Genomic DNA, 60,948 nt, shown 5'->3' with positions numbered 1-60,948 from the left:
GCAGCAGCTGCAGGAGGATATGAACTTGGTAGATGAGAAACTGGATGCCATGACTGCGGTAGCTAGAAAGTATGGATTGACAGGAGAAGAAGAGAGTGAAACCTTAGAACAATTGACCCAGGAAACTGACTTAAAGCAAACCCAAGGGCAGTGGGAGATGGAAGAGATTGTTATTATACCTCAAAAGTTACAAAATGAGAGATCTAATGTCGTTGAATCCAAAGGGTGTCTGCAAACTTCTGGAGTTAAGGGGATTCTTAGCTCTAGTGGGACTGTGAAACAAGAGAACAAGTTCTTTTGGAGCAACTACCGTTTGGATTACAAATTTAACAATGGGGAGTGGAACTGGGGGGAATGGACAAATGAAAATGGAGACTATGACTGTATGGAACTTCCCAGAGATCCACTCCCCAAGGAGAAGGGGAAGAAAGTACGAAAGACTTCAACAAGGGACAAGAAAGCGTCATATTACAACCAGGAGCAAGAAAATCTGCAGAGGTGGCATGGAAGTGACTTGAGAGCCTCAGACATTAGAACACCGGACTGAAAATTAAGATTAAAGGGAAGAAAGGACGGACGCAACCCGAAACCAGGAAGAAAGGGACGATGGACAAAACCAGAAGAGAACTTTCTTTTATATATTTGGCTATTTCTGAGTAACATTTGTGAAATAATAGACTGTGGCGGAAAGGAAATAATTGGCTTTAGTAGAAAGATTTGAAGGTAATAAGTATAAATATAATTTAAAGTCTAAATTTAAAGGTATATGGTTCGGAAAGTAAAGATAAAGTTAAAGATAATATTGATAAATTTGAAATAGATTGTTGAGATAAACTACTCTTTTTTTGATAAATATGGGAAGAATTTGCTGAAACAATGATTAAATTGGAATACAAAAAAGGGAAGTATGAGGAGGTCTAAGACACAAGATAATGAAATGAAGTTATTTTGAATCTTGTATACTTTTCTCTCTCTTTTTTCTTTTGTCTTTTTTCTGTTTTTGTTTGTTTATGCTTTAAATGCTTGAAAATTTGAATAAATATATATATTTTTTTTTAAAAAAGAGAGTTATAGTCCAAAACCTCTGTAGGGCTGCAGGCTGGCCAAGGCTGATTTACACCAAGCTGGGGGGACGGGGACTGCTGCATCTGAATCATCCTAAACTTTGACAGAAGTAACTTCAATCTCCGGTAGGCTGGTGGTGGCGACTGAAATGGACAGTCTGATTTCTGGCTGTGTTGTTGCCACTCTCCCCTTAGGGTATGTTTAGCTGTACAAAAGTGCAGCAGTTGTGTAACCACTGCAAATGGGAGTCATGAGTGATACCAGTAATATTCCAGAGCGCTTACGTAACTCCTCCTTATGTGTCTATGAATGATATTTTCGAGCTGTGATCACAGTTAATTATACGTTCCAATGGCTCGTCTTTATCTGGGACAGCCTTAAAGTTCTAAAGGCTCCTCTTCCAATGTCCCTCCTTTTGGTTTTGGGGTGGGTAGGGTGGGGTATTAAAAAAGATGTTTGAGTGAATGGCCAGAGGTGCAATTCTACGAATCTCAGCTCTGTTTTCGGGACTCACTAACAAGGATGGGGAATCTGTGGCTCTCCAAATGTTATTGGATTCCAACTCCTGCCAGCATCAGCCACCATGACCAGGAAAAGCCCCAGGAAGGCTCCTGTAGAGTTCATCTCTGTAGGGCAGGAAGAGGCAGCACCTGGTCTCCAGCAGGGCACTGCTGGCCAGGTCACGTTCTCCAGTTGATTAAGGGTCATCTTGAACTGTTGATAGTACATCATATGCCATTCTGCACACCAGGCGAGGCCAAGCTTTTATTGTTTATGGGACATTTATGTGGGGCTTAACCTTGTTGCACAGCACAGTAGTGGGCTCCCCCATTTTTTAGCTGCAAGGAATAGAAAAGATAGCATCCCCATGGCTACCACCTTGTTTTCTACCATGCACTGAACTGTGTCATTCCAGTGCATGAATGTTGGCATCTGTTTGTCTCGGGAGACAATGGTGGAGTGCACCTTTGAGGCGTTGGCGAGTAACAGCACCTGCTGTGACTGAAGAGGCTGATACAGGAGAGACATGTTTTGTTGCAGCTGGGGCAGATGCAGATGTCTGCTTGTGCTGCTGCAGATGCACTATGACGTTTCTTCTCTCCTAGCGGTCATTCCTCCTCTGGTCACTGCTATAGATGCACGATTTGTCTCCAGGTGCTGCGACCATCTGCAAGGGATCCCCACATGGCAGGGTTGATGTTGCCAGCCTTCAGCCGTGTTTGCAGACATCTTTGAAATGCAGAGTTGGTCTGCCAATGGGCCTGGTTCCCCGTAGAACAAGTCCTTGGATATGCATGACAGGAAAAAGAAAATGGTGGCCACAACTATATTTTGGCATGCAGGACTCAATGGTTCGGGAGTAGAAGAGGCTATGGGCAGGCAAGAACCAGTGTATTGAACCCTGCCAAAAACAGGGGGCCTGACAGCTGCCTGAGAAAGCTGGATGCCAGGCCAGATTGATACAGTTGCCTCCAGCTCCCAGCAAACCCATCTAGCATGGCGAGGGAGATTATGGGAGTTGCAGCCCAGCAATATCTGCAAAGCCACTGGTCCCCCATCCTGTAGGAGGCCAGTCTTTGCCAACCTGCTGCTTTCCAGCTGTTTTAGATTACAACTCCCATCAGTCCTAGCCTGCAGAGTCCTGTTCCCATCAGTCCCAGAATCACCCAGTTGCAGTCTGGGGCTGATGGGAGCTTTAGTCCCATACAGCAGGCAGGCTCCAGGTTGATGAAGGCTTCAGCAGGTGGAATTGAGTCTTTAGTGATATGTCCATTAATGGAGCCTGGAAGTAATGTAAGAATTGAGTGTGGCAAGTATCTACTTGCCCTGTTTCCTTCCCTTGATGTTCTAGAGAGAGATAAATATGCTTCAGACTAGGCCTTGAACATGTTTGCATTTACACCCCAGAAGCACACTCAACTAGGAAAATAAAACATTTGCAAGCAGTTTTTCCTCCCTCATGGGCAATGATGCTACTTTACAAAGGATTATGGAAAGCAAACAAAATTTTCCGGCGATGCATGCCGAGTGCTGGAATGCAATTGTGTGTGTGTGTGTGTGTGTGTGTGTGTGTACATGGAAGTCCAACAGCAAAGAAATCCTTGATGCCAAGGATTAGTTTGCTAGGTGGAGCACCTAACAAGATCTGCTCGGTCTGCTGGATAAAGAGCTGGCTGTGGTGTCCTCACATTTCCTGATGTTGTAAGACTTCTGGCATCTGATTCATGCTGCAGGCAGCCAGGCCTCTTCAACTAAAGCTCTTCATTTTGCAAACTGAAGAGCAAAGGGAGAAAATATGAAGACAGAGCTGTTCTGCCTGGCCTTTGGTTTGGACTCAGCCTGACCCTTATGGTTTTGATCTATGGGCTACTTTTAAAATGAGGCTGCATTTTAAATTGCATTTTAACATGTATTTTAAATTGGTGTTTTTTCCTATTATGTTTTTACTGTACTTTTACTGGTGTTAGCCACCCTGAGCCCGGCTCTGGCTGGGGAGGGCAGGGTATAAATAATAATAATAATAATAATAATTGTTGTTGTTGTTGTTATTATTATTATTATTATTATTATTATGATTATTATTATTATTATTATTATTATTATTATTTACCAAGTAGCTTGGGGGTAGGCTGGGGGTGTCCACTGAACAATATCAACTGAGGTACAAACTGATTCATCTCAGCGAGGGAGAGGGCATGGGCGTAGCCAGGATTTTTTGTTGGGGGCAGAACCGACATGATTGGTTAGTTAGTTAAGTATTACATTGTTTTACTTGATCTGGGGGGGCAGCTGCCCCCTGCCTCCCCTGGCTACACCCATGACAGGGGGTGGGAGAGGCAATGAATGGGGAGAAAGCACACAACTGCCACCCACCCACCCACTATTTTCCAAATCAGGTTTGCTCCTTCTCACCTGCTACTCTTTTGCCTACTGGTGGAAAATATTTGTTGAATTTATATCCCAGCCTTCCTCCCCAAGGAGCCCAGGACAGCAAGACAAGCAGAAGCTGGGTGGGGGAGAGGATTTTAATTGGAGGAAATGACACAGAGGAAATGATTAAGCACCCCCTTCCTTTCTGTCTCTGAACAAATTTCATACCCACCAATACTCCTCAGATAAAATAGGGACATTTTCACCTGAGGAAGGTTGGAGGGTCTGCTGCCCCTTTAGCGTAAGCGGTTTCTCCCACCCCCAGGAGTTCTCACTCAGCCCAACTGACGCTCAGAGCATTTCCTGTCAGAAGAAGGGCAAATGCCACCACCATTACACCAATTGGACACAGCACACACTGTCGTGAGAAAAGCCCTTAATTACAATTTTATTTTATTATTTGGTGTATTTACAAAGAGAATAGCACAAACCAATAATTTCTTTTTAGAAAGGGACAAGATTAGATGTGGATTTTTTGATTTTTTTTTAATGAAGACTCCTTGAGCTCCGCTCCCCCTTTCCTCCCGCCCAGGATGGTCCTGCCCTCTGCCCACATCTCCAGGCTGGCACATCACACGGGGCTGGGCCTCTGGGTGGCGGCTTCTCTTCCTCCCTGCCCACTCTCCAGCAGTCATTACAAGCTGCCCAGGAGAGGAGGCCAACAGCAGTGGCCACGGGAGGCCATGGGTTGCTCTTTCACAGCTGCCACTGCCGCTGCTGCTCAGAGCAAGCCCCAGCTCAGCTTCTTCTCTGAGCTCAGCAGAGGTGAGGGAAACTGGGACATTCCAGGATCAAATCGGAAGTCGGAATGGCTTCTGCAGTGGCGGAGCTTCATGCTCCAGCACGGTGGGGAGGGGCAGAGAGCAGGTGGGGGGCTGGTGCACGTCCTGGGGGTGTGGCACATTATCTCTGGGGGCGGGGCGCCCAGCGCAGGGGGGGCAGCCGCGATGGCAGCCGCGATGGCACCCTGCCAGGATCACACTGCCAGGGGCGGTGCGCTCCCCCCGCACTCCTCTTCCTCCGCCAGTGGGCTTCTGTAATTCTGGGACTATCCCTGGAAAATAGGGAAACTTGAAGGGTATGAGACCAGTTCATTGCACTGGTTCTGAAATATAAGATTACTTGCGCAGAGCTGGTTCCAAGGTGTGGTTTGACCTTACCTATTTTTGCATATACACACCATCCCCAGAACGTAACCCCCCCACAAGTTGCAAGTCCACTTTATGTGAAAACCTTTTCACACCCCACACAGATACTGACAGGACCCACTAAGCAAAATATGGGGGGTCACAGTACAGGGTTAGTTGCTGCAGGTCCTGGTAGCCACCCCTTGGCAGTTCAACAGCACTTCCTTGACCTTAGATTAATTTGCGAGCAACTTTCCAAGGTTCTCTCACTCCAGCCACAGAAATGCTGGGCCCGGTTCCTCGTTAGTCATCTCTTGGCGCTGCCTTGTCCTTTGCTAAGCACATCTAGAAACAGTTCTCCTCACTCTGATTTTTTTAAAAAATCATTTAAATTGCTAGGCAAACTCTCTTAGAAGAAAAGGGCACTGAAAAAAGAAGAATGCATGTTGTTGTTGTTTTCTCTTGCTAGCATCAGGCAGCCAAATCCTGTGCACGTCTGCTCAGAAGGAAGTGTTCCGTGGCACTTGCTCTCAGGTAAGTGTGTACAGGATCACACCCTTTTAAGTCCAATGTAAATGTGCAGAGGACTGAAGCCCTTAAAATGCAGCAAATCAGTGTGCTTGGATTTACATTTTTCCCAGCAGACCTATACAACTGAGTGCCACCATTTCACTTACTGGTGCATGCTCACTGGTAGCCATGTACATGGTTCAGCACACAGGCTCATGACACACATTTGCATAGAATGAGCATGTGCTAATTTATATGTATTGGTGCAAATTTATGGTGACTTTCAGAGTGGGCGGGTGGGGTGAACTCTTGCTGGTGGGACTTACCCTGAACCAGGGGGGCATCTAGGAGGGGCTGAGGGGCCCCCTGAAATTTTCAGGGAGGGAGCCGGGCCCCCTCAATATTCTGTCGTCTGCAGTGGGCCTTGTGGGGCCTACCTACCTATGTCACATGTGTGCTGGGAACCCCCAAAGTTGGGCAGGACCTGGCACCTGTGCCCTGAACTGGGGTCTGCCAAGAGATTTTCTGGATCCAGGAAGGACACCACGTGCAGGTGGTTTTATTTATTTGTTTTGTGCATTCTGTCCCCCTTTCCCCTCCAAGGAGCTCCAGGTGGCCCACATGGTTCTCTTCCCAGAACAACCCTTTAAGGTAGGTTAAGCTGAGAGGCAGGCACTGGTCATCTGGGCCACCCAGTGTTGGGATTTGAACCCTGGTCTCCCAGGTACACTGCAATGGCTCTCTGTCCCGCCTGCCACCAAGAACTGTTGCTTGTACAGAACTAAGTCAGGGGCTCCTGGGAAAGTGAAGATGATATGTACCTGAGGTTTCCCCAGGCCTGCGCTTTGTCCCCTGTCCACTTGCTAGGGAGGAAAAATAATGTGAGTTGTAAAAAGTAAGGTAAGGTAAGGGTAAGAAAAGGTCTAGGGCACAGCCCCCTTGGTCTGCCCCTTAACAGTGCTCCTAGAAGAAAGAAAGGCAGACTCTTAGAACTGCATTTTGTACACATACCTTGTCTGGAGAACTGCACTGCAAAATTTGAAGAAATGCGAATTTTGAAGGAGAATTGTTTTGGTTCAGTTATCATTTCAGAAAGTTTGAATTAGGTAAGTCCACATCTAAATGGGAACCTAGACAAAGTTTTCACCCATCCTTATGCCCCTAACAATACCTGTGGAGATGGAGAATATTATACCTAAAAGAAAAGCTTTGAAAAGTTTTGAAAGAAAACAGCTATATCGAGTCTCCCCACCCCTCAAATGGGTAGCATGTCCCTACTGGCAGGGATTTTTCTTTTTTAGAAGGCAAGAAGAGTCTGCCAGGGGCCTTCTAGTCCAGCACCCTGTTCTCATAGCAGCTGGCCAGGTGCCTGTGAGAAACCCTCAAGCAGGATCTGAGCACAAGAGCCCCCCCCCCCCCGGCCGGTGGTTCCAGCAACTGTTATCCAGAAACACCTCTGCCTCCAACCATCCTGGCGCGCAGCTGTTGATAGCCTTCTCCTCCATGAATTTGCCCAATCCTTGTTCTAAGGCATCCAGGTTGGTGGCCATCACTGCTTCCACAGCTTATCTATCTATCTATCTATCTATCTATCTATCTATCTATCTATCTATCTCTATCTATTATCTATCTATCTATCTATCTATCTATCTATCTATCTATCTATCTATCTATCTATCATCTATCTATCTATCTATCTATCTATCTATCTATCTATAATCATCATCTATCTATCTATCATCTATCTATCTATCATCTATCTATCTATCATCTATCTATCTATCTATCTATCTATCTATCTATCTATCTATCATCTATCTATCTATCTATCTATCTATCATCTATCTATCTATCTATCTATCTATCTATCTATCTATCATCATCTCTATCTATCTATCTATCTATCTATCAATCATCTATCATCTATCTATCTATCTATCTATCTATCTATCTATATCTATCTATCTATCTATCATCATCATCTATCTATCTATCTATCTATCTATCTATCTATATATCTATCATCTATCTATCTATCTATCTATCTATCTATCTATCTATCTATCTATATCTATCTATCATCTATCTATCTATCTATCTATCTATCTATCTATCTATCTATCTATCTATCATCTATCTATCTATCATCTATCTATCTATCATCTATCTATCTATCTATCTATCTATCTATCTATCTATCTATCTATCTATCTCTATCTATCTATCTATCATCTATCTATATCTATCATCTATCTATCTATCTATCATCTATCTATCTATCTATCTATCTATCTATCTATCTATCTATCTATCTATCTATCTATCTATCTAATCTATCATCTATCTACTTATCTATCATCTATATCTATCTATCTATCTATCTATCTATCTATCTATCTATCATCTATCTATCTATCTATCTATATCTATCTATATCTATATCTATCTATCATCTATCTATCATCTATCTATCTATCTATCTATCTATCTATCTATCTATCTATCTATCATCATCTATCTATCATCTATCTATCTATCTATCTATCTATCTATCTATCTATCTATCTATCTATCATCTATATCTATCTATCCATCTATAAATAAAAATTGTCTAGTAGTACCTTGGAGACCAACTAAGTTTGTTCTTGGTATGAGCTTTCGTGTGCATGCACACTTCTTCAGATAGTTTGCATCTATGTGCTTTTTGATGGTACAAAGTTCTGGCCCCTCTTGCTTGGTTTTGCTGCCATTTTGTGCGGACATCCACGGCACTTCCATCAAGATAGGAGTACCTGGGCCTCCTTTTTTACCAAGATGAGAAGACATGAGGTTTCTGAAAATTAAAAAAGTGTCCCCACTGAGTTCAGTGAAGTTTTATTCCCAGGAGCCAAGCAAATTCCCTGCAAGGGAAGCAGCACATTTTCCCTGATCTCCACTGAGCTCAATGAGGTCTCCCTTTGAGTCAAAAGTGTGCCTAGGATCCCCCGGCAATCCTATGCACACTTTCTGACCTGGGAGTAGGCCCCACACATCCTTAAGTTCAAGTGCCCCTTGCTTTTGAGTGAAGAAGGAGAGGCCTCTAAAGCAGTAAGACTCCTCTGGAGAGGCTGAAGAGGGCTAACTTCAGAGTCAATCAATCAAGCATTTTATTTGTATGCCGCCTTTCCAAAGTTAAAACCAGGCTCAAGGCGGCTTACAACATACAGCAAATTCCACAACTACAAATATAAGTAGTAGTAATAAACATCAAAAAGTACACAACCAAATTGAACAATTTCCACCTAAATCATAAGATCCATACTAAGATACAAAAAATCAACAGCTAGAACCCCGAGAGCAACAACGATCCCTAAGCAATGCTCCAGCCCAAGTCTAGCAGTGTGTAGAAGGATCGGCGCCAGCTTGGAAATGGAGGAACCTTGCACTTTGGCAGGGCTATGTGGACTCTGGTTATTGCAGAGAAGATACAAATCATGTGTTTCTAAGAGCAGTGGTTTCGTTTCCTACGCTTAGAGATACAAAATTCTCTTCCCCCACCCAATCACAAAACCCAGCTAAACCAAGGTGTATTTCACTGCCTTTATTTTCCAACATTTCCTCTACTTATTTGGAAAATACCTCTCTTTTTGTAACTTTAAGGTTTGTTTGTGATTTTAACAACAGCAAGAGCATCTGTGACTAAATTTTGGGAACTGTTTGATTGAAACATTATTAACAACCTAAAAGTGCAGCATTTTTAGTATTTCCAAGTCTGGCAAATGGCTCTGGGCGGGGAGATCCCATAAATTAAAAGCTGCTAGAGAACGCAGTACAATTGACAGATCTTTTTTGAAATATGGTATGATTTTATTTCATTGACAAATGAAGTTCATCATGGCCAGGTGGCCTCTCCTACCTGTACCAAGGTGTGGATCTTGAGAGTGTTTACTCTAGTGAGTTTATGCTTCTTTTAATTTGTTGGAATTATCAATAGTATATGTGGAAACAGTGCTCTTAGCCTTTCATTTTTTTTGCAGGTAAATTGATGAGTTTGAGACAACAATTGCTTGCACAGCTGCCATTGTAACCATCTTCATTTCCTTGCTGGAAGTTGCGATTTATACACCTCTTGAGTGTAAAAAAACAACAGCAAGTGCTTTGCAAAAAAAGATATCAACAATAATTTAAAACATTCAAAATATCAACATCAACAGCAATCAAAAGACAGATTAAAGCATGCATCACCATTACAACTTGGTGGGCTCGGAGAGATTTCACTCGGGATGTCCTTCCTTTGCTATAATTTAAAAATCAATTTAAAATGTTGCACTTTGGGGTTCTTAATAATGTCAAAAATAGTAATTGTTTTTTAAAACTCTGAAACATTTACGGGGCGGAGGGAAGCTGTTTCAAGCCGGGCCGGGGTCGGGGGCCTCGGGCCCGCCCTCCCCGCTTCCCTTCCCGAGGCGAGGCTGAGTCAGAGGCGGCGGCGGGCCGGGTGGGGCGGGGCGGGCCGGGCTGGCTCGGCTCTGGAGGGCGGCGCCTGCCGCGGCCGGAGAGGCGCGGGACCCGCGGCTGCTACAAAAACCCCACCCCGCCCGCCTCTCGCCCGTGCTCAGCCGGACTCGGAGTCTGCAGCCGTCGCCGCCTGCTCGGTAAGTCTCCGGGGGCGCTGCATCCGGAGCGGCTGCGCCTGGATTGACTCCGAAGTGATCTGGATTGAATCTGGATTGACTCCGAAGTGAGGCGGCGGGAGAATTGCACTGCCTTGGTGCGCTTCCATGAGAAGTCAGTCCCGTTGAGTTCAGTGGGACTTACTCTTGCGTAAGCGCGCTCGACCCAGCCTCTCCTTTATCGGGGGGGGGGGGGGCTGCGTGTGTCTGGTGGGTGGTGGGCAAAGGTTTGCCCTGCAAAGGAGCTCGGGGGGATTGGGGCCGCCGTTGAAACCGGCGGGGCTGACTTGGGAGGAGGGCTGCGACGGCTGGGAGTGGCCCTCGGTGCGCTTCGGAGAAAGTCTCCATAGGATCGGGCGTTTAGGCTGACGTCCTACCAAGCCTACCAGGTGTCCTGGTAACTCTACAATTGGGAGCCAGAGTCGCATGGGCGTGAAGTGTGCAGGGACACCCAACTGTCAAAGCAGAAATGCAAAATGGAAAAGGTTTCTCGGCTGTTCAGAGTGCCAAGAAGCTCCTTAAAAATATAGAAAAGGGGGAAAAATAAATTTTCATTCTGCTGGGGTGAAATGCAAACTAGCAGAACGTGACAAACATTTTCTAGTCTTGTCTTTCTGCTTACTCATCTCTTGCAATACATTTGATTTTAATTTTTGCCAATTCACATACCTGGCTGCATTCTCAGCCATTTCTGCATCCTTGCTCCCTGGGTGCCCAGCACCTGGCCTGTAGACTCCCCCAAGCAGAGTTGGGTCCTGTGTGTGGAGTCTCTGCTTCTGTCCCTCCTTGGTGCTTTAGAGTCCCAGAATGGTCGAGGTGGAAGGGACCCTGAGGGTCATCTAGTCCGGCTCTCTTGCTCTAGCTGGTAGGGCAGCATCCAAAGACGCCCAGGAGATGAGATTTGCAGTATGGATAACTTGGGGACCTTTGGAATGAGGGGCCGTTTGGAAATGCTATTAATAATAAAGCTTCTGAATGGTTAGACGAGGCTTTAAGCCTTCTGTGTGAGCTGTAGCCTTGCATGCTTTGGGGACAGCTGAAAGAGAGAAGCCTTCTTTTCTGGGTTGTCGTGCTGCAATAACAGTGTGTTCATTTATTCACCACCCCTCTTTTTGGCCCTCCAACTCCAGGAGGCAAGGATCGAGTATCCAGGCTTGAGAGCTTTCCTTTAAAAGTTTCCACCTTGTGTGTGGGCACAACCCCCCCCCCCCATGCGTGGCTCCCTTTCCCCAAGGCTTGTGTAGGAGACGGTCCCACCCCTTGGTGCCCTCTCTGCCAGTGGCCCATTGCCAGCAAATCCCAAAGGGCAGCCCAGGGGCAAGGACTGGATTACAAGCGGCCCCTTCCAGAGCCCATCCCGAGAGGAGAATAACTGGTCGTGATGGTGCTGTGTAAATTTCCCTGCTTGCCTTTGCTGGCTGTGGAGATTCCCGCTCTCGGCTATTAGTTTCAGTCCAAGCCTTGGGTGTGTCCGCCTTCTCGCCCGAACGGCTCTCCTGTTACGTCATTCTGTGAAATATGCTCTTCTCACCCCACAGGCCAGAGCTTGGCATGCTGCAGCAAGTTGTGCAGTAAGCAAAGATGTACTGAGAAAGGGCCACACCCGTCCTGCATGCTCTGTTTGGGGGAATTATGGATGACTGCAGTGCCTGAATAATAGGAGGAGGCTGCCCCTGAATGAAGTCCACAACCCCCACAACACCTCCCCAATTATCCCCCCCCCAAAAAAAAATCTTCAAAAACCAGTTGCTACCTCTGGCCCAACAGTAATCTAACATCTGGATGATTGCATAATCTTTTCAAGTTTCTTGTGAAATGGTTGCGGGGTGTGTGTGTTTGTCTCCTGAAGATATTTGCTTGTTTTCTGAACATAGCTTACTATCTCTTGACCTGAACCTACTTTCCATGGTTGTTGTGAGGCTAAAAGGGGGACAGTTGTTTTCGTTTTGTAACATGTTACAGTTAAAGCATATTTGTAAATAATTTTAAGGCCACAGTCCTAATTCTATTGACCTGGGATGAAACCCCATTCAATTCAAAGTGACTCACAGTGCAATTCAAAAGTTAAGTCGGTGAACCAAAATTCTGCAGTTGCTCAGAGAAATTAATAAAAGATTTAAAGTAGCTGCATTTCTGAAGTATTTATCAATGCTTGTTTTGCCTGCAGTGGAACATTCCTCTTGTACAGATATACAGTATGGTGTTTTATAAATGTAGAAAATGGCTTCTGCATTTCTCCCCAGTTTCCTGACTTCTAGAATGTGCTTCTGACAAAGCAGGCTTGAGTCCAGCCCACTAAAACTCCTGCTGCAGTAAATCTGATGGTTGTAAAGGAGCCACAGGACTCCTGGTGCCAGCACTCCGCAGATACTGGCCACCCTCCAGGAGGGCTGCAATATACCAGCCTCCCCCAACATTGTTCCCTCTTTTCGTACCACAGCTCCCATCTGGCTGGAGCTAATGCAAATTATGGCCCAACCTGGAGGACACCCAGTATATGTACTGCTAGTTAACAACAACATCTTTGGAGTTTTTGGGGATCCTGACTCTTCCCTCCCTCCAGGTCCAGAAAGTCATAGTAGTGTAGAGGGTAGAATGTCAGGCTGGTTCAAATCTGGCTCAGCTTAACCTCCTTTGCAGGGTGATCATAGAATGATAGCGATCCTGATCATAGAATGATAGAGACCCCAAGAGTCATCGAACCCAATCCCCTGCAAAGGAGGAGTCTTGACTAAAGCATCCATGACAGACGGCCACCCAGCCTCTGCTTAAAAACCTACAATGGAGAATCCACCACATCCACTGCCAAACAGTTCTTACCATTGGTAAAGGTAAAGGTAAAGGTACCCCTGCCCGTACGGGCCAGTCTTGACAGACTCTGGGGTTGTGCGCCCATCTCACTTAAGAGGCCAGGGGCCAGCGCTGTCCGGAGACACTTCCGGGTCACGTGGCCAGCGTGACAAAGCTGCATCTGGCAAGCCAGAGCCGCACACGGAAACGCCATTTACCTTCCCGCTGGTAAGCGGTCCCTATTTATCTACTTGCACCCGGAGGTGCTTTCGAACTGCTAGGTTGGCAGGCGCTGGGACCGAGCAGCGGGAGCGCACCCCGCCGCAGGGATTCGAACCGCGACCTTTCGATCGGCAAGTCCTAGGCGCTGAGGCTTTAACCCACAGCGCCACCTGCGTCCCAGACTCTTACCATTGGTAGGTTAAGATAAAAATGGGTGTGGCGAAACCATGCATACTACCCTGTTCTCCTTGCAGGGAGAGAAATGTGGTAATTTTCTCTCTCTCCTTTGCCTCTAGAGTTGGGCAACTGACATTTGGCCCAGGGGTTTCCTGTTGCTCCCTTCTGATGCGTATTATACCCTTTGATTCTGTGGGATGCCTTTGTGAAGAAACCATCGACCAGTGTAGTGGTGTGAAGCTGCAAGTCACAGTTGACGTGAAAGACGGGTGGGAGGGAGGTGAAATCTGCCCCAGGCTGGCTCATGAGCAGAGCTCTCTTGACTTGTAGGTGCTGGCACAGCCCAGCAACACAGCCTTGCCTCTCCTTCCAGCTAAATAACTAGCACTGCAAAAAATAAAAAGGTTCATTTTTTTAATAGTGCTTTCAAACACTGAGTAGGAGAGCTGGCTTCTCTTCCTGCCTCCTCCCTGCTTTGAACTTAATTAAGTTCTGCTGCAGAGTTTGGCATGATCTCATTCTGGCTTGCTGTCTTTGTGGGTTCCGTTTGCAGCAGTGACTGCCCGCCTTTTCCTGCAAAATACTTATCAAAACGAGAAAGCTTTCAGCAATCCTGTTTTGGTTTAGAGAAGGCCTCCCCCCTTCTCACCGTTCCTGTGGAGGTAGACCTCTTGGGTGCATCCTTTGGGGCAGCTCTGTGCCTCCCTCTCCTCCTTGCAGCCCCACATTCCTCCATGGCCACACCCAGCCTTCCTTGGAGACGTGGCTCACACAAGCTCAGGGTTTCCATTCTCTCATTCTGAAGACTTCTGAAACTTGAGCAACACCTTGCTTTTTGTTTTTCTGTTTCTTGCCATCCCCAGAGGGGCCACTCCCTTTCAGGCTAGCACAATAGCCCTGGCCATGCCTAGTGAACAGTTGCCAGGAGCTCCTCTCTCTCCCCTTTTCTTGGACTTGATCTGTGCGTCCAGCGAACACTCCGAAGGCTGGTTCAAGGACTTGGCTGGGGCAGAAGGAAGGTGCCAAACGCAAGACAGAGAGAGGATTGGGGCTTTTTTTTAAAAAAAGGGTGGCAATGTTTAGTCAATTGATTGGTTACTTACTTATTTCATAAGATTTAAACACCACTCAATTGTTAAAACCCAAAGTGGTTTCCAAAAAAGATAGAAAAGAAGAAGCGCGGGTGTCGCTGTGGGTTAAACCACAGAGCCTAGCGCTTGCCGATCAGAAGGTTGGTAGTTCAAATCCCTGTGACGGGGTGAGCTCCCGTTGCTCGGTCCCTGCTCCTGCTAACCTAGCAGTTTGAAAGCACAAAGTGCAAGTAGATAAATAGGTACCGCTCCAGTGGGAAGGCAAACTGCATTTCCGTGCACTGCTCTGGTTCACCAGAAGCGGTTTAGTCCTGCTGGCCACATGATCCAGAAGCTGTCTGTGGACAAACGCCGGCTCCCTCGGCCAATAAAGCAAGATGAGTGCCGCAACCCCAGAGTCGGTCACGACTGGACCTAATGGTCAGGGGTCCCTTTACCTTTACATTTAAGAAGGATTAACAACAATAATTTATGACTTTTCAAAAGTTAAAATAACAGTAAGCTAAAAACAGATAAAAATTTACATCAGCTTTCTAAACATCTAGGGTAGGCTTGACTACACAATACTGTTTTTAGCAGGCACCAAAATGGGTACTGTGAAGGTGCCTGCCTGACATCAATTGGCAGGGAGTTCCAAAGTGTAGGTGGTGCCACACTAAGACATTGAGTTCTTTAAAAATTCAGAGCATGTATTATGTTGGCACCTGAGCCAGGAGAAGGTGCCTCTTGCAAAGCAATCCAACTTGGATGGCTTTTTTAAAGAACTGGACAGATTCCTGTAGGAGGTGGCTATCAATGGCTCTGCTGTGCCTGCAGTGTTGGCTTCTGAATCCCAGCTGCTGGAAGCCACAGGAGGGGAGAATGCTCTTGTGCACAGACCCTGCTTGCAGGTGCCCCCCGGGCATCTAGCTGCCCACTGTGAGAACAGGATGTGGACCATATGGGCCATTGGCCTGATCCTGCAGGCTCTCCTTGTGTTCTTTTGAAAGTTCCTTCTAAGGATTCTCTGGAGAGTTCTCCTTTGTGAATTAAACTCTATGGCTTCCCCCGGGGCAGGCATCTTATTCTGCGCTGCCCCTGTTCCTCATCTGCTTGAATGACACCAGGCTATTCCGTCATGCTCTGGTCAAGTTTTGAGCATGTGTAGATCTGAACTTGAATCCATGTCCAGCTGTGATGCCGCCTTGAAATAATAATTTTACCTATTAACACACATTTTAAAAACTCAAGGAGAAACAGAAAGGGCATGGTGATTATGCCTCTGGTATGGTTTGAGCTTTAAGGGTTATGGTGAATTTTCTGGAATTAAGTAGCTCTAAGTTTCACATGGCATCCTTGGAGGGGGTAATGAAGGCCCTGCGGCTTGGGTGGCTGCCCCCCTTGATTCTCATTCTGCCCCATGGGATGCAGATGTATCTTACTCTTCATCACACTGAGCTAAACAACACAGCCTTTAGTTCCTTCTTCCATTAGGAGCCAAGTGGTGTATCCAGCTTTGGCAACTTTCATACAATTCATTTAAAGCACTATGATCCCAACTTCAAACAGTCATGGCTTCCCCACCCCAAAGAATTCTGGGAGCTGCAGTGCGTTAAGGGTTCTGAGAGTTGTCAGACTGTTCCCCTCTCAGAGCTACAGTTCCCAGAGTGGCTTAACAGTTGATCTCTCTTCCCAGGGAACTCTGAGAATTGTAGCTCTGTGAGGGGAATAGGGATCTCCTAAAAACTCTCCGCCCTTTGGGGGAAGCCATGAGTGTTTAAAGTGGTGTCATAGTGCTTTAAACGGATGGTGTGGCCAGCGTACTTCTCAGGGTCTCCTCTGGGAAAACGTGGTTCCAGGGGAGGCTGGGCTATGATTAGCCCTCAGCCAGCCAGCCCCCAACTGCCGACCTCCTTGCTTACAACCAGTCCAGGGGGTGGCATGGCCTGTCAGCTGCCTCCCCCTCCTTCGTCTCTGTGTTAACCCACTTGGAACTCAGCAGGGAGAAGGATGGGTTTGCCTGCCATTGGCTCTTGCTCCCCCCCCCCCCCCGTGGGGCTGCCCCTTCGTCTCTGCCAGCATCAGCCGCCACTGCTTCGTTCAATACCACCGAATGGATGCTATGCCTTCTGCTGCACTTAGATTTCAGTACAGTACATCATTTGGTTGAAAACTGATTTGTGTCAATTTCCCTGCAGGCTTGCAATCTTGGTTTAAAGCTCTGTGTCGAATGAGAGCTTGTGTTCCTTCTATAATAAGAAAGAGCAAACCCTTTTGTGCTCTTTGTCTGAGCTGTTGATAGATGTGACAGGTTAAACCTCAGGGTACGTGGCAGACCACTGTCCCTAATACCTGTATCAGGCACAGCTCTCTTGAAGGGTGAACCATTCTGTGCTTAAGAAAAAGCAATAATTTTTTTTTGCAATTGGACTAAATTGTACACTTTAGGCTATTCAGTTAGAATCAATTGAGTTCTGGGCAATTTTGCACAAATGTTAGGTGTACGCAATTTTGGCTGGGTTTCCATGCTAAGCTAGACCCTTAATTTTTGTTGCTAAAGTCTAGGCAGTGCAAGCTGTGACAGAATTATAGCCTCAATTACTTACTGGGCAGAGGAGATTGCGGGAATTGATGTATATGCTCAGATGGGGACTCAGGGCTACAGCGGAAGAGGGAAGGCATTTCATAGTCTGATGTTTGCAAACACCTTGGGAACTCTGGTGTAGGGTTTTTTTTGTGTCTGTGTTTTCCAAGTCTCTAGTGCAGGCAGGCATAAAGAACCTGTATCTCTCCATTGCTCCCCCCCAGCCTGACCAGCAGTCGAGGATGATTGGAGAGGGGCGTTTCCCACCCCTTCCCTAGTGGTTTGTGCATTTCCAACTCTTCACTGCACTCATGAGGACTAGAGGCCTCCTGCCGCAGTTGAAAATGCAAGAGTCTGCAGCAGCTCCCAGATCCTGTGTAGTTGGCAGTCCACAGTTCACAGCATAGTCACGCAGTTCAAGATCTGTGACCTCATTTATCTTTTAACAAACTCATCTTTGCAGAATTCCCATCTTCCTGCTCTCTCTCTCTCTGTCCTCCTCCCCCATGACTGGGCTGCAATAACGTTTCTCTGATTGGCCTCCATTTACTACAGTGTTATGTGGCAACTCAGCCGACATTCCAAGGGCGTGTCGGCTGAATCACTGGACTTGGTTCTCCCTCTGCCCTGCCTTTTTCTGCCTTGTCTCAACAAGCCTGCTTGGCTGTGGTTTTCATTCAGTTTTGTAACTGAAGCTCTTTTAAAAATCAGTTGGTGCTCTGGCCGAGGCTATTTTTATTGCAATGACTTTCAACTCTTGGTGTAACTGCTAGGCTAGGGCAGACAGTGGCATTTCCTTTAAATTATTATTATTATTATTATTATTATTATTATTATTATTATTATTATTAAAATGATGTAAGTTTAAGTGTGTCTCTCTGTGTGTGCCAGTGTGGTGCAGCGGTTAGCAGACACTCCAAGTGTCCTTATTTTCCAGGGACAGTCCCAGATTTACAGATGTCATCCCGGTTTCTGATTTGATCTCAGAATGTCCCACTTTTCCTTAGGACATGACTATTTTCATGGGGAAAATGTTGTGGGGGATGGAGTTTTGTGACCGCGAAGCCAAGGAGATGATTAACTATATCATCTTTAGTAGGCATCTGAAGGCAGTCCTGTAGAGGGAAGTTTTTTTAATGTTTTATTATGTTTTTATATATGTTGGAAGCCTCACGGAGTGGCTGGGGCAACCCAGTCAGATGGGTGGGGTAGAAATAATAAAATGATGGTGATGGAATAGGACATCCCTATTTTCATCAGAGAAATGTTGGAGGATATGGGTTAGAGTTTTGGATTAGGACCTGGGAGAGACCTGGATTCCAATCTGGACTTTGCCATGAAGTTCACCTGCCTCTAAACCTGATCCTACCTCAAAGGATTGTTGTGAGGATAACAATGCCCAAGGGAGGGAGGGACGGAGGGCCATGTGGGCCACCTTGAGCTCCTTGAAGAAAAAGGTGGAATCAGGGCCGTAGCTCCTCTGGAGGGGAAGAGGTGGAGGCTGCATACGGCGCCTCCCAGCTCAGCTGGCCACTTTGTGCCGCGGTGGCCACAGCAGACGGAGGCTCTGGGCGCAGCACTGCTTTGGCGTGGCATGGTGGAGGCGGGCGAGGGCAGCGAGCTAATGCTGGGAGGCGCTGTGTCCAGCCTCTGCCTCTTTCCTGGCGCCCTCCAGAACTTGGCGCCCTGGTGCCCCATGCCAATAGCCTCTATGGGTAAGGTGCCCCTGGGTGGGATACAGATGCAATAAATATATGCAGGGCTTTTTTTAAATGCGGAATTTGGCAGAACTCAGTTCTGGCACCTCCCAGGTGGGCGCCATTGCCATGATTAGAGAACGAGGGAGGCATTCCTCGTGCGTTCCAGCGCCTCCTTTTCTAGAAAAAATCACAGTAAATATATGAATATATGAATGGTACCTTATAGCTTGATAAGCTTTGATTAATGAGTGGAACACTGGGGGTATCAAATGTATCCGGACACCATAGCTGGGGGTGGGGGGGGGCGCTCTGCATTACTTAGGTGGTTTTTAAAGGAGATTGGGGAGAGTCAGAGGAAGGTGGATCCCAAAAGGCCTTGGAAGCACAACTATTTATTTGAATTCCTTTAAAGCCACACCCTTTTTCCATTCTGGAGCACAGTGACTTAATGGGAAGACAACATTAAAGCAATAATACAGTACAAAGAGTATCGTAGAGTCACAAGACGGCAATAAAATGGCTGAGATTAAAATACTGATGGGACCACAACCCAGCAGCAGTCTGCTCTGTAACCCAAATGCCTGGATTAATGGGAATGTCTTCAGCCTTAAAAGTTTTTTTTATTGGTTGGGGCATGCATTTAAAGCACACCCAATGCACATATAAATTACATTACTTTCCCCAAAGAACCCTGGGAGCTATAGTTTGTTAGGGGGGCTGAGAATTACATGTTTTGCTTGGAGAACGGTGTTGCAAAATTCGGAGGCCTGAGATTTTGGAGATTGCTGTTGTTTCCCTTGCCTTATTGCTTCAGGGACTTGGAATTAGATCAGCTCTTCTAGGTCAGTGTTTCCCAACCTTGTGCCTCCAGCTGTTTTTGAACTACAACTCCCATCATCCCTGACTAGCAAGACCAGTGGCAAGGGATGATGGGAATTGTAGTCCAAAAACAGCTGGAGGCACAAGGTTGGGAAACACTGTTCTAGGTTGTTCTGAGGGTGGGGATGTGGTGGTGGTTGGGGAAACCATGGGGTGGACTGGATGACCTTCTGGTAGGGAGCTGTTCAGCGCCACTCACTTTCATGGCTGTGTGTTTCTACCAGGAAGGAAGCTGCCTATTGTCCACCTACACCCACACAAACACACCCACACACCCTGCTGTAACTGTTGCACCTTCATAGGGTCACACAACAGATTCTCTCTCTCTCTCTCTCTCTCTCTCTCTCTCTCTCTCTCTCTCACACACACACACACACACACACACACAGCCAGTCCTCAGTATATTTGAAAAGTGAGCACAGCTGCTGCACACAGTGTACCATTGTCAGATGCTGTTTGGCAGCTGAAATATTTGTCTAACCTAAGGAATTTGGGAGTTCTGTTCTCATGCCTGATTTCCAGGAATGCAATGGTGGGGCTTGAATTCTTCTCTGCAACACCTTTTCTACAACAGCTGCCCCTCCTTCCCAGATTTTTGAGCTCCTCCCAGCCCAATAGAGCTATTTGGCTTGCAAAGGCATTGAAGATACAGGGAGTTAAAAAAAACTTGTTGGAAGAGAAGAAAGCAGGTTAAAATCAACACATTTCCCCCCTGACTAGCTGCTTTGGCCTTTTCAACACCTTTGTTATTTCAAGTTGCCAGCCTTTGTACTTCTTGGTTTTTTGTCTTTTTTTTTTTAAAGACTCTTCCAAATCTTCAAGTTACTAGTCCACAAATGCTTTTCTGCCCTGCCTGCCTACCTGCCTGCCTGCTACTCATTTGTTGTCTAGGTTCTAATACTAACAAAGATTCTAAAGTTTTGTTTCCTGTTGAGTCTACCTGTTGACAGCCCCCAAAGTGGCTACTGTAAAACTGAAATAGTGCAATTAGTGCAGTAATTCCAGAACAGTGCTATGAGAGACCTACTACTTTACTGCAATAAGTAAATTGAATTACTGTAAATATTGCTATGAGTCTAAAGTATGAATAAAAAAGAATGCCTTTAAGAGGCACTTCCACAGTATTTCCTGTTATTGGCCATCACTTGCAGGGGACAGAGCAAGGCTCTGTGTCAGGGGAAATTTAAATTACCCAGTCACTCCTGATGCAAAGTTAGAGTGGAATTACTCGTTGGAGGAGGATTCTTGTTGCATCTCTGTGTAATATGCTGCTCTCAGCTGGACTCCATCCACTGAAGGCGCACAAACCCAGACAGTGTTGAACCATAAGAGATGGGGTCCTTACCCCTGTTGTTTCCAATAGTCAAGCTCCTTGGGGCAGGAGTGTGTTTCCAGTTTTAATCCGGAATGTGGTCTGTGTTTCTGTGTGTCATTTAACTGCTGGAAATTTTTGGAAACTTCCTTAAGATCAGTTTTGGTATTTTGGCATCTGATATTTTTTTTATGTCATGTGAGTGGAGAAGCCTATATCTCGGCAGTTAGGTAGAGATGGTTTTGTTTTGTTTTTCTCCTTGACTAGGCTCAGCCTGGGACTTCAAACCAAATACACATTTTGACACTGAGGCTGCTGCATTGCTCAAGTTCTAAGAAGCAAATGGCTAGTGGCACCTGTAGACGTTCCCTATTTATGCTGGCCGAGGTCAATGGGAGCTGCAATCCAGAACCTCTGGAGGACCCTGGGAGATGGGCAGGGGTCCTCTGAACCTGGGTCACTGCCCCTTTGCACTGCCCCTTCAGGATGTGATTTGCATTCAGTTGCTTTGCCCCCTTTTCTTCTCTTTGAAAGTCTGCAGCTCCTTTTTCTTTCATGGGGCTTCAGGATGGGCGAGAGAGGAGTGGAACCAGGAGCATGTGAGTTTGGGCATTGGTCAAGCCTGTTCCTTGGCCAGGACTCCTTCCCACATTTCACTCGCTGCCACACCCTCAAGCTGCCTTCTTCTCTTTGCCAGCTTTGTTAGCTGTTCCCTTGGTTGGGAGCACTTTATTTATTTGCAAAAAGCCTTAATGGCGTTCTGACGTTAATCCCTGCATGACAGCCCTTTCTTCGTTTAATTCATACTTCACAGCCTGAAAGCCATTTATGCAACTAGCCTTAACTTACCAGAATAAAAGGAAATATATGATCCACTTTGCCTTTCCTGTTTTTAAGCATTCAGTTTCATTCAGAAGATCCCACCCTTCTTGTATGTCAGGGCTCTCTCTGCATCTCCTCAGGAGGAGGCCACCCACTTGCAGGAGCAGCAAATGAATTGTGATTTTGATAAAATACATATTTTTATTTAATGGGCAATTCTAGAAAATAAAATTTTTAAAATGGTAACTGTAGCCCCAGTTGGGCTCCCTAATCGTAGATTGTAGCGTTGGAATGAGTCCCAACTCCTGCAACACTGGAATCATAGCTAAATAACCTGGACAGATGGCCATCCAGCTTCTGTTTAATAACCCCCGTGAAGGAGAGTCCACCACCTTCCGAGGTAGTCTTTTCCACTGTTGAACAGCTCTTACAGTTATAAAGTTCTTCCTATGGTTCACTCATAATCTCCTTTTTTGGCATTTGAATCCATTGGTTCAGGTTCCTGCTTTCTGGAGCAGCAGAAAACAAGCTTGCTCCATCTTCCAGCCTTTGAGATATTAGAAGATGGCTATCAGATCCCCTCTCAGTCTTCTTCAGGCTAAACTCCCCCAACTCCCTCAACATTTCCTCCTAAGGCTTGGTTTCCAGGTAGCTTATCTTGGTCATCCTCCTCTGCACATATTTCAAACCCTAATAAATGGAGGCATTGCAGTGTGCAAGAAGGGAGGACTTGACAGTTTCTTCTGTGCTGCAGTCGGCTGTTGGTGATGTAGTGGTTTGGGTGTGGATCATCCAATACATGTGGAAAGCACCTGGTTGGCAAAATTAAATGAAATAAAGAGCATGAAAATCTTGCAAATGGGAGGAAATTTCCCATTGACATTCTTTGCTGGGATTTTTGGGGAATTGAAAGGTATTGAAAGAAGATTAGGGTGATGTTACAAATATCCTTCCTTCACTGCTGTCTAAAACATGTTTTCTTTTGCAGACTGACACCCTGTTGAAATGTTGCAGCTGCATACCCACTATGCCTTTAAAACACACCTGAACCACATTCTTTCCCTCAAAGAATTCAGGGCACTGTAGTTTCCCCTCACAGAATTGCAGTTCTTAGAAACAATTAACAAACTACAGTGCCCAGAATCCTATGTGAGAAAGAATGGCTTTTGAATGTGCCTTAAAGGTAAAGTGTGTACTCGGCCTCATGCTTCTATGCTCAAGCAGATTGACTTGAACTCTTCTTACTTTCTTCCAGCCTTCTCTCAAGATGTCAACGGTCCACGAAATCTTATCCAAGCTCACCCTTGAGGGAGATGTAAGTATTGCTCCATTTACTCCCCCCGCTTCCCCCTGGCCCATCCCGACTTCAAACACATCTGTGTGCATGTGGTGTATTTATTGGGGAAGGCCTCTTTTGAATGGCACTCGAAAGTTCAAGCCGTGCATCTCTCAGGCAGCAAGTGTTGTGAAAGTCCCCTCTGGATACGCTGGAGGTGTACGCTGGGGGCAGTGGACCAGTGGCTTCCATGTGCTCAGTGGGCAGTGCCGTGTGCTCAGAAATGCAGACATTCCCCTGGACTGAGAATAGGCTCTTTCGAAAGTTGTTGGTTTTTACACTTGCACAGAATAAACTTTGAGGTGCAAGAGTGTGCACCACTGTTTCTAACTCAGGGCGGGGGAGGGAGGTGGGGGTGCTTTGGTGTCCAGAGGTTTGGGAAATGCTCTTTAAAGAAATGTCCTCAGGCAGTCTCCTGAGTGAGTCACACCAGATCTGTTATTCCAGTGGGACCTGCCTGGCGGTGGGTGTGCAGCTACCGGATCCCTTGAACTGTAGGGGGAACAGATTGAGTTGAGGCCCTTCTGCAGGCCAGGCATCTATCTGCTCCACGGCTGAGCTACGAAACCCATCCCAGACGTGTTCGATGATAAGCCAGCAAAAGAATGTGCTTTTATTCTGAGTGTTCTCAGCTTCTCCATGGTGCAATTAAACTTTTCCACTCACTGCTTTTCTTGGCATCAGAAAGGAGCAGAATCTTCTGGAAAATCTGTCTATGGTGCACATAGGCCAGCAAAAGGCCAGCTTCCACCTTGGCTGAGAGAGGTGGGAATAGCCAAGAGGTGGTAGTTCAGTAAAAAAAAAGGGGGGGAGTGTTTACACCCTCCACCTGGAGTCTTACATTTTTAAAGGAGAGTCTTACATTTTTAAAGGCTGTGCTTGAATAACCTGTTTCACAAGCCTTGCTGGAGAGGAGGAATTATGGGTGGCAATTCTGTGTTTGGAGGTTGCTATTGATTGATTGTGGATACTGTCCTTCATCCGTAGTTCTTGGTGGTTCACAACACAAAAGCACAAAATACCTAATACGAACAAGAACAACCCCGCTTTCCTTTCACCCCATCTGATCATTGGCCCTTTTAGCTGCAATACTCACAGGTGCTTTTTCCCTGGAGCAAAGCTTACAAAAGGAAAGGAACCTTGCCTCAGGGATCTTGGGGTGATGGCAGTTTCCTATTTTTGTGTTGCAATACCTCATATTTTGTGCCATTCCTGGCAGTGAAGCAAGTGGAAAAGAACATGGCTCACCTCTTGCAGGTCTTGCTGGCCTCATTGCACCGTTTCTGTTTTTGACTTTTAAAGAAGCAGAATTTATTTATTGCATGCATTTGTACACAGCTTTCTGATTTTTTAAAAATGTGGCCCACAGATAACAACTATTTGGAATTCAGTTACCTTTAAGCTGCACATGAGACTATCACAGTACTCAAGGACAATATCCTGGTATTGATAATTAAAACATATATTTTTATTTAAATGTTCCTTCTCTCCCAACACCAATGAGAACAAGTTTTTTTTCAGGGGATGTGAATGAAACAACTCAAACTTGTCCTTGTATGTGTATGTTTAATTTTTAGTTTTCATTTGGGCTTTTGTTGTTGTTTTAGTGTGTTGTTGAAGTGGGTGGTCTTATTTAAACAAATAGAAAGTTTTTTGCTTTTTTTAAAGACCCATAAGACAGCTCACAGGCAAAGTTCTTCTACATCAGGGATGAGGAGACTGACTCCTATCACCACCGCCATCTGCTTTCTGGGGCTGATGGGAGTTGGAGTCCAGGAAGGCCTGGTCCTGTCTTTGTTTTATGCATTGGGTCTGTTCTGTGAGATAAGAAAGTAGCCCTGTCAGGTGAGAAGACGGTGCCATTTCCCCCATGGATGTTAGGCTGGCTTTCCTCTTGCAAGAACAGAGCTGCTGATTTAATGGAGCCAGTATGGAAGCTCATTCCCCCCTCTCCTCTTCTCTCCCACAGCATGCTCTCCCTCCAAGCGCCTACGCCACAGTCAAGGCATATGGGAACTTTGATGCGGATCGCGATGCTGCAGCCCTCGAAACCGCAATCAAGACCAAAGGTAGGGCCGGGCAGGGGAGACCCTCTATCTTGCATTGGCAGCTGCCATGTCCTTGACTTGCCACCGTCAAACATAACTTTATGAGAGAGAAGTGTTGATGGAGTAAATCAAAGAGAGCACACCTGCTGTTTTTGCTCTGGGGCTTTGTATGTACCATGCATCTGTCAAGCACTCTGAGATGCCTGAAATTTCGTTTTTAAAAATAAAGAACATGCTTCTGGCCCTCAGTGTGGTGGGGGAGGAAAAATACTCTTTGGACCCCACAGCCCTAATCTTTATCTTTTTTCCTTCTCCTATTCCTTGCTTCAGGTTCATTATATTTTTTAGTGAAAGAGGAGAAAGTCTACAAACCTCCCTTGTTATTCTTTTTTTGTTAGATCAAGGCGTTTGCTGTGGCATGCCCCTGGGCGTGGCAAGTGTAAGTTGCCCTTTTGCATGTGAGATGTCAAATGGAAACATCTCCCATGTGAACCTTTTGATATAAAAGATAATTGGCCACGCAAGCAGCCACAAAGGCGAGGCTCTGTTCCTCCCTGCTGGAGGAGGCTCCACCTGAAGGAGGAGGAGGGGGGGAGGGCAAACCATCACTTTACAGGAAGTTGGCTAGTAGTTCATCTCACACCTATGTCCCAAAAGGATGCTACAGCTCACAGCTACAGCTACAGGAGCTCTCCTCTTTGGAACTTCCCCTTTGCAGGCCAGCTTCATGCCTCAGCTTCATGCCTTCTGTTAGGCTGTGGGCCTGCGCAGTAATTCTCACTAGTTACTAACCGCATGGCTGTGCTCTGCCGCCACAGTTGGAGAAAGCAGTGCATCCAAATACCAGTCTCTGGAAGCCACAGGGAGGCAAGAGTGCCTTTGTGCTTGAATCCTGTTGTGGGTTTCCCACTGTAAGATCACGGCGCTGATCTTGGCCTGATCTAGCAGGAATCTTCTTACCCTGAAGCCACAATGGACCACAGAGTAGCAAAGCAAGGCACATCTGTTAGCCAGTGGACAAAAGTGTCTTTTCTGCTTGCCAGATTGATCAGAGCACTGCAATAGGAGATTAAGAACTCCCTCCTTCCCTTAAGACTGAAAAAGAAGAACTCTGAGCTCTATTCTTCACTGAACAGCTCACTGCCCCTCCCCTGTCTCAGCAGCTATGAGTCAGCATCTTGCTTCTGATATCCTCTTACCCTGAAATGCAAAGGGATTTTTCCAACCCTCACCTCCTGCTCCACATAAGCCAGAAGAATGAACAGCCTGTCCCACTATCTTTGCAGACTTTGGAAGTGGCACAATTCTGCATTCTTCCTTGGGGAGAGTGACTTTTCCTGTCCACCTGCTCTGCACTCCTCCTTAACTGCTCTTTGTCAGTACTAAGCTGGGTCTCCCTGTCTGTGGTTTGGACATGGTTGAAACTGGAAAAAGTGCCCAGCATGATGCAGGTCCATGAATGAATGAGAGGATCTATATAGATATACACTGGGGCAGTGAAGAGTCTTCGGTGCACACAGGCATCTAACTACACTTGATGACCAGCAGTAGAACATGAGAAGGGATTCAGTTGCACCCTATCCTTTTGATGGCAGGCTCAAGCGTTTTTTTTTACTGAAAATTACTTGGGCAGTTTAAATTGTCTAAGCTTTAGCCTGCATAAAGCTTTTAAATTGTTGTCTGTTATAATTTTTATTATGCCTTGCATAAATTTATTTTTTTGTAGCTCATTGCCCTGGAATTGGATGAAGGGTGGTATCTAAACTGTGTTAGTTAGCCATGTGATGGTGTATTCATTCAGAGATCATCTTTTGCAGTCCATTCCAATCTGTCTCTTTGTAGCAGTGTATGTGGGTACTTCTGTTTTCTAAGGCATCAGCATTTGATCAATAAAAACCACCACCACCACTGACTTTAAAAAATGCCCCCAGTTTAAAATGGGGAGTAAACATTTAAAATACTTTTAATACAAGCACTTATGAAAGCTTCAGGTGCCCAGAGGCTTCCTCTTTTTCTCTTGCCCAGCAGGGAAGCAGCACCTGCTATGGCTCATATATCAGTAAACTAAAAACAGAGGTTATTGAGTTGTTGTTTTTTAACCCTCCTATTTAAATGTAATTGAGCTAATGACCATATGAGTTTTAGTTGATTTATCAGCTCAGGTTTCTTTAACTGGATGGCAGTTCTTCTCCATGTGCAACAGCCTTCTCAGGAGTTTAGGCTGAGAGTTTGTGGCTAGCTGAACCCACCCTACAAAGGGTTGCTCTGGCTGAAATCCAGTATTAGTCATCACTTTGTGTCTCTCATGCTTATTTCTACTGCACCCCTCAAATGCTCTGTGAGTCATCTTTTTCTTCAGTGATTCATATATTCTGCCATTTGTGTGAAATGTCCCTGCAAGAACAGGCGGATCCTCTGAGCACCCCCTGACCACAGCCCCGCATGGACTGAAATCCAACACCAGGAAATGCCAGCACATCAGTAAAGCCTGGCCCAAGATATTTGCTGCCACAAGCAGCAAAGCCTAAATAACATCCTTCCTTCACAAGTTAACGTTTGACGTAAGACCCTCTGAAATGAATGGGAGCCACCAAACTGCATGGTAGTAGTCTTTCCGTAGATTGCGGGGATACTTTTGACTTAAAAAAAAAAAAAAAGGTTTTCTAGACCTCGACAGTGGAAGCAGCCATTTAGGAAGACTGAGGTGGTGCCTCACACAACTTCTGTTCCTTCCAGGGGGCTTCTGCAGTACAGTGGTACCTCACTTTATGAACTTAATCCGTTCCGGAAGTGCGTTCCTAAACCAAAGCGTTCTTAAACCAAAGCGTGCTTTCCCATAGCAGCGGGGGAGTCAATTTACAAAGGGAACACACTCAACAGGAAGTAAAACATGTTGTTATTCCAAGGCACAGTTCACAAACCAAAACACCTACTTCTGGGTTTGCAGCATTCTTAATTCAAATTGTTCATAAACTAAGCTGTTCTTAAACCAAGGTACCACTGTACAGCGATTCTTCCTGTTGGACGGTGTTCCATGGCTCCATATTTGTTTCCCACTGGGCCACCTTTAATGGCACTCCCCTCTCACCTTGCCTCAAGGGAGGGCCACCTCTGTATCTGGAACATTAGGTAAAGTGTCCGTGGTGTGTGCTAGGGGATGTACACACACGTGGACATGATATGGTCCATGGACAATTTGCCTGAAGCCAGTTGCTAACCTTGTATCCTCCCACTACAGTTCCCATTGATTGACTGAGTTTGCTTATATGCTGCTTTCCCAAAAGGAGTTGTGCTCAAGGCAGCTTACAGCAGCCATTCAAATCATTAGAACAAAGAACACTGGAAATACAAATATACAAAATACAGAACGTGTCAGTAAATTCAAAATAAGAAAAACCAACAATTTAGCAAACAAAGCACAAATTTAATGTTACAAAACCAAACCAATCCCAATCTAGGCTTAAGTACATAAATAAAAAGCAAAAATGAAAAATTGAAATGTTTGTCCCAGCCAGCATCTAGTGGAATGCTCTTTGAAGACAGTGTGTAACCACTAGTGGTTAGTGTCTTAGACTACGGAGACCCAAGTTCAGATCTCTGCTCAGCCACAAAGCTCATTGGGTAAGCTTGGGCCAGCTGCTTTTTTCTCAAACTAATCAACCACACAGGGTCAATCTGAGGAGTAAAGAAAAAAGGTTGGAGAACTTTTATATGTGCTGTCTGAGCTTTATAGATAAAGTGCAAACAGCCTTAAAGTTTTATTACTTTCAAGTGGTATATAAATTTTGTGAAACAAAAATAAATGTAAAAAAATGTAATAACTTGTATCTCATTTCCATCTGTTATTATAACTGTTCTCCCTGTTTTATACACGTTATAAAATGAAATTTTTAGAAATGCAAAAAGAAGAAAATATTCAGTGAAGAGTGGGCTATAAATATTGCAAATCAATCAATGTGCATTGTTGCGCTTTTTTTGTAATCTTCTGAAAGTTTTTAGGATTGGGACACTGTTTTTGAAAACCCAGCTAGCCCCGGGTTTGCCTTTTAAATCTTTGCAGAAACTACAACATCCAGACCACTTGCCAATGACCTGTTTGCTCCCCCTTCTCTCTCCCTATGCAGGTGTAGATGAAGTGACAATTGTCAACATCCTGACCAACCGCAGCAATGAGCAGCGTCAGGACATCGCCTTCGCTTACCAGAGGAGAACTAAGAAGGTACTGAAGGAGGCCAAAAGCTACACTATACTGCGAGAGGTAGACCTCTCCTTCTCCCATCAACTTGTCAGATCCCCTTTTAAGGACCTCTGAGCCAGCGGCCATCACCATACCTTGTAGCAATGAATTCTGTAAGCCACAATTTGGATGAGCTTGCCCAAAACAGTGACCTAAAAATACTGTCCAATGAGTAAAAGTAGATAGAATTTGAGTTTCCTTTTAAACGTGGTTTGGTGTGTTGTCACACAGAACTGAGCCCCACAGAAGATATCACTAAAATAGTGGTGTTAGTTCATTCTCTCTGAGAACTGCTGTGTCCTGACTCAGTAGCTCATAAGAAGAGCCTGGCTGCTGGATCAGACCAAGAGGCCCATCTGCTCTGTCGTTCTGTTCCTGCAGCGATTAACCTGATGCCCACAGGAAGCCCACAAGCACCTCCCTCCCAATGTTGCCCTGTGGCGACTGGTATCCAGTGGCTACTGCCTCCGGTACTGGAGAGCCTACAGCTGTCATGGCTTGTGGCCACTGTAGGGCTGTTGTACATTTCAGTGAAAGACTTGCATGGGAGAACTTGGTTTCAGCTACATATAGAAAACGATCGTTTTCACTTTCACAGTTGTTAGCTGGTCTCTCGTGTTCCATCCTGGCTTTCCGCAATCGGAGCCAAACCTCCAATTAAGCAGAGTGCCTAAATGCCAAAGGATTCTAAGAGACAGTGTCAACAGGCAACCATCCAATTCCTCAGTGGAAAAATATGAGTCAGGAGTAGAGGGAAAGGAAATGGATAGGAGATTACTTTTCCTGGATGAGTTTCCTGGGGAAGAAATGTTTCCACTGGGTTTTCTTCACGACATTGCAAATGGCAAGTCAGTTAATGTTCTTTGGGATCAAGAAGGTTGTCCTGTTTGTTTTGAAGGCTGGGGATCTACACTTTATGAGAGAGAGAAAAGAGAGGGAAATGTCCCACCACTTAAATCGTCTTTGCCCCCCACAGAATCTTTTGTCTCCTTTAAATCTGTCCATTGCGTGCGGAATGAACACTTTCCTACTAGGTTTATGAGTGTGAATTTAGTTTGTGTGCTCAAAATTACATGTTCTCTTGCTTTTTTTTTAACACAAAACTTGTTTACCTTCTTGGATGGTAGAATATAACAAGGTATTGGGTTGTCATTTACCTTTAAATAGAAAGATTTTGATCACTTCCAAAAGACCACTGTGTCTCCCCTGCAAATCAGTAGGGAAAAACAACAGATTTAAAGACTTCAGTCACTCAGAGGAGCAAGCACCCAGATATCTGAAATAGGTACTAACTTTGTGACCCTCTTTCCCGTCTTCAGGAGCTCTCTGCAGCTCTGAAGTCTGCTCTGTCTGGGCACCTGGAGACTACTATCCTGGGTCTGCTGAAAACACCGGCTCAGTATGATGCTTCTGAACTGAAAGCGTCCATGAAGGTATGTGAAATGAGGAATCCCAAAAGGTTCATCTTTGATGCTTGTCTCCATCACTTGAAACCCTTCTCAATCTCTCAGCTCTCACTGTCTAAGAAAACCTTCCTTTATTGAAGGGACCACAAGGATAATCTAGTCCAACCCCCTTCACAATGCAGGAATCTTTTGCCCAACGTGGGGCTTGAATCCACAACCCTAAGATCAAGATCACTCAGCTCAGGATGCTGTCCACGTTTCAGCACCTAGATTGCCCATGTAACTCAGATCACTGTATGCTGTCGACACTGAACAGGACCCACAACAGTGAGCGTTGGAGTTGCTGTTAAAATTAGTGTTTGAAATATTAGTATTTGTTCATCATGTTTATATCCCGCCTTCCCCCAAGGAGCTCAACGGGGCACATGTGGTTTTCTTCTTCCCCACTTTATCCTCACAAGAACCCTGCAAGGTGGGTTAGACTTGAGAGAGATTTGTGACATTCACAGCCGAGCGGGGATTTGAACCCTGCTCTCCCAGGTCCTAGTCCAACACTCTAACCGCTACAGCATGCTGACTCTTTAAAGATCTGTTGTTTCCCCACCACCACTCAGCTGCCAATGCCAGTAGGGAGGGGGGAGTGAGATTTTGGTCCCCACCTAATTCTCAGCTTCCAAACTAGGAACTGAACTGACATGTTTCAAAATTCGCACTTCTCCTAATTTTGTGATGCTGTTCTCCAACGCAAAAATGTGTATGTTTGGGGAAAGTGTGTATTAGTGAAGGTGACATGCAAAAACAGATTATGCCAGGGGAAATGACTTGCAAAAAGCCTGCGTATTGCACAAAATTTTTGTGCATTTTTTTTTAAATCTCAAAACTGATGCAGAAATGGGCCAAACTGACTTTAAACTTGGGGAAAATGAGAAACTGAAATGGAAGGGATTCCATTACCGCCCCTCACTCAAGCCCATCATATCAGTTAGGCATTTTTGGTCCTGTGGGTGGTACTCAACCAAGTCCTATGCAGTGTAGACACATTGAAATTCATAGGCATGACAAATGTAGGTTAATTGATTTCAGTGGCTCTGCTCTGAGCAGAACATAATTGAATGCCATCTTTTGTAAAGATCAACTCTTGAGCTCTCCAGCCTGCGATCTGTTTCGTGTAGAAGTGCTCCACTCCTCGGTCTCACGACACGGGCAGGACTTTGATTTTCCTGTCCCCTAAACTTCACCCGCACTCCTGGATTGCTTTAGTCAGTACACAGAGTTCTGCCTCCTCTTTTTCTTTATCCAATGCTGCCCTCTGCTGTCTCAGCTCAGCACTGTTGCCAAATGGAGCTTTTAACTTCTTTATTAACAGTTTGCCACACTGTTTTCTGCCGTAGCCAGCTGTGCCTCAAAGCTTTGTTCAAATGCTTCCTAGCCCTTTTTCTACACATTTATCACGACTGGCACTTCTCTTTATGTTGTGGAGCAACCACTGCACATCCTTCTCCTGTGTCTGGGACAAGGTTTTAGGAAAGTCGACCCCCCATTTTATCCTCACGACAGCCTTGCAAAGTCGGGCAGATTGGGAGATACTGACAGGCCCCTGACCACCCAGCGATTTGAATCTGGGCCTCCTTGTTCCTCACCCAAATCACCATGTGCCACACGGACCTTCTATTTGAAAAATCTTTTCGAGTTGGACTGGAGAGCAAACAATGTAAAACATGTTTTCTGAAAAACAACCAGCCTTTGAAATCTTGGGGGCTTCCATGTCACAATTGTGGAAGCTCTTGTCCTTCCTTACAGGCTAGAAAACTCCCAGTATTTGTTTTTTGCAACACTGTCACAACATAAAATAGAAACATTGCCACCCGACCCCCCCACCTCGACCCCCTCCCCCTCTTTCCCCCTTTTCTTACTAATGTCTCAACAAATGAAACTGATTTGTAAAAATGTTACATGGGGGGGGGGAATACGAGAGAAAGATATTGCACACACTTTTGTAAATCAAAAAATATTTAATTTTTTTTTTAAAAAAGACACTGTCACAACTTTCACTACAGGGGGTTGGACTAGATGGCCCTTTTGTGTCCTTCCAACTCCACAATGCTATGATTCTCTGCATGGCATGTTGACATGAGCAAATGAACAGATCTCTGTCTCATGGAACTTACAGTTTAAACAGGGAGAACAATAGAATGGAGAACTAGCGTGTCAGGAGGAAGGCAAGGCAACAGTTTTTCTCCCCAACATCTCGTTTCCTACACGCTAGAAATATATGTGCAGGAGCATTCTGTTGTTCATGCACTACCACCAGTGGCACTACAATCCAGCAGCAGTTTGAACATGTGGCAAGCTCAGTTTCTACAAGGGATGCAGAAGGTGTGGCCGCCTTGACATTGCTGGTTTCCCAATACTCCTGAACATCGGCTGTGGCGGATGGGAGTGGGAGACCGGGAGCATTGCGAGGGGCCGCATGGACTCCCCAGTGTACGCTGCTCATCCTGGAGTTGAATTTTAAATATTTTGACACGGAAAAGTATCTTGCTCCCCATCATTTCCAAAGGGCGTTCCCCTCCCCTTTTCTATTTCATTTCTGTCTTAGTCCCTAGAGCCATGTTGCAGTAGAAAACCAAGGAAATTAAATGAGTAACATGGTTGAAAGCACTTCATTTATCAATTATGCATCTAATTCTGAAGTCAAAGGTTACGTTATTCTTGTTTTTTGTTAAAGAGGCACATAAAATAAGTCTCTTTAATTATGCTCTTTCCTTAAAAGTTCTCCAACATCCTTGCAGCCAGAGCTGCTTTATAAATGATGCCTGATGGAACTGGAACGGAACAAAAATTAACGATCTTGTTTCCAGGCCTTTGGCGGGGATTGTTTTGACTGAACTGTACCAGGGCGGGTCATTGAGTTCCCAAAGAGTTTAATTAACACCTGATCCCTTTTCATGTGGATTAGTAATTTTCTTATTGTATTAACAGCTTCATAATTGATTTACACTTTACTCCCAGTTAATTCAACTTTTAGTTCAAAGCCGTATTTTTGTATTCAGTTTTATATGTTCAGCTTGCAAGGGAGAAAAATCTGCTGATTAAATCTTGAACTTTGATCATTAAAAAAACCCCTCACACTTTGAAATTTATATTTTATAATATATGTCCCTTGAACTCACTCAGATTGTTCAAAATATATGAAATCTGAATATTGGTCTGTCGTGCAAAACGTATTTCTGTTCTTTGCTATTAGCAGGGATAATAAAATGTCTTCGTCTATTTTTAAAAGGCTCCCCTGTATATTGATTCCTGCTCCCCCCCTTCTTTTTGTGAAAACAATTTTGAGATGCAGTGTGTCTGGGCACTGTGCTTGTTATAGAGTGAAAATCTTTCCTGTTCATTTCGGCTTATAATCCCAAGTTGTAGGGGATCAATTTCAGTCTGTTACCTACAAGGATGTGGACAGGCTGCTTGGACAAGTGAAACCGACCACCTGTCTCCTCATAAAAGTGATCCCGCAATAGGCTTTGTGGGGTGGTGAATTTTTGTGAGTGAGTCTTCCCAAACCCCCTTTAAAAAGCAGTCATTAAACCACTTCTTTAAAAAACCATCATTAGACCCAGCCATTTTCGCCAATTATTACCCAATTTCAGACCTTCCATTCCTGGACAATGCGATTCAGTGGGTGGTTGCTGAACAACTCCAGGCATGTCTGGAGGATGCGAACCATCTGGCTCCCTTCCAGTCGGGATTCAGGCCCCATCATGGGACTGAAACCACCTTGGTCGCGCTGGTCAATGATCTCTGGCAGTCTAGTGACAGAGGTGAAAGCTGTTTCCTAGTTCTGCTGGATCTCTCAGCGGCCTTTGATACCATTATTCATGGTATCTTTCTGGACCGTTGGGGTGTGTGTGTTAGGAGCTGGGGCCACTGTTACACAGTAGTTCCGCTCCTTCCTCCTGGGCCATGACCAGAAAGTGGGGGGGGGGATCAGACCCCTGGCTCTCACTTGTGGGGTGTCTCGGGGTTCTGTCCTCCCCCCATGCTTTTTAACATCTATATGAAGTTGCTGGGAGAGATCATCAGGAGGTTTGGGCTTGGTGTTCACCAGTTTGTGGATGATACCCAGCTCTACCTCTCCTTTAAATTGGAACCAGTGAAGGCAGTGAATGTCCTGTGTGAGTGCTCTCCTTCAGAATTCATTTTCAGCCTTGGAATAGATTTTTGTTGGTCTGTCTGAACAGGACACAATTCTCCAGTGAAGGCAGCAAACAAGAGCAGTACTGTATTCTGAAACTGACTGTTCAAAGCAGTTTGAGTAGGATATTCTCCTCACAGGGCCCTACCTTTAGGCAGAGTGAGGCAACTGCCTCATGCAGCATATATTGGGGGCCAGTGTTCCCCTAAGCTAGCCTGCTGCCCTCAGATGCTGTGGAGAATGATATATCATGGTCGCTGTGGCAGTACCTGTCAACTGCCTCAGTCTAGCTGGCTTCTGTATGAGGAATGAGGGGAAGGTGCCATCTTGTAATTTGCCTCAGGCAGCAAAATGCCTTGGGCTGGCCCTACTCCCTCATAACATTTCTATTTTGATAACAAGCAGAAGCCACACTTTTTTTTGTTAAAATCTCATCTCACTGAGTATGTGTACCTATCAAGATGTCCATTTCCGCTTGCATTTCAGGGTCTGGGAACTGACGAAGACACGCTCATTGAGATAATCTGTTCACGGACAAACCCAGAGCTGCACGCAATCAACAGAGCCTACAGGGAAAGTAAGTTGACCAGGAGGGCTGTATGGTGTGGATCTGTCCTTAGATAAATTGCCCTCAGAATGATTTGAGGATTGACCTGATGATACCTTGATTGATGGGCCCAGCGACACCAAGCATTTTGTGGTAATAATTTGCAGCCACAGAGGTGTAGTCAGGGAGGTCCAAGTACTCAGGGCATGTGAGGCCACTGCCTTGCTGAAGCTAAGTGTGTGGTCAGTTCCTGGATGGGTGACCTCCTGGGAACCAGATGTATGCTGCCTTAGGTTCTATGACAGAAGAAATGTACGGTATAAATGTCAGAAAACAGAGCAGGGGTAACTGATTTTTTCAGGCCTAAAAGTGAGGTGTAAAATGTCCCAAAGTATTTCAATTTTCGCACCAGATGCAGTGGTAGGGAAAGAGTGCCTAATTTGCTGGGCCATTCTTAGATCTCATGAAAGTCCTTCCTTGTTTTAACGAAGCAAGAGTTAGGAGGAGGTGAGATTGTGCAAAGCTGGTGGTGGCTGCATTAATTGGCTTTTAAAATAAATATTTATGTGATGATGTTGCTTCATAATGAGTAGTGCTTGGGGCTTTTAATGTCTTAGGAAATGGGTGGGGCACAAGTGAGTTGATGAAAGTTCTGTAGGCCATTGCGTCTTTAGTTGGAAGGACTCTGAACCCCACACAGTTCTAGGTTCAGGAGGGTCCTGTGGAGATGGGGAGTCCGGGGGGTGGTGGACACAAGAAGCCACTGGAAGAGACAGAGAGGGATATGTGCTACAGAAGCATGAATATTTGATCACAGGATGCCCTCTTCAGTTCCTGAGACCTTCACAGACACTTGTGCTGGACACTTGATTTTTGTTTCATACAAAGACTGACTTCCACATAGGGCCAAATTCTGCACTGAGATCTAGGATGAAGAAAACATGTATATGGGTCTTAAGCCCAGCTTTTCCTTTTGACAACTTGGCTTGAGCTTCCAGAGGATAAGTAACTGGGACTTGCTTCTGAGTGGATCTGGACAGGATTGTTCTGCCAGTTAGAAGCAACAAAAGCAACCAAGGGTTTGGGGTCTTAGTCTTTAGGGTACCTATGAGACTTCTTGCTGTCCTTTATTTTTGGTTGAGGGTTCCTAACTTCACGCTCTTTGAAAATGAAGCACCTTGCAATGTCTCTTGCTGCCCTGCTTTCCAAGATCCTTACCATTTTTTTCACAACCAGACATCTCTGCTTAGCAAGTCTCAGTCCCTTAGAAAAAGGAAAAAGAATGATCTCTTTGAAAACAATCAGAAAACAGAAATTAAAAGTCTGGGTCAGTCATAGTGACGAACCTTTTTTGTCACTGTAAAAACAAGCCTATGTGGGCACCCAGCTTGCATGATCTGTCACAGCTTGATTCTACTTTAACAAACCACAGTTGGGACAAGCCACAGTTTCCAGAGTTCGTATGTAATGAGTTACTGTGGTTTGAAAGCAGAGGTTTTGCAGTTTATTCCTATTCTATGTGAAGGAGGGCAGGGTGAGAATTTCTTGTTTAATTTTTGAACTGTAGTTTCCTCTTTTGTCTGAACTCAGGAAACTTTTCTTCTAACTGTGGATAGCTAAAAAACTTGTTTTTGGGCTTGTTTTTGTAACAGCAAATCATGATTTTTCACTATGGCTGAACTGGGCTTCAGAAATGTTAGTAATAGAGCCTGCTTTACCAATCTTTCTTTACTTCTTTTTTTTTTTAGTGTACAAGACTGAATTGGAAAAAGACATCATCTCAGATACATCTGGCGATTTCCGCAAGTTGATGGTGGCTTTAGCCAAGGTAAGACTCTTCTGGTCCAGCTCCCTTTTTCCTCTGGTTATTTTAACTTAAGTGTTTGCTGCAAGTCATGGTAAGAACTCGATGTTTTAGTTTGGCAGCACTTGCACTTTGGAATTCCCTGCCTATTGACATCTGACAGGCACCTGCACTGTACCTTTTTCAGCACCTGCTAAAAACATTTTTGTTTAGACAAACCTGTCCAGAGTGGTGGTATTGTATGTTTTAATCTGTTTTTAGCTTATCACTGATTTTAGTTATTTTTTGAATGTTTTAAATAGATGCTTTTAAATGTCTTCATTGAAAATTGTATTGTTTTATTAACCAACCCGGACCCTGCAGTCACAATCCAAGTCCCTTCTTCATGGGCCTCCTCTCCAAGAGGTCTGGAGAGTAACAAGCTGAGAACGGGCCTTTTCTGTGGTGGCCCCCCACTTGTGGAATTATTTCCCCAGGGAGGCTTGTCTGGCACCTTCATTGCCCATCTTTAGATACCAAGCAAAAACATTCCTCTTCTCTCAGGGCTTTGGCTAATTAAACAATCTATTGCCTTTTAAACTGTGAGGAGTGTATGTGTGTTATTGTTTCAGTAACAAACAAAAACAGTAACACACATCCCACTCAGTTTAAAAGGCCGTAGATTGTTTAATTAGACAAAGGCCTGGGAGAAAAGGAATGTTTTTGCCTGGCACATAAAGATAAGTAATGTTATATATTTTTATATCGTAAACCACCCTGTGATCCTTGGAGGAAGGGCAGTGTAGAATTATTATTATTATTACAAACCGCTTTGAGGTTTTTTCTTAGAATCCAATGGCATATGAATTTCATAAAATAAATAAATGACTGTGGCCTAAATGTGTAAGGGATGCAACACAGAATTTGAAATTAGCTCTTATGGCTCTTATGGCCAGATCTTAAGGATCCACTTCACCCTTGAGAGCCAATAACCATAATGTCAACCCCCCCCCCCCCCCGCCGACCAACCACCGCTAGCATTATATTACCACAGTATGTCAGTATGTGCTCTGAGAAACAAGCTCCAGTGATCTGCAACAAATGGTACAAAAGTTGAAACACCTAAAATACAGATGCTCCCTAATGTCCACAGCTCATAACTAGATATATCAAAGGCTGTAGTCCTCATGACTGTAAAGCTGTCCCCAGTCCATAAGTCCAGGCAAGAGAGTTCGTAATATTCTGCTTACTTCTCTTCTCAATGAATCCTGGAGCAAGAAGTGTTCAGTGGTTGTATATCTGAAACAAGTGCTTGTTTTTCTTCTTTAAAAGGGAAGGAGAAATGAGGATGCTTCCGTAGTTGATTACGAGCTGATTGATCAAGATGCCAGGGTAAGTAATGCTGAATACTGACCTCTTTTCACCTTGTATGAGGGCCTGTTGAAAAGCTGCCTCCGGCCTCCCCATGTGTGCAAAGTATCAACTGTTCCACAGTATCTGAGCAGACAAATGCACTTCAACTGTACCAGCTCACAACATGCTCAGTCTGTTGCAGTGCTCATGCGCTCCAGAAGTATTTGACCTGCTGTGAGCCCTTGCTGATAGCCAGGTTATAGACCAGGCTTCCTCAACCTCAGCCCTCAAGATGTTCTTGGCCTACAACTCCCATGATCCCTAGCTAGCAGGACCAGTGGTCAGGGATGATGGGAATTGTAGTCTCAAAACATCTGGAGGGCCAAGGTTGAGGAAGCCTGTTATCGATCCAAACTTACCCAGCAATATTCTCAATACAATAAAGTGAAACTATCCGTAAGTGGGTGCTTTGGAGGAAAAGTGCCGGGAGTCTTGTAACTCTGCTGCCATGGCAGTGGCCAGGTGTCTGACACAAAACTTTTTCATCCCAACTGCAGGACTTGTATGATGCTGGTGTGAAGAGAAAGGGAACGGACGTGCCCAAGTGGATCAACATCATGACTGAAAGGAGTGTCCCCCACCTCCAGAAAGGTAACATGCAACTCCAGGCCGCTCCAGAGGTGTGGGTGGGTGAAGCCCTCACCTGTTCAGGTCTGATGATGGAGGCTCCTTTTCACTTGCTTGTGGCTTTCTCTGCTGGCCAGGTTACGACTAGAGGAGAAGCAAGGATTTGCTCCACTACTCATCTTTGGTTTCACGATTGCACCCATAGCTCAGAGGGGGAACATATGCTTTGCATACGGATTAAGAGCATACGAGAAGCCCGCTGGATCAGGCCAAAGGGGCCAATCTGGTCCAGCATCCTGTTCTCAGAGGCCAACCAGATCCCTGTAAGAAACCCCCAAGCAGGATCTGAGCTCAAGAGTCATTCTCGCCTCCTGTGGTTTCCAGCAACCAGTACAGTGGTACCTCGCGTTACATACGCTTCAGGTTACAGACTCCGCTAACCCAGAAATAGTACCTTGGGTTAAGAACTTTGCTTCAGGATCATAGCTGTCAACGTTGCCCTTTTTTAAAAGGGAAATTCCATTATTCCGAATAAGATTCCTCGCAAGAAAAGGGAAAAGCTGACAGCTATGTTCAGGATGAGAACAGAAATTGTGCTCCGGCGGCGCAGTGGCAACAGGAGCCCCCATTAGCTAAAGTGGTGCTTCAGGTTAAGAACAGTTTCAGGTTAAGAACGGACCTCCAGAACGAATTAAGTACTTAACCCGAGGTACCACTGTATTCAGAAGCATGACTGCTTCTGAAGGTAGAGGCAGAGCATGTCCATCCTGGTTTGTAGTCTTCACCTGCATGAATGGGTCCAATCTTCTTCAGTCATGGAGGCAGAGCATAGCTGTCATAGCTAGCAGCCATTTATAGCTCTATTCTCCACAAGTCCATCCAGTCCTCTCTCAATGCCATCCCAGTTGGTGGCCCTTGTTGCCTCCTGTGGGTGTGCGTTCCACAGTTTAATTCTGCGCTGCGTGACTTTCTTTTCTCCTGACCCTTCTGTTTCCATTGACTAAACTTTGCAGTGTTTGAGAGGTACAAGAGCTACAGCCCTTACGATATGCTGGAGAGCATCAAGAAGGAAGTGAAAGGAGACCTGGAAAATGCCTTCGTTAATCTTGGTGAGTACATGGATAGAGGCAAGAGGAGTTGACTATCACAAAGGACGTTGAGGAAGGTCAGGAGTTGGGTGCTTCTGGTTTGCCCTGGGCAGAGGTGTCCCTAGGGTCCCTTGTGCCCTTGGCAAGGAGCTCTATTGGTGACTCCACCCCACAAAACACCTGAGGTTGCCTGGACAGGAGGAGTGCGCCTCCTCAGGGCTGGACAGGGCGCCCGTACCACTCTCTGCCGGGAGGCTGTTCTGAGAACCCCTTTCCGTTCCCCTCCTCCAGCAGCTTTTTTAAAAAGGACTGGGAAAGGGAGGGAAGAGAAAAAATTCAGGCACTAATTCTTAAATGGTATGGGGGGGGGTTTGTGTGTATACCAGCTGGGGCTATTTTAAGGTTAGGAACCTAAGAGGAGCGTGTTCATATCCATTAGTTAAATCCATGTTGATTGGCTGACACTGCAGTGCTTAAAAACTGGATATTATTAATTGTTTAGCAAAAGAATCCTTTTGGCAGGAGGGAGCAGAAATGTGTTTGGCGGTGGGGGGGGGCTATCTACTTTTAAACTTTTAATAGTTTGATTACAGGTGTGTATTTTAACCCCATGTCCATCTTTTTTCTCCACAGTCCAGTGCATTCAGAACAAGCAGCTGTATTTTGCGGACCGATTGTACGACTCAATGAAGGTAAAATACCCAAACACAGGTCTGGGGCACAATTCACCAAAGCACCCTCCTATTATGCAATCACCATTGAGATTAATTCTGTTCACAAGCTCTCCTGCTCAGTGATCCTGTGTGCCTCCCGCTCATCTGAGGGGATTTCTCTTGGAGCCCCCCAGAGGCCTGTGTCCGCTTCCTGCACCAAATGTCCATAACATTGTTGTCATATCATTAAATCACTCCCAGAAACCATGCCTATTTTCAGTCTGGATTCTGAGATGGGTCAGGACTCAAGTGGGGCTTGATCATTCCATTTGCAACTTAAGGGTTAATTCATTTTTCATTAAGTATGGAAGTGTTGCTTAGCAACTAAGGAGGCTGAATGATCCTTGGTGAAGATGCATATGCTCTGACTGTGTAGCTGTGAGAGAATTTCTCCCTGGATGTTAAGTTGAACCTAACCCTGCTTTTAACAAGGCCTGCCCTTAAAAAAGAAAGAAAGCTCTGGTTTTCCCCTCTCCTCAAGTTATATGTTGCTTTTTTTCATTTTCCCCAGTAAAGTGTTATTAGGATTTCTTTTCTCTCTGGATTCCATCTGTGTTATTTTACTGACTGCTAACAATTCCCATCACCCAAAAAATGCATTGCAAACAATCAAGTTTGATTTAAACAGCGAAGTTTAATTGTGGAAAATAATTGGTTTTTTTTCAGGGCAAAGGAACCCGAGACAAGATCCTGATCAGGATTATGGTCTCCCGCAGTGAGGTGGACATGTTGAAAATTAAGAGTGAATTCAAGAGGAAATATGGGAAGTCCCTGTATTACTTCATCCAGGTGAGTGACCATGTTGCAGCAGATCTCCTGTCAGTCACAGCAGAGCAGACAGTATCAGATCACCCCATGGAGAGCTCAGTTGTGTTGAGCATGGGGCTGATAATGCCAAGGTTGCAGGTTTGATTCCTGTAAGGGACAACTGCATATTCCTGCCTTGCAGGGGGTTGGACTAGATGATCCTTGGGTCCCTTCCAACTCTACGATTCCATGCTGGCCGTGTGGCGTGCTTCTGCTCAGGATCCCAGCCACTCCATTTCTCCCACTCCCCATTTCTCTCCCCGCCCCAAGCCAGGCTTCTGTGACCACTGAGCATACTCAGTCTTCATTCTGCTGTTTTCGGTAATCCACCCCCACAAAACAGTTTTTCCCTTTTGTACATCGCAAGCCTTGGAATCCCTCCCCCACCCCAACTTGCTAGTATGCCCTGAAATTCTTGGCATGGTGCAAGAACACACACATGGGGAATTTTGAAAAACACAGCAGGACAATTTATGGCTGCCTGCATGGAGTGGCGCAGAATGGAAGCCTCCCTTCTTTCTTGTATCGTTTTGGGGGTTCTGATGATCCTGACAGTGAGAGTTTTGGCCTAATGTCTCTTTCCTTCTATTCCCCTTACAGCAAGACACAAAGGGCGATTACCAGCGGGCACTCCTGAACCTGTGCGGAGGAGAAGATTGAAAACTGTGATGGGAATGGAAAGAGTTCCAGCCCCGAGATATGCTCCCCCCTTTTTTTGACCCCGCTTCAGCCCTGATCTCCTTTGCAGAACTAGAGCCATTGGCACGATAGCCTTTGCTAACTCATCTTCCCTATCCTGTCTACTCCAGGCGGATGCTGTTGGTTGTTTTTGTATTATTCCCTCCCTTGGCTCAGGCTTTGCTTGGCTTTTACCCAAGTAGCTAATCTCAGCAGAAGTAATCAGGCCAAAGGAGTTAACATTCCAAAGAGAGGGAGAAGGAGAGGGAGGCAATCCTCACATGCTCAGTGGAAGATTCTGCCTCTTTTTGTGTGCAATGTTCTTGTTGGAAAGCCAAATAAAATGGAATTTTTACTTTAAGAAAAACACAGTGTGCTCTTGTGCATTCTTCCAGAGGAGGAAAGTGTCAGTTTCCTGGTGTAACAATAATTACCATGTGGGATTCAGACACTCCCCCTTCTGTGCATATTTAAAAAATTACTTCACATCCCTCCCATTTGGTGTAGCCTCCCATCTCACAGCAACAGACAGTAAGACTGTTTGACAGTGGAATGGACAACCTTGGAAGGTGGTGGAGTCTCCATCAGAAGTTTTTTGAACAGAGGTTGGATGGCCATCTGTCAGGCATTCTTCATCTGTGATTCCTGCATTGCAGGGGGTTGGACTAGATGACCCTGGGGTGTAATTTCCAACTCTGTGATTCTAAGGAACTAATCCAAACCACTCCTGCTTTGCTTTAGATGAAAGTTAATTTATGGTAGACTAGTGGGGAGTGCCGGGTGCTGCCCAGGGATTTGTAGAAACCAAAAAATACTATGTTTTTTAAATGGATGGTGAATTTATGAGTTTGGACTTGTCATGTAAATGACTGGGTAGCTCAGTTGGTTTGAGGATGGTGCTGATAATGCCAAGGTCACAGGTTCAATCCCCGTATGGGACAGCTGCATATTCCTGCATTGTAGGAGGTGGAACTAGATGATCCTCAGGACAATTCTATGATTCTATGCCAAACATTGGGTAAAATCATGTTTTGGTCTGCCATCTGGATTCAGCATGGTGCCTGGTACTCAAACACTGATGTAGATCCTCACCCCCTTCTCGGGAACCCTCATGCCAAGTTTGATGATGCCCCCAGACAGGTGGAATCATGCAGATGTGACATTTTGGTCCACCATCTTGATTCAAAATGGTGCTGGCATCCAAATGGCAATGAGGCTCTCCATCCCCACCTCAGGAACCCTTGCTGCTCCCATATTGGGCACCCTCATGTCAAGTTTGGTAAGGGTATCTCAAGATGTGTCCAAACCTATGGACCAGATCAGTAGCCTTTGACAGCAGGGGCAAGGAACCTCAAACCCAGTGGGCCGAATAGGACCCTTCAGCCCTTTCTAGCCAGGACTCTTCCCTTGTTCACACCTCTCATTGGCCTTGCCCTTGTACCCTCACTGGGGGTGCTTTTGCCTGGCTGGAATGTGTCTTGAATTTGGATGATGCTACTTGCTTGCCTGGTTGGAGGGATGTGGGCAGTGTTATTTTTTTATAGAACTTATATAGAACCACGAAGTTGTTACAGTAAGCATCACACTCATGGGGTGGGTGGTGGAGCGCTGGCACTGCATACCCTTGAGTACGCCCAGAAAAAGCGGTGGGGGTGGGGATAGCAGTCTTTGGCTTTCCCATGGCTGGGCTGCCACCCAGAGGGAAGAGCTGCATTCATGGCTCCACCCACTTTTGGCTCTGCCCTCAGTTTCTCCCCTGCCCCAGCTTTGCAATAGAATATAATAATCTATAAAATTCTACATGTTTATCGTGCCAACCTTGCTCACCACCATCTGCTTTTTGGTCAGGGTGCAATACTAGCAAATATTGTATTGAAAGTAGACCCATTCATTCATTTCCATAGGTCTAGTCTAACACTGAACACAACACTGTGTAAATAAAAGAACATCCATCTTCAACACTAAAACTGTGGTAACTGAAACCACAGAACAGCCTACAGATTTCTAGCAATAAAACCATCTAAAATCTAACAGCCTAGAGATGGCTGGGTGAACATGCAAGTTTTTAGCAGGCACTGAAGTAATGAAAGAATCCCCAACCAACATATCTCAAAGGTGGCTGGGGGGCAGTCATTCCTCCTGATATTACTCTGTGTCCAGTGAACTTTGAAAACAAGGGAAATGGAGAAAAGAAATGGAACAAGGACTTGGATGTTCTGATTATCAACCCACCAGTCAGAATGGGTATTAGGAGCAGGTCAGCAAAAGCTCACAAGGCATCTGTGAAGTTAATTCTTTATTCAATGAAACAAAACAGCTCAGGCCTAGTGAGCACAGCAACTCTGCCCAGTAGGTCTTGCCCCAATGAGGCAGTTGCAAGGCCTTCCTGCAGCTTTAAGTCTCCTGCTCCCCCAGGTCCTTCCCAAGCAATTTGAGACTCCAGCACCTTGTCTCTACTCTGCCTTCTTCATACCTCTGCAGGTTCAGGGAGACCAGTGGGGAGGGACGCTGGTCACTGCAGGAAGGGGGGGGGGATCCCTGGCTTCTTCAGCAGCCTGACTCCACTCTGCCTCTTGGCCCCCCTCCTCTCCAGCTGCCACTGCTGCCTCTGATTCTGGACTGCCCTCTGACAGAGCCTCTTCCTGCTCACTAAACCCTGTCACCTCTTCAGCTTCTGACACCTCCTCCTCCCAGTCTGCTCCCTCTGACCACTCATCATGTCCCACCCCCACTCCCTGGGCTCTAAGCCTTCTTCCCTGGGGGGGTGGTCCCCAGCTGGCTCCTCCCACCACTCCTTCACATCCAGCCAGCCCATGACACCAGCAGCATGTCCACATTCCTGTCCCGGCACCAAACAGCCCTCCTTCAAATTGCACCTAAGAGAGTCATCTGGATCAGGCCAATGGCCTATTTTGCCCCACATCCTGTTCCCCTAGTGGTCAGCCTGGTGACTGTGGGAAACCAGCAAGCAGGGGCAGAGCACAAGAGCCCCCCCCTCCTGTGGCTTCCATCAACTGCTTCCAACTGGAGGCAGAGTATAACCATCATGGCTAATGACCGATAGCCCTCTCCTCCATGTCTAACCCTCTTTGGAAGCTGTTTAGGTTTGTGGCTGTCACTCTCTCCTGTGGGAGTGAGTTCCATAGTTTAACAAAAGGAGCCCTGCCCACTGCCCACTCTGCTTCTTGGCCAAAAAAGGCCCCAGCAATCTCTCTCTTGAGAAGCTCTGAGAAGGGAGCAGAACAACCCTGCCTCCCTCTGCTCTAGTAGTCTGAGCCATCTCTCTCTCTCTCTCTCTCTCTCTCTCTCTCTCTCTCTCTCTCTCTGTGTGTGTGTGTGTGTGTGTGTGTCTCTCCACCCAGCTCTTCAGCTTAGTTAGGGTCCCCTTTCTAACAGGGTGGCTATCATGGCACCTTCTGGATGTTTATCCCCTGCTCCCAAATAGGCCTGGAACTAGGGGTGTAGGGGCTGAGGGGGCCATGGCCCCAGGTGCGTTTTTTTAAGTGGGCATAAAAAGGTGCCCCACGACTGGCTCCCACACGAGGGAGTTGCAGAGACAGGCCCACGCCCAACGCCACCAGCTGCAATGCCATTCCTGGGTCAAGCCTGAGAAAGGAGGCAGAGAAAGGAGAGTGGGTGGCAACGGGGTGGAGAGAAGCTCAGGCGTGCACACATTGAGCTGCACACTTCACATGTGATGTTCAAGCAGTGTACAGCCTGCCCACACATTATGCAGCTGACTTAAATGCCCATTTCCCCACCACTTTTACCCCAGATGCCACGACCGGCCCACTCAAGAGTCAAAGTGAGGTAACTGCCTCAGGCAACTGGATCTACAGAGGCAGCAAATCCCAATGTCAATATATCTTTCCCCTTTGTTACTGTTGTACACCTTCCTTCATCCTTTTTTCCCTGGTAGGGTGGGGTCCACCTCAGGTTCTGAAATGTCTTTGCCAGCTGCCAGCTGCCATCTCCCATCTCCATCTTCCGTTCATCTCACCTCTGCCAAATATAAAAATGGAAATCTCTCTGGGCAGGGACCTCTTTCATTCTTTGCACCAGGTAGAGGGCTGGTGCAATAATAACCCTAATATCCATAATAAATCGTAACACTATGTATGTGAGCAGCCAGATTCTCAATAGCTCCAAAACTGCATGAGCAAAAACCTTGGTTCCTAAAGTGCGAGCTGATTTTAAGCTCCCTGCTTTTGTGCATTGCAGGGGGTTAGACAAGCGGATCCTTTGGGTCTCTTCCACCTCTACGATTCTGATTCTATTATTCCCCCAAGGACTGATGCTTATAAATTCAGCAGCTAAATAAATAAAAACAGGTTTGCTGGCTTGCATTTCTAGACACTTCCTCACACTCATAGAAAGAGAAGTTGTTGGGGAAAGCTCTCAGCTTCTTGCCAAACCATTTATTTGCTTATTTATTTACTTGCAGCATTTCACCCAAAGGTTGCAGACAAGTCACAATATAATACGTAATTTTGCAGGTGGTAACTGTTTTCTAATAAAACAGCAGGCCTAAACTCCTAATGCACAAAGTGCAGTTCCCCATTAGAGGGTGCTCAAAGAAAGCCTTACTGCTTTTCCACGGACTGAATTCTTCTTGACAAACATTTACGTTTTCCTGCTCCAGTCTGGACTGAATTTTTCTAAAGAATTATACTGGAAAGCCTTTGTGTAGTCTATAGATAGACACACATGCTCTGTGCATCAGAAGCCCAAGCTTCTGAGAGTGTGTTGCCACCCACCTTGGTCACCTCATAAAGCCAACATTGATGCAGGTCATGGGAGAGGTGAGGCTGCTTTACATTTTGCTTAAGAAACATGATAAGCTCTGCAAAGTTCCTTGAAGCAGCAGGAAAATAAGGGCAAATGCTAGAAGCAACTATTACATGCTCCCGAACATTTCTCAGGTGAAAATAGGGACACCCTATTTCTCCCGCATTTGATCTCCTTGCTCACATAGAGGTCATACACACCTCAACACCAGTCACCTCAACCTCTCCGCCTCACCTACTTCGCCTCACCTACTTCACAAGATGTAAAGAAAAAGATGTGTAAGGGAAGGAATTGGGTGCAACACCTTCCACAGATAAATGGAATATAACAAAATTTTAGCTGTAAGCTGCCTTAAGTCTCTGTCAGGGAAAAAGGCAGGAGACGAGGAGGACAGAAACTGTGAGAATGATTGGGAACATACCAGAGAGTAAACCCTATTGAACACAGTGGGACTTTCTGAGTAAAAATGCTTAGGATTGCAGTGTAAGGCTGCCCAGGCTTTACCCAGTTATCTGAGAGTAAACTCCATTGAATACAGTGGGACTTACTTCTGAGTAGACATGTAAAGACTTGCTGTGTAAGGCTCAATTTACAGCAAAGGAATAAACACTCCACATGTTTTCCAAAAAAAAGTTGCTGGCTCTTGCATTGCAATTAAAGGATTGTTGACATTTTCCCTTTAAAATTATAGGAAGGGCTTTGCATGCCAGCTCCATCATTTCCTGCAGGTATTTTATTTTCAGTATAAACAGGCTTTTTTCTTTAAAATGTATAGGGGAACTCTCATTTTGACTCAAGAAAATCACAATTTTATAGTTCAAATTGGGAAAAATAGATACTGTAAATGAACAAAAGTACAAAGATTCACAAAAATGTTTAGGGGACTCCATTTTTGCACCCCCCACCCCCCCCCCCCACACGAGACATGAAGGGGAGGAAAAAGGAAAACCGGGACATTCTGGGATCAAATCAGAAACCATGATGGCTTCTGTAATTCTGGGACAGTCCCTGGAAAATTGGGACTCTTGGAGAGTATGCTATTATTCCCCCAATCCCCAGCCGCCACCCCCCCCCCCGCAGCAATTTGGTGGAGCAGGGCTGTCCCAAGTTACTTTGTCCCAATCCAGCCAGGGGTTTGCCTGAACGAGCCCCAGGGCTTATTTTCAGTGGGAACTCACCAGAACTCAGTTCAGGCACCTCTCAGGTGGGTCCCAGCACCTCTCAAGTCGGCACCATTGCCATTCTAAGAGGATGAGGGAGGCATTCGTGGTGAGTTTCTGCACCTCTTTTCTACAAAAATGAACAGGGGGTGAACAAGAACAATGTGCTTTCCATTACGATGAGATTTCTGCTACAAAGCACCCTGGCAGAGTTGTGTTCCAAGGCAGATTTGTGCTTTCTAGCAGCCTTAATGGCAGCCAACACCTATCTCTCAAGAACATCAGAAGTTGCCTTCTATTGGGTCAGACCATCTAGTGCAGTACTACCAACACCAGAAGTGGGAACCTGTGACCCTGTAGATGTTGTTGGACTCTCATCAGCCCCAGCCAACATGGCCAATGGTCAGGAATGATGGGATTTGTAGTCTGGCAAGATCTGGAGGGTGACAGATTCCCCATTCCCAGTGTACAATTACAGCTCTCTGGGATTTCAGACAGGAGATTTGCCCCAGCCCTTCTTGGAGATGCCATTGCGGACTGAACCTGGGACCTTCCGCATACAAAGCAGGTACTCTAACCACTGAGCCTCTCGGTCCCTTTCCCAGTCTCCTTGTTGCAGGGCTGCTTCACCTTGCTTTGTGGAACAGGTGTGCATCATGGGCATAGTCGGGGGCAGCTGCCCCCCAATCAAGTAAATTAATAAAAATACTTAATTAACTGACCAATTGCATTGCAAATAACTCGGTTCTTCCCTCCTCAACATAAAGCCTGCCCCCCATAAAATAAATCCTGGCTACCCCCATGGTGCACGTGATTTACTTTTTTAATGATTTCCGGAATACCTTGCCACTTTTGTACTAGAAAATGTTCCTGCCACTAAAATAAATACAGCCAGGACTTAATCACAAATGGTTAAATATGTCTTGCTTTTTTGAGAATATTCTTTACCAATAGAAGAAGAATTAGAATAATTTATGGAGCCATGTGTTATGAAAGTGGCTTGGCTAAAGGAAAGATTTTCCAATTATTTGTAGGCATTAGGGTTTCCTTTCTTCCCTTTCAAAATGACTTGTTTACACTCGGGGAGCACTTCTAAATTTTTAATAGACAGAAAGAATTCATTTAATTAGGTCGAGTGACTTGTTTATGTCCAGATTTGGCAATTTTAGTGTCGGGAAGCCTCACCCAGCGAAGGCCACCAGCTCCCCTTTGCTGTGGCTTCTTTCCTGTAATTGCATTAAATGCTTACAAGCAAAGTCATTCATATTTGACCATGTAAAGATACTGCGAGCAGGAAGAAGTCTGGATTGAGGAGCAAGACTGATTGCATGGAGGGTGGCTGTTGGAGTTGTGGTCCCAAATGTTCACTATGTTGCTGGGTGGATGCACCATGGGAGTAAATGGCAAAATTCTTATGGCTTTAAAATTAAAACCCACCTAAAGTAAAGCACATGACACAAAAATGAGGAAACAAAAATGGACTCCTTGACCCACCAGCATCGTTATCCAGCAAATTATCATTACCTTTTAAGAACTGGTTTGGTTTTGTTTTACCAAGAAAGCATTACTCCACCCAAAATTAGATGTGGCAAAATCCACAGAAAGGATTGGTTTGGGACATTCAGCCCAACCCCCCGTCAGGTTTACTTGGAAGTGAGTCCAAGTTTAACGCAAGTGCGCATTGGATTATGGTCATGCAATGCAATGCTGTGGCTGCTGACTTAGAAGTGTGTCTCATCAAAATGAATTGGGCTAACTCTCTAGGTTTTGTGTTTAGGATTGTAGCCTTATTCGCAACTAAATTAATTTCCACTGATTTCAATGGCATTTTAATCACGAGGGCTAGCGTTCACCAGCTTGTGCCTACAGTCATTCGGTTGCCCAAAAGATTTTCCTTCTTTCTTTAAAAAATGAAAACAATTTCATAACAATATTACATGCATTCCAAACAATAATTGAGACAACTTTCCAAGTCCCTCAAAAATCTCAAAGATTGGATTCATGTTTTGGTAATAATCATTCCAAAATTTAATTACCTTTTCTCAAAAGAAGGTATGTTTTCAGATTTGTATCTCCACTTATCCTGAATGTTTGAGGTTTTAAGACTATCCATAGTCCATTTATTGTCAAATATCATCATTATCAATAGGCTTTTGCCACCACGCTATTTAGGATTGAACGTTAACTACACCACACTGAATTGCATTTCCCCCTCAAGAAGGTGGATTTAGAATTGCAGCAAATAAAAGAGAATTGGAGCAAATAAAAACTGTGGCCATGAAAATGCTGAGGGCTTAGCTCCCTTTGGCTGCTGCTTGATATAAAATGGAACAGCAACAAAATTACATATTAATTTTAAAAATAAAACAGAAGCATGTAAAGTGAAGGTAGCTTTTAGCTTCGATTGGTAATAATATATCGTAAGGCCAAAATCAGGTTCAAAAGTTCTACCTAAGCCCCATTAAGATGAATATTGAGGCCTTCAAAGAACCTTCTGATGGTGGATCATAACAGCACTTCCAAAATATCAAAACCATATAAATCAGAGTAAAGTTATATCAATATAAATCAATATAACTTTACATTATATATATATATATATATATATATATATATATATATATATATATTTGCTTTCGTAGATTTTCACGGGTACAGGAATGCAGGTTTTGGTGTCCTCGGGTGTCTTCCCGTGTAAAAGTTGGGGTGTCTAGGCGACGTTTCGACGAGGTCTCACTCGTCATCTTCAGGCTGGTGCTTTCGGCTTCTTGTTACTGGAACAGAGCGGGATCTCAATATATATATATATATATGCAGGTTTTGGTGTCCTCGGGTGTCTTCCCGTGTAAAAGTTGGGGTGTCTAGGCGACGTTTCGACGAGGTCTCACTCGTCATCTTCAGGCTGGTGCTTTCGGCTTCTTGTTACTCCATAAACACAATATCAAAACAGCCTTTTGCACCAACCAAAAAATAGCCAATATCCTCAGAAACCCCAAGGATAAAATCCAGTTGGAAAACCAAGGGATCTATGAAATACCCTGCAAAGTCTGCCCAGCCACGTACATTGGACAAACAAACAGACGAATAAATGCACGTATCGCAGAACACAAGAATGCCGTCAAAAAAGAAGAAAAAACTTCCTCTCTTTTCCAACACATGAAAGAAACAGGACACGAAATTAATTTTGCAGATTCCAAATTGCTCTTTAACACGGAACATCACCACAAGAGAATAATCATGGAAGCCATCGAGATAGAGAAACACCCTCACAACATGAACAAGCGTGACGACACATCCCGCTTGCCAGACATCTGGAAATTAGCCCTCTCCACAAAAACTGACACCAGATCCAGAGGCACACAGAACGCCAACACCAATCAACCACACCAGACCCAAACCCAGACCCTCTCCACAGATGAATTACTGACACCATCCAGTAGCCAATCCATGGTGGCACCTCCGGATGCTGCACCCCCCTGCAATCCCTACACAGATCTGGCTGACACAAGCCACAAAACCACAGCTCGCCCCTATACACGAAGCCAAGCCAAAGCACAACTAAGTGCAATACAGCCATCTTCTCAGGAAAACTCTTCACAAAGTTCAAGAGGTCAAGACACAAAGACTTTAGCAACTAATCCACACCTATGACCCACCTAAGTGGTACTCAGGATATCACTCAAGAAATCACTCAAGGTATCTCTCAAGTAATTAAGGAACAAAAGAAGAAAAGGCACACTAGCCTGGGAACTTCCTCTCTGCCCAGAACATTGGAGGCTAGACACCACACCCCCTCTACAGTATTTATAGGAACTCAAACATTGAGATCCCGCTCTGTTCCAGTAACAAGAAGCCGAAAGCACCAGCCTGAAGATGACGAGTGAGACCTCGTCGAAACGTCGCCTAGACACCCCAACTTTTACACGGGAAGACACCCGAGGACACCAAAACCTGCATTCCTGTACCCGTGAAAATCTACGAAAGCATATATATATATATATATATATATATATATATATATATAACATACAGTACTTCAGTACATATACAGTATATATCTTCACTTACAGTATATACTATATCTCTTCGGTTCTTGCTGCAATTTATGACTCACTTTGTAGGTCTATTACATTAAGCTGAACAAGAATATCAACAGTAGCCATCCAAAATGACATGTTTATCCATCCTTGACAAACATACATTATCTTGCAGACATACTTGGATGCCAAACATATAAATGCACTTTAAAAACTTTTCGATGTTAAGGTTTTTTTTTTGGGCGGTGGAGTCCAGTTTAAAGTATGAGATTTTTATTGGATGCAACTTATTCTTCTCCACGTGCAATTGAGAAAATCCAAACTTCAGACAAGGAAGAGAATGGAATACAATTTGGGCAGAGAAAATGAGAGATTATATCCCACTATAACATTAACAGGGCTAAGGGCAACATAGGTGGGTTTACTTCCCCAGTGTTAAGTTTTAATTAAACAGCTATCTCACAATGTTAACTTTTAATTAAACAGCTATCTCACAACAGTTGAAAATACAGGTCTCTTTTGAATGAATTCTGGGGGCATATAGAACATAATCAACTCCTGTCTCTAGACTTGTGCCATTCAGAAACCACAGGATGTAATAATGTCCTTTAAAAAGTACCACTTTTGTAAAACTGCACTATTAATTTCAGCTCAGGTAAATGTCAAACCCTTAACTGAACAGAAATCGTTACTTATGGGGTCATCCCTTGCTGCTCAACATTGCGATAGCTTTTTACAGACATATTGTATAACTGAAATGGTGCTTTAATAGCATCAAAATAAAATGTGCATTATCAAATAAATTTATTTTAAGGGTTGATACGCCATCAATGTGCCCATTTGCTAAAATGTGATTTCAAAACAACATTTATACAAGTAAAAAATGCAAATTTAAATATTTTAATCAAAGGAAGTGGAAAGCTGATCTTCTGTAGCATGCAAAATGTTGGCCTTTTAAATGTTTTTTTTTGGGGGGGGTTGTTTTATTATGTGTTCTCATTTTGTATTTTTATGTTGTGAACTGCCCTATGATCTTTGGATGAAAGGTGGTATACAAATCTTAATAACAACAACAACAACAACAACAACAACAACAACAACAACAACAACAACACATTTTATTTTAGCAAACACTGCCTGAGTTACAATTCCCTGTGTCTGAAAAGAGTGAGAATTTTAGAAGGTTTTCTTTTTAGGAGAGGTTTTTTTTCTCTGACAATGCAAAAGCATGAAGGCAAAAAAAGGGGGAGGGTAGATACTTAGACAAATAAAAACTACAGATAGCATGTGCTGGTCCATGGTTGGTTTGCTTATTCAAAAGTCACAATAAGGAAACACTTTTATCAGGACCAATCCAAATGCATTTGTCTTTGTTTACATATTGTTATAGAATTTTTTTGGGGGGGAGACCCCACCCCAAACCCTAGAAAATAATAAATGGTAGGATTGTGATTATTTAGAGTGTTGAAGGGGAGATTGCAGATCTTTTCCTCACCTGGGATAGAGGCACTAACAGGACAAAAGGTGTTGATGGCCCATTTGAGAGGAATTCTTGGGCCTGGGCAGGCAGAGGTTGCCATGGTGATGGGGTGTGTGTGTGTGTGAGGTGTCAGGAAAAGAGAGTACTGGGAGCAAGGTGTGCAGGGAAGAAGAAGGGAGAGAACAGGGAGAGAGCCATCATGGGCAGGCTGGCTGGGAGAGATTACTTTGGCTCCAGGGGGGTGCAATTTGAATAAAATATGGGGGGGGCAGGTAAGCACTGCCCTACAGCTTCACCTGGGGACACCCACATCATTTGAATGGCAATGTCCATCAACTTGGGGGCGGTGCTCAGCCCCCTCAAATATTTTCAGGGGTGCTGAAAGGACCTCAGCTCTTAGGAGTTGGCATCTATGAGTGTTGCACTGCTGTCTGAGTCAAGTCCCTCTTGAAATGACCATGCTGTAAGATCTGACTCCATGCAGGCTGAAGATACAAATAGGTGAATAAACCATATTTCGTAAAGCTACAACAGTCTTAGCTGCGTATTCAATTCTCCAAAGGAGCACAGAACATGGCTGAGCACCTGGAACCCCCAGAAATCTTGCTAGCACTCGGCAGAGAGTGGGGTGGTACCCAACTTCTGTAATAATATTTATACCTTGTTTTTAAGCAGCATTCTTCACAAAGTGGTACATGAAATGCACATTAAAAGGTAACCAATAAAATAAAATTTAAAACCATTTAAAACATTGGCATGTGCCCTGAAACAACAAGGATCACTTAGTCATACAAAAACCAGATCACATCTCAATTTCCACCAAAGGCCATGACCAAAAAGGTGGGCCTTCAAGGCCCATGGAAAAGTACTGAGGGATGGGGCTTCCCTGATCTCACGTGGGGTGGCTATGTTCAGCCTCCACAATTGGAGGAAGCAATGCTTCCTGAATACCAGTTGCTGGGAACTGAAGGAGGAGAAAGTGCTCTTGTGTTCCAGTTTGCTTGTGGGTGTCTCAGACATCTGGTTAGCCACTGTGAGAACAGGCTGCTGGACTGGGGCCACTGGTCTGATTCAGCAGACTCCTCCTATTTTCTTATGAATGAATTCCAGAAATGCATGTCTCCTCCATGTACCCAGCAGCCTGGTTGTCTTCACAGGTGGGCACCAAAGCAAGTTCTCTGAAGCAGATTTTGGAACCCGAGCAAGTTAGTATGAGTGTGTGGCACAAAATAGTGATGATCAGCAGTTTCATTTTCTGTCATTGCTGGGAATTCTAAGAAACTACAAAATCAGTTCAGTTTTGATAAGTTCTGTCCACCTTCTTAATTCAAAATGATGCCCAACTGTCTCCAGTCACAGACAAAAGCTTGCTCCTTGATCTCAGGAAACATCACACCACATTTGGTTAAAATCAATGCACTTTTGAAAAGTTCAGTCCATCACTGTGGGTCAAAATGGCATCTAACTGCATGCCAGTGTGGTGTTATTACTAAAAGCAGGGAGAATACATTGTAGAATCAACAGAGGGCCTATCGTCTGACCCCTCCCTTTGTTGTGGGAGAGTTCCAGAAGCCAGTTTGGAGGCGGCGGCAGAGAGGCTGCTGCACGTGAGTTTAGAAGAGGCCTGGCTGTTTTACTTCAGGCATGTTTTTCTTTCTTTTTTATCGATTTTCTGAATTTTTGCCAAATCAGTCACTTTAAAACAAATACAAAATTTCCAGAAATTGGTTTTCCATCCTCCGTTCTTGATATGTCCAAAGGTTCTTATTGTTGCTGCATTATTTCCCCGATTATTTCTAATTCATGTTCCATCCCTTACAATTGTTATACTATACAGTATTACAATAGATTTATGTTGTTTTTAAACTTACTATCCTTAACTTGCCAATTCCTACATGTACAGTATTTAACATTTACAGTACCTACAAGTGAGCTTAGTCAATTGATTATCAGTCCACAATAAAACAATAACTATCATTTCTAAAACATTTCCTCCCCTTTATTTTGCATTCACTAAATGTCTCCCTCTTCTCCTTAAATAACAAAAGAGGTTGCATTTACTCACGCCTAACCCTTTGATATTGTTATTTATTGTTTCTGTATTAATTCCCCTTTCTTATCATCCTGCATGTGTATCTTTTACCAAAAAATTACCTCTTACTCTTCATACCAAATATATCCCTGTTTTCCCCCTTTGCTGCTTGATATTACATATTTATCTGTTATTCACAATCCATTCCTTATGTTCAATTCCTGTTTCCCATCAGGTGTTGCTTTTTCACATACCTTTAAAGAACAAAAGAGGTTACACTTCCCCTTGCCTATCTATTTTAAATCACTTATTATTATTACTTTTCTTACGATCTTGCGTGTGCTGCCATCTGTATCTAGCTTCTCTGTCATCTTTCCTCATTCGTTGGTTCTTCCTCTTCACTTTTCCAGTCCACACTCCCCCCATTCAGTGCCCATTTCCTGCCCAATTCCGCTTTGTTTTGCCAGTCATGTTCTATCCACAGCATCTGCGCTCTGTTTCCATTGTAAAGTTGGCTGCCTGACATTAAATCTAAATAACAAGAGCTCTCTGCATTCCTTTGACATTTTGTTCCTGCTCACCTTCCAACTCTACACTTCTGTGATTCTCTGTAAAAGGTGGCCTGGCGGAGGCCAGGACAACGAGGTAGCCGCCCTGGAGCAGAAGCTGGCTCGGCATGAGCTGCGGTCGGTGGTTGGACTCCTTTCTCACTTGATTGTTGCCTCCACACACCATATTTTCCTTAAAACAGATCAGAGGTGCATGCTATAGTATAATAACAACAAGAAGAAACAAACTGGGGTGGGTGTGTTGGAACCTATGGGAATCATATTCAGTGGCAGAGGAAGAGGAGTGCAGGGGGAGTGAACTGCCCCCGGCAGCGCAATCCTGGTAGGGTGTCATCGTGGCTGCCCCCCGCCTGTGCTGGGCTGGGTGCCATGCCCCCACAGGCGGCGTGCCATGCCCCTGCGGGTGGTGCGCCATGCCCCTGGGACGCACGCCAGCCCCGCCCCCCCAGTGCCGGAGCATGAAGCTCCACCACTGGTCATATTTTTTTCCTGTCACTTGGAAAGGTTAGATGATGATGAAATTGTTCCATACAGGGATGGCCACCCAGATGTTGTTGAATTCCACAAGCCCAGCCAGCACAACTAACAGCCAGCAATGCTGCAAGTTGTAATCCAGGAACATCTAGAGGGCTAGAGGTGTACCAGTCCTTGCCATGCTGGTGCCCTCCAGATGCTGCTGGACTACAAATCCCAACAGCACCAGTCAGCACATCAGTGGCTGAATGCTGATTTAAGCTGTCCCAGCCTAGCTCTCTGGGCAGTTTGGAAAACCATTAAATGTACAAAAATAAACCAGAATTGTAAAACAGTTGAAAAATTGTATAAAAAATATCGAAAAATGAACCAGTTCAGTCTAGGTATAGCAGCTAGAACAATCTAAAACCCACAGAACACTAGCTGAGAAATTATGTGGTGAAATGACAATACCTTTTATAATCAAACAGCCTGAAAGACTGAGGTCTCCACCTGCAGCCTAAAAGACTACAGTGTCTGGTAGGTCTGGAAACAGACTTGAAGTCCATTTTCATCAGTGAAATTTGAGAGGGTGTGGAAAATCGGAGGGGATTGGCATGTAGGACAAGGCTATCAATGGCTACTGGCCAGGATGGCTTTGCTCTGCCTCCATGGTCAGAGGCAGTAATGCTTCTGAAGACCAGTTGCTGGAGGCCCCAGGAGGCAAGAGGGCTCTTGCGCTTGGGTCCTACTTGCAGGTTCCCCAGATGGGCCATTGGCCTAATCCTGTAGAGCTCCTCTTATGCTCTCAATAGAGCTCCATATTCAGAATTGAACTGCACCTCTGCTAATAAAGTGTGTCAGCCTGCCTCGTTTGTAGATGCAGCAGATGGTAGGCCCTCAATGGCCCTCTTTGGCTGCAGGCAAGGATGTCTGAGGGCCAGATTCAAGGAAGCTGAGGCAGGGCTGGTGTCACAGCCACCCAGGCTGTCTTGCAGGATCAGGGCTGCCTTTCATCTTCCTTCGGCATACCTCTATGCAGCGAGGAGGAGATCTTCTGGCCAAGCTGCCGGCAGCCTGGGCACCGCCAATCGTAAATAATGGATTCCCCCTCCAGACTTGCATCCTTCTTTAGTGGAGCCAGGTTTTGGGAGTGCCTTGCTGGCTCTTAGAGCCCAAGGAAATGCAATCTGGAACCCATGTTAATGGTGCTTCTCTGCTGTGCATAGCTCAGGAAAATCCGGGTCTCTTTTATAGTGGAGCCATCTGGTGCTCCTTGAATGTGCTTATTAGTAATAGTGTAGGTGGGTCTATCCGCCTGGGACAAGAACTCCGAAACAGATGCTTTGTTTATGTGTTTAAAAAAACTACCCCACAGATGGCTCTGAGCCAAATGCGATAATCACGACCACCTCTGAAGTGGCTCTAATCAGCTATGTGAGACTGTATCAACTCTTATGTTGTTTGCTCAAGCTGGTAGTTTAGAGGTGCCGTGTACAAGATATTTGTAGTCATAATTTCTCCAAACAGGTTAAGGCAAACACGATGGAAATCAGCATATTAATGTGCTGCGTTTTCAAATTAGAATTATAAACACCCTTTCCTCTTTGGAGGCCGGGACGGCAAGGAAGGAGCCAGCCAGATGTTTAATGATGACACTGTTATTTCGAAGGCAACATCAAAGCAAAGCAAATTATTATTGTTTAAATGGTGAGAAGCTAAGTCTGATGCACGTAGAGTGGGGAAGGTTGTGTGAATGACAGGGGACATTTTATTGCCAGGATGCCAGGAAGAAGAGTGAAGATAACCAAAAGTGGGAAAATAGGTTATATTTATTAAATATAGCAACTTGAGGATCTGCAAAACCAATTAACTAATCAGATTCAACCACTGTAACCAAATCAACTGAAGTCCTTCTTCTTTTTCTTTGGCAATCACTAGTAGCTGAGTAAGATTGTTTTCCATAAACACGGTTTTAAACCTCTTTTGCTGACCACCAGTATTACGCTTTCCATTTTTAGTTCGGAATACTGCTTTGGAAGACAATCATCAGGCATCCACACAACATGACCAGTCCAACAAAGTTGATGTTGAAGAATCATTGCTTCAACACTGGTGATCTTTGCTTCTTCCAGTACACTGATATTAGTTTGTCTGTCTTCCCAAGTGATGTGTAAAATTTTTCAGAGACACCGTTGATGGAATCTTTCGAGGAGTTGGAGATGGCATTTATAAGTGGTCCATGTTTCACAAGCATATAGTAAGGTTGGTACAATAGCTTTGTAAACGAGCGTTTTGGTTTCCCTGCGAATGTCCCGGTCCTCAAACCCTCTGCCCTTCAATCGGGAGAAAGCCGCACTCACAGAGCTCAGGCGATGCTGGATTTCAGCATCAGTGTTGGCCCTTGTGGAAAGATAACTGCCTAGGTAGCAGAAGTGATCAACATTATTCAATGTTACACCATTGAGTTGGATTTGTGGCACTGCAGAGGGGTTATTTGGTACTTGTTAGTGCAGCACTTTGGTTTTTTGGATGTTGAGTGATAGGCCAAGTTTTTCGTAAGCTTCTGCAAAGATATTTAGGATGGTTTGGACGCCATCCTCTGAGTGTGCGCACACTACATTGTCATCAGCATACTGAAGCTCTATGACGGAAGTTACGGTAACCTTACTCTTTGCTTTCAGCCTGCTCAGATTGAAGAGCTTTCCATCTGTTCGATATATGATTTCTACTCTGCTGGGGAGTTTCCCTTCAACAAAGTGTAGGATCATGGCAATGAAAATAACGAAGAGTGTTGGGGCAATAACACAACCCTGTTTAACACCTGATCCCACTGTGAATGGTTCATTTTGAGAGCCATTGTTATCTGCAATTGTTGCTGTCATATTATCATGAGGGAGCCGAATGATGTTTACAAATTTATCTGGGCAGCCAATTTTCAGAAGGACAGTCCACAGGGCATTCCGAGTTACAGTGCCAAAAGCCTTAGTCAGGTCAATAAATGCCATATACAGGGGTTTGTTTTGCTTTCTGCATTTTTCTTGAAGCTGTTGAGCAGTGAAAATCATGTCCACTGTCCCCCTAGAAGGCCGAAAACCATTTTGGGATTCAGGAAGGGTCACCTTGGATATTGTTACGAGATAGTTTGCTAAGATCCTTGCAAGAATTTTGCTGGCCGCAGCTAATAGAGAGATGCCTCGATAGTTTCCACAATCAGATTCAACTACTAATCACATTCAAACTAATCAGATTCAACCACTGTAACCAAATCAACTAAAGTCCATGCAGGTGTTCATTAATAGATTTCTACCCCCATCACCTGAGCAAGTTAACAGCCACACCCTGTGTGCATGCAGCAAGGTTTCCTAAGATCATCCCTCCCTGCTGTGTCTGTCAAGCCAAAGGGCACCCCAGCACCTGCAAGCCATGCCGGGCAACAGTGACTAAGGGATGCCCACAACCCAACACTGCCTCAGCTAAATGTTCCATTATTTCGAAATCTTCTCACCTGCCTGGACCAAATGCCAATTAGCCAAACTGAAGGAACACCACTCCAGTAAACATTACCCAACAGTATGGAGTAGACAAAGAAGAAGAAGACCCTGGTCAGTTAGGGTCTCTCTCTCAAAAAAATTTCTACTCAGTCCCTTGAAAACAGACAACTAGCGTGTAGGCCCACACTACCAAAGAGCGGGAGGGGTGGGTGCTGAATAAAGAAGAGGGAAGAGTGCGGGATGGAGCAGGTTTAAATAGCCTGTGACCACCTCCCTCCC

General features: G+C 45.0%; 1 protein-coding gene across 3 annotated transcripts; it reads left to right on the top strand.

Annotated features, from left to right (window-relative positions):
• The first annotated feature begins 10,145 nt into the window (after nucleotides 1-10,145).
• ANXA2 (annexin A2) lies at nucleotides 10,146-43,023 on the top strand. 3 transcript variants are annotated; one of them, XM_083712848.1, is made up of 13 exons: nucleotides 10,146-10,267; nucleotides 23,097-23,156; nucleotides 25,147-25,246; nucleotides 29,350-29,444; nucleotides 30,782-30,895; nucleotides 35,547-35,637; nucleotides 37,356-37,435; nucleotides 38,723-38,782; nucleotides 39,301-39,394; nucleotides 40,384-40,479; nucleotides 41,092-41,150; nucleotides 41,838-41,960; nucleotides 42,579-43,023. In XM_083712848.1, exons 2-13 carry the CDS (start codon nucleotides 23,109-23,111, stop codon nucleotides 42,636-42,638), a joined length of 1,020 nt encoding a protein of 339 aa, XP_083568974.1. In that variant the 5' UTR covers nucleotides 10,146-10,267; nucleotides 23,097-23,108; the 3' UTR covers nucleotides 42,639-43,023. The 3 variants fall into 3 exon arrangements, with proteins under 3 accessions (XP_083568974.1, XP_083568973.1, XP_083568975.1); XM_083712847.1 differs by having other exon boundaries at nucleotides 29,350-29,483; XM_083712849.1 differs by having other exon boundaries at nucleotides 10,229-10,436.
• The last annotated feature ends 17,925 nt before the right edge of the window (nucleotides 43,024-60,948 follow it).

Source organism: Podarcis gaigeae (assembly GCF_964106915.1).
Source record: "Podarcis gaigeae genome assembly, chromosome: 14".
Classification (NCBI taxonomy): domain Eukaryota; kingdom Metazoa; phylum Chordata; class Lepidosauria; order Squamata; family Lacertidae; genus Podarcis; species Podarcis gaigeae.
Note: the sequence above shows the minus strand (reverse complement) of the source record. Positions and strands in the feature narration are given on the sequence as shown.

What these genes read in the sequence shown, in the direction of transcription:
- ANXA2 (XM_083712847.1), top strand. Translation starts at nt 23,109, where the DNA reads ATGTCAACGGTCCACGAAATCTTATCCAAGCTCACCCTTGAGGGAGAT. An exon ending in AACCGCAATCAAGACCAAAG is followed by an intron (nt 25,247 to 29,349) that starts GTAGGGCCGGGC and finishes CTCCCTATGCAG; the next exon opens with GTGTAGATGAAGTGACAATT. An exon ending in AAATGCCTTCGTTAATCTTG is followed by an intron (nt 40,480 to 41,091) that starts GTGAGTACATGG and finishes TTTTCTCCACAG; the next exon opens with TCCAGTGCATTCAGAACAAG.